This window comes from Malurus melanocephalus, unplaced genomic scaffold (assembly GCF_030028575.1).
Source record: "Malurus melanocephalus ecotype Western Australia unplaced genomic scaffold, MMel_1.1 scaffold_7, whole genome shotgun sequence".
Classification (NCBI taxonomy): Eukaryota; Metazoa; Chordata; class Aves; order Passeriformes; family Maluridae; genus Malurus; species Malurus melanocephalus.
In genome coordinates, this window is record NW_026623239.1 from 2,198,323 (window position 1) to 2,259,772 (window position 61,450).

Genomic DNA, 61,450 nt, shown 5'->3' on the forward strand with positions numbered 1-61,450 from the left:
TCAGTGCACAGAAGAGTAAATACACTGAATCAAGSCACAATGTTTGGGGACAGCATGACAAACAGATGCGCTTTGTTAGGACTAAATCATGTTGGGCTGTCCAGGGCAGGGCATTCCAAAGCATTATACAGAACCAGTTCATCAGAATGCGAAAAATATTSCCCTCTGGGCCATCCCCAAAGGCACACAGATGTACCTGCCATGCTGTTGGACACATGTGGCTCGTGCCGTAGGCAGCAGCGGAAGAACTTTTCCCAGTGCTTCAGCTGGCAGTTGCAGTTTGTTGCTAACAGTACTGTGTGATAGCAACCAGAAAAATCAAATAATATTGACAGAACTTTTCCTGCTCATCCCAAGGCTATCTTTCTTCTCTTAYCCCACCCTCAAATGGTAAACCATATGGGAACAGAAATGTCCATCACAGCCACTGGTGGCTAGTACCTTCTGCCTTACCAGTGGAAGTATTCCCACAGCATGACATACTTGCAGAGAATGGAGAAGACAGCAGCTGCAGAAACTGGCTCATGGGCAAGATCAGAATCAGCTGGAATTGTGAAGCACAGGAGACAATGGGCAAAGGRCATAAGACATATGCATATACCAAAGCAAAATTAAATTAGATGACCTCAGCTCAAATTATTTATATTTTTCRTATTGAAAAATAAACACAAAATGAAACAGACGCCAGGACATCTGCCTAAGTAGACTTGTAAAGTGTCATGCATGATTATAGTACCAATAAAGSAAATAAGGCACAAAATAATAACATTAACACATGTATATGAGAAGACTGAAGTTTGAACACTGAAAGGCACTGCAAGACCTCATTTCCTTTTCCAATCTTCATGTCCTTTTCCAACTGAGAACAGTACTGGAGCCCAGGGTCTGAGAACAAGTGGAAAGTTTGGATATGCCTGGGCATGCAAAGCATACACTTCTTTTTACAAAAAGTMTATTTTCCAGGATTTCAAAGCTAACACTGGAGAGGACAGTATCTGTAGCTGTGCAGGAAAATTTGGAAAAGCTCAGACTTTAATTATTGGCCATCTGCTTCTCTGGTGTTGCAGTTAATCTGCAAAAATGAAAGTCAAATTAATATCAATCAAATGGCAACCTGGGGATTAACTGTGTACTTAAAGCAAGCTCACTTAGTAATAGGAATCCACAGGAGGTGTGATTGGCCTTCTGCCTTATCCTAGACCTCTGCATTCCTATTTTAAAAGGCAATAAGGACAAATGCAGCTTACCCATTCAGGAACAAACTGGGCAAGCACTCATGGAATTGAACCCTGCCATTGGCAGAAGGCTCTTGTACCTCTCAAATACTCCAATATAATGATTAATGATACTTCTGACATTTGATTTTTTTTTGGTGAGATAGCCTGGTTAGCATGTGCTTTATTATGTTACTCTTTGATACAAAGAGGACAATCTAGTTAAATCAGCAGCAGGAAAGRACAGGGTGAGTTAATAAGGTGCAAAATGCTTTTACACATTTTTTATTAAGGCAAATGTTTTCTACACATTTCTTGGAAAAGAGTGCAGTGGGCCACTCTGAGGTTTTACATTAGTTCAGGAATTGTAATGTCTTCCTATTCACACACATATCTGTTACTTCCTTGGCTCCTGAGAGGCTGCAGCCATCGGGGGTGCCAGTTTGAAAATCATGTTTAACACTTGGTGCTGTAAACTTTGGTGATGGGTATGTGCAGCTAAGCCATCTCTGCTAAGAGATGGAATGCCTTGAACAACAGCAAGGCAAAAACTGAGGGCATTAGCTATTCCAGCTGTTCTTAGGGARTGCTTTTATTGGTCAGTCATCAGTATCAGTTGGCTATTTGGGGCATCAGCTCTTCAAAAGTGACGTACACTGTATAATGCACTATACTCAATTTTCTATTGTGTAAAAACAGGTATTTTTCAAACCTGGTGGAGACATTTAGCTGATCAACTGCCTTAGTGCTGAAATTAATTCATAGTGATACTGAAATTGGCCAGAATAACCTTTCCARCTCTGTTTGAWGCATTAGAAAGCAGGCATTCCTCASCTGCACAGGGCAYACAGAAGATGTCTCCTCATTCYGTGTATGAGGCGAGACTTTACAAGAGGGTTTTTATCTGTTGTAATCATACATATTCATTAAARTGTGTTTCTTGCCTAATATGTTAACATCACTTCCCTAGAATGAATTTGCATGCATCCACCTCCTGCTGGAAGTCCTTTTATGGTTTGGAGAGTAATAAATGGGATCTCTGGTAGTCATGTTGACTGAATGCTTTGATATTAATCATGGTATTAAAATGAATGTCTGTATTTTAAATACTACTGTGTGCCACCAGTCCTAGTGGCAAGTATGCTGTATCTTCAGCCCAGATGGACAAATAATTCAGAATTTCAGTATTTGCAATGTAACAAATTACGTGACTTTAGTCTCTTTGTTGGATGTGAGGTGAGGGAGACCCACTGAGACAGGGGGCTGGAGATGCTATCCTGTGAGGAGAGGATCCAGGACCATATCTGGTTCAGCTGGAAAGASAGATGATTTTGACAACACCCAACAGCAGTCCTGATATGGAGARGAGAGGGACAGAGGAAATACAATGTCATGACTCTCCAGAGTGGTGCAGGGTTGGAAAGTGAGAGGCAGTACTACAGTGGAAATTCAAAGCATTCACAAAAAGAAACATTTTCCCTGCAAGAACAGCCCAGCACTGGAGCTGAGGCCCAGGCACGCTGTGCCATCACCAGCCTTGGTGATTACCAAACCCCAGCTGAGCAACCCCAGCTMAGCTCAAAGCTGGCTCTGCTTTTGGCAGGGTTTGGACTGGACATCTCTTGTGGTCCATTCGTAACTGAGTTATTCTGTAACCCTGTGAACTGCAGCTCTTGCATCATCTCAGCAGCTGCTGGACCATTCTTGGCTGTTAAGCGCAAGGGTATCCTGCCATGGTCCTCTGGCAGGGCGGGTTTAGAGGCTGGGAAGAACAGGAGAGTAAGCTGTGGTAGCGCAGGAACTCTGGAAGGGTGGAAGCCCCTTTGTCCTCAGCAGATGGGTTTGAGTGGACATCTCACTATTGTGTACTAACATCTGACAGGGAGTACATGAGACAGAGCCAAGCTCTTGGAGTGGCACCTAGCGACAGTACCCGGTGGTAGGAGCAAAGCATTGTGCACAAGCTGAAACACGGGGATATCCACATTTTCGCTGAGCGGGGGCTGATAACTCTTGGGCAGGTTGCCCGGAGCAGAGGCGGCAGCCCCCRCTCTGGAGGGCCCTCCAGCCCCAGCCACCGTCCGGGCCGGACCCCGCTGGGCGCCGGGAGTGGGACGGGCCGCCCACCCGCCGTGTCCGGGGCCCTCCCCGTCCCTCCCCTGCCGCCCCGGCCGCGCTGCCCTCCCTGCGCCCCGCGGGGGTGCGAGCGGCCGCGCTCAGCCCCAGCTCCGGCGCGGAAGATGCTGCGGCTGTGGCTGCTCGCCGCGCACGGTAAGCGCCGCCGGGGCCGCCTCCCTCCCTCCCTCCCTCCCTCCCTCACACCCGCAGCTCCGGGGCGGCGGCGGCCCCCAGCCCGCGGCCCTCGGGCCGAGCGCGCCGTGACCGCGGCTCGCTTTGTCCTTGCAGCTCTGCGGCTCGCCGGGGCGGCCTTGCTCTTCCCCGGGTCGTGCACCTTCGAGGACAGCGCCTGCGGCTACCAGTGGGACTACGCGCATCTGCCCTGGACGCTGCACGGCGAAGGTGAGAGCGCTGTCCCGCTCCGGGCGCTGCTCCCCCCGCGCTCGCCTTTCCCGGGGCGCACGGCCCGCTCCGGGCGCTGCCGGACCCGCGGCATCTCGGGGCGCCGCTCGCTTTTCCCGGGGRAAAAACAGCCGCCGTGGAGTCCCTCCCGTGGGGATGTCAGTCCCCGGACAGCTGGTGATGGGCAGGCCCTGCGGGGAGGCGTCTGCACACCCCCGGCACAGGTACCCCCGCGCTTTTCTGCAGGATGCCTCAGGGATGTCTTTTTGTTCTCTTTCACTTTCTGTTGGGAAAAGGTGTCTTTTATCCTCTTTCTARAAAAAACCTCATGTCTGTCACATTCCTAATAAGCTGCCCTGGGTGCAGCTCTAAAAAYGGATGGATTTCCAGGGCAAGAGACAATCTTTGACAAGTCTTTCATTAAGTTGTATTAGTCTTTACAAGACTTAATGCTATTGAGAAGAGAACAAAATCCAGTCACCACACAGAGTTTCCATGCAACTATAACTGCTTCTTGGTAAGTTTTCAATGTAGGCTCCAATTTTTGMCAGAATCTACATGAACATACCAAAAGACTGATCAAAAATATATACAGCACAGTTGTAGCTGGGAAATAAAAYAATTGAGTCCTGATTATGTTTCCACAAAATTGTCATTCATGAAGTGAAAGTTGTGCTCATACAGAAAAAGGGACTATGTGCTGTTTAAGTTTTTAGGCCCTGAAACAGGTGTCAAGAATAATGAAGAGGCAAGTACAGATACAAAGAAGTAGACACCCCCTCACTGCCCCTTAATCAGTGCACACTCAGAAGTCACTGGTCCAGTTTTGTATTCAAAACTTGTCATTCAGTTGAGRGTTGACAAAAAAGGTGGTGTTTGTTTTTTCCTAATTGTACCATGTTCCATGTGCACCATGTTGTGCACACCCACACTACAGGGCTTTAAGAAGTAAGGACATTTGACCAGGGGTTTGGATCAGCAGAAGCCTGCTTTTTTATGATTCACAGATCACGATTTTTGTTGCTGTGGTTCAGTTTTGCTGTATGAGCATAAACATACCAGCGGCTGCACAGCTTCTGTTATTGCACGTTATTTTCAGGGATGCATAACTGAACTGTTTTACTCTGGGAGGATGTGTGGTATACCAGCTCTCATAATAGGCACAGTTCTGTCAGCATTTCCATTATAAACAGTTTTTCTGCAGTCTGTAATTTGATCATAGCAAGAGACTCTGTGCAAAGATTTGGCACACAAAGTATTATATTAGTCTCTTCAGGAACACATTCACAGAATCACAACTAAATCTAGCAGAAAAAAATCATTCAAATCTTTCATAGTGTGTGTCCAAAATGAGTCTTCCTTAGACACTCTTTCATTCTTTTATCTAAAAAACCACGCTCTTTTTGGCAGCACTATGTCTTGGTATTTGCTAGTGACCTTATGTATATGTGGTAATTTACTGGGACAACAGAGGAAGTTAAGAATGAGGGAGGCACCTTAGTTTTGAATTGTTCTGCTTCTCCTTGCGCTGCTTCCAAGTTGCTTTATTGTTTTAAAACATTATTTGTAGTATAGAATTGGATTCAGCAGATTTGGAGTATAGAATTGGATTCTCTTATTGGGATTATCTGACTTGCAGTGCAAGTTCTTTCATTTTATAAATCTCTCAGTAGTGTGGTCTTGTGCCAAACTGTCAAGGCGATGTAAATACAACTAAAACTGTGCCCAGAAATTTCCATTCCATACTTGAAACTATTTTGCCCAGTTGCCAAGGAAGCCAGTATTTTCTGATGGGCCAGGCACACAGAAAGGAAGTATCAGAACAAGTTTTGATTTTGTTTACAGCTGCTCAGTCCTACTTAAATGAATATGTTTCTAAGCTTCAGCTGCTTTTAAAAATGATTTTGTCTTCTCTTTAGTGTTCTGGTAGTTCCAGTGTACAAGATATTTTGTTTGTTTGTTTAATTTTAGAGTTTTCATAATTGAAAATATTTTTAGCCAAGGTTTTGATACCTCCAGCGGGTATTTTAGGGCCCATTTTAGTCAGTGCACATCAAAAGAAAATACTCAATGTGACAATGGATAGCTGTTCCACTCTTAAGTGCCTTGYTAAAGACTGGTAAATCAGGCTTAGTGAAGTGGCTGTTTGTAGGAACAGCTACACAAGAAACAATTCAGGCATCTGTCCAGCAGACTTGTGCTCCCATAAAGCCTCTGCCTCAGTGAAACCCTCAGTAAGCCTCAAGCTCTCTCACATGACTGAGTTCAGGAATAGGACCTTCAAGTATACCAAGTATGTATATATATTTTTAACTGTCAGCTTTTTCATTCACTGGCTAGTTTGGTGTTTGCATTTTAGAACGATAATGATTTTAGCAGAAAATGCCATGCAAGAAACAAAGTAAAATACAGAAAAAGCTGAGGATGTAAATGTGTGGTGAGCCTAGTTATGACTGAGAAGCACACCCAACTGAGGTCATGGCCCAGGCTGGGTAAGTACAGCATCAGACTTGAGCCAGCATGTTCCTTAATGAGCCAGTTCTGTTATCAGTGCAAGCTGGGAAATTCCATGCAACATGTGCTTCATGTGTTTGTGGGATACTGACTGCACAAGAAACACGGTAATGTTGTTGCTCGGGAAAAGATCATCATAATGTGATCCTGGTTCTGAAATGACCAACAGATGAATTTGTATGGTACCAGTGATAAGATCTGAAAGCTTGAAGTGAGTTTTCGTATACATAAACAAAGCGGGCAATGATCTGTTTTAATTTCAGAGATGTAAGTATACCCCCAAAATGTTCTTGTGTTCATGATGCCTCTGAACAGATAATTTATTTTTAAAGTCAGAATATAAGACAAAGAACAAACTCCTGGACTCAACCAATGAATGGGAAGCTTAGAAATCACATGTATATTCATCACTACTATGATAACCAGAGATAGTTGAGAAGTTTGAATACCATATCTATTCCACTAACACCTGGAGGTATACAGAGCATGAGTTCGTGTCCAGTTATTTTGGRGCATAAAACTTTCCAGATATATGTGGCTGATTGCACAGGAATTTACTTGTCAGCTGCCTATGTKTGTCAAGGGATATACCTACTTAACTCTCATACATACTGTTAAACTRTGTAGGGTAAGATTCATCAAATAATCTTAAGATTTTCTTTAACCAAATTGCACAATTATTTCAGAGGCTAGATATGCTTTGTATGTGCAAAATGGTCTTTGAAACAAAGGAAGATACTGTTTGTAGTAGGCAGTAGAGTAGAATAATAAATAAAACTATGCAGACCTACACAGTAGGAAACACAGCCTTAGGACAGCTACAGCCATTCTGAAGTGTTAGATTTGGGCATTTTTTGCATTTCTCTTTGCCCTGTCCAGCACAGAGCTGGCCACAACCTGGTTATGAGAACATTTTGCTAACAGCATTATTACAGATAAATTTCATTAGACACAATAACTATGGCATGTCTTTTCTGTGACTCTGGGCTATATTTACATTTTTGCCTAGAGTATCGGTACAGCACTTTGTGTTAACTGCTATGGGTATGTTTTGCTTTCCATTACCCTTCACTCTAACGGAGACCGGTTTAATAGTGCTAAAAATAATCTACATTTCGTCTGTCAGCTTAAATCTGCCCTAATGGAGTTTGTATGCTGCATTTGCTTGCCTGGATTTAAGCATGAGATAAGAAACTTGTCTACCAGAACAACCCATAGGGAAGAGAGATTGTTTATGTTAGCAGTGTGCTCTAAAAAGCAAGKGATCATTGTGAAATGTGCCTGTGCACCGCCTAATGAGGTTTGTGCCTCGGAAACACTGAAGAGATAATTGGCAGTTGATACAGGTGCTGTATCCACCTGGCTCTCATGGGGTAATTGACAGCTTCAGATGCATATTTTTGTGTGTTGCTCTCCTAAAATTCTGCAAGTGTGTATTACTTCCTATCTCATATCACCAAGGATGTATTTTAATACGACACATTTCAGAGGTTTTAAAATGTTTTCTGTTTCTGCAGTATTTTGAAGGAAAGCGATAGGCTTCATTCAGAAGAATGGTGTAATAGATTACATTGCATATAAATACGGCCTTATTTTCTTATCCTTAAAGTCTATATCTATTTTTGCCACATTACTCCAAGACATTGTTCCTTGATACRCTCCCAACAGGCATCCACCAGATAACAATTTATGGAAGGCAGGTGTGCAAGTGACATCACTAACAACAGTTTCAGGAAGCTGACATTTGTCTTTTGRGACGTACTTATCGCATAGTTACCCTTCAAAATATATGGAAAATAATCTCAAGAGACAGGACAGCTATTGCAGGCCATCAGATAAGTCAGGCGTGAGACCAGCAGCACAAGGAATCTCAAATCTAAACATTGCCTGCATACCATTTAAATAGCTTGTATTTACAGCTGTGCCATATGACTTAAAACTGACTTCTTTTGATCTAAGCTCTSTGATCTTGAATGTCACATCATGTGTCTGTAATATGCAGAGTAATAAAGCAGGTGATAATTGGTGATCCTGGATGTTGTGGAACAGCAAGCACAGTTCATACCTAGTGTATGCTCTGTCATGCTCCATTACAAACTTACTTGYGAATAAATTAGCATATTTGAAGTCTTAGTTTTCTTTCCATCTAGCTGCACTGCTTTCCTGTACATTGGGAAGTACATAATCTGAAACGTAAAACAAGTTGTAACATTGCTGGCTTTGTATAGCTCTTGAAATGAGACGAGTGGTCTACATGTTTATGATAACCGTGTACTTGGGAGTTGAGGAGACTTGCACCAGCTTGTACCTGGCTGTAGCACAGCCAGGCTGGCATACCACAGTGCTTRTTTGCTGGCAAGTTCTCAGCTGACAAATTCACCCTGCCATGGGAGCTTATTGGTTTGGGTCTTCCAAAACTAGAGCTGGAGCATCTCTGCACTGAGTGCTTTCTGATGGAGGGTAGAAGCCCTTAGGTTGCCACACAAAACAGAATCTGTTTTGTCCTGACCTCATAATTCAAATGTTGGTGTACCTGGACAAAGTAATTGAATTTGTACTGACAACTGTCCTTCCTAGTCACTCCTGAAGAGGGGGGAAAGAAAGGCTGACTCACACAGTTCTTTAACGCTTAGAATCTCATGTTCTTCTCATTTTCCTTCACCTCTAGTGCCATTCCTCCTGTACACTCGATTTTGGCTACTCAGCTAACACTCTTGCATTAGCAAGTTGTTTCTTCTTGCTGTTCTGACTATTCTGTCCAGTCTGTCACTGGCACCATGTGTRGGTAGCATTCCACGTTGCTCCAGGCTATCCCTTGTCTTGCTAATCCTGGTATGAAATCTGGTATTTTGCTTGCCCGGGTATGACTCTTATCCCAGGCTTCTGGGTAACAGCATTTTTATTGAACTAYACCCACTTTAGAGTTATTAGCATGYTTTTTCCCCATCTTCGGAGGCAGGTCTTGTGGAAAAAAAAATATGGCCAAGAGCACTTTGTGTCCGTCATGGGCTTCAGCAGCAGTTGCTTGTGCATGATGACACTTGTGATAAGCCTGGCCTCTCAATTTGCAGCAGGGGAACAAATGAAGCCTAAATTATTATCAGTGAGTCACTGCATGAGAGATGAGTTTCAAAGCATTCCTCTTCTCCACAGAATAGTAACGTTCTCGTAAGTGTATTTTCACATACAGCTGTTACTGATTCAGTCCTTATGGAGTCAACAAATACTGTAGTGCATTTTACACTGAGCCATGGAATTTGGCCACAAGAGAGGGAGGACGATTCTTAGAAAATCCACATTTACTTAATATACCTTCCACTGACAGTAGGCTGGACTTTGTTTTGCATGAAAAAACTTGGAAATAAATAATATAGCACTTGAATTTAAAATTTGAGGACAAAAARCTGTAGGAGGGCGAAAAAATATTTAGGAGTGGTGATGAAGGTTAAATCACCTCAGTCAAAAAAATAAGTTGCATTTAACCCCGATCCTTGCAGATGTTGTTGAAGTTTGCAGAAATTCAAGTACAGACATGTAAATCACTTGCTGAAAACTGATAGACTTATTTTGAGCTTTCTGAAAAAGAATGGAAGATGCAAATGAACTGAAGYTTCTTTCAGGAATTTCAGGATGCAGACAGGGTGTGAGTTTTTTTCTCAGTAAAAGTGCTGTCAGGCAGTACTTTGTGTTTGTTGCACCTACTACACTACATGGATAATCATCCTGAAAAGTGAAGAAGAGAGCAAATCATTTGCTATTTCATTTCTTGGAGGGAARGGAAGGTATTTTCAGTATAAATTTTGGTCAGATCCAACATGAACCAAGATCTGTCTTTTCTGTGAGGAAAAGTGAGCTTACCCTTGTGCTGAAAGGATGATCACAGACACTCCAGAAGCATTTCTGCTAGTAGACTTGTTCACCTTGCATACAGTACAGACTATTCAAAATTTTAATAGAAACAGCCWGAAAATGCCCTAATATTTTTATTATATAAGATGCTATCAACCAGAAATGTTTAAAACATTACTGAAAAAATAAGTCCAAACCAGTTACAACTAATTGGTTTTGTTCATTTTTTTGAGTTCTCCCTTTACATTACCTATTCATCCCCAGCCACTATGTGCAGGAGTAGTACACGCAAAGCTATAATTACCTGACTGATTAAAYTTATCAAATAAGGTCAAATCTTCTGTGCTTGCATCTCAAGAAAATATACTAAAAAAAAAAAAAGAGATATTTTCCTTTAATGTTTGGGTGTTTGGGTTTTTACTGTCTTAATAATACTTTTTAGCAGTAATGCTTCAGAAGGCCGGATAAAAGACCATAGTCATCCACATCATTTTATATAATGCTTTGATTGCTTAGAATCCTATATATAGCTTATATAAGAAATTTACGTAAAGAATTTTATTGCTCCCATTGAAGAGAGTAAGCTTCTTTTACTCCATCCCTCCTTGTGTTTCTAGGCAGCCAGAAATTCAAGTGTGATTATTGTAGTCCTTCTTCTCCTGATAATGATGCCAAAGATTCCTACCATTTTATGTAACAATATAGTGCTTTCTGATTAACAGTGTGTCTTCTACGCTGTATGGCTGAGCCTCCAAGACATTTTCTTCTGCCAAAAGTGGCTCAAGATCAGTATTTAAGACTACTCTACGAGTGTGATTAATTTTGTTGGTGTACTTTGAATGCTGTTTTAAATAGATATATTCTCTGATWAAGTATGAACTACTTGTTACTAGCACTTTATCAGTTCTGAAAACCATGTGAGTCCAGTACGAAAATAACTATGGATCATGGTTATTAGATCTCCATTTGAAACATTAACCGAAGTCTTTTAGGAAACAGTCTTCGCAATTTTCAATTAGCAAACCATTAAAATGTTTAAAGAGGCACTGTTGTAGCTTGACAAGTTTCTTCAAATTTGCTGGCCCACAAACTGTAGCTGATATAAAAAAATGTGTAAAGAGCTACAGAAGTGGAAGGGCAGGTTACAGCTGTTGTATACAAAACCATTGTGAGATACAAAGTTAGGGAAGGAAGTAAATCTCCATCTTTCAGATTCTCTTATTTTTTGGATGTTACATCACTAACGATTGATCAACCCTGTAAGAGTGTTGCCTTGTTTATCCCTCATAATTCAGAAAGGTTGGAGCAGGCTTCTGCGTGACTGTGGTGTCTAGGGAAATGCTAATGCATTTGTGGAAAAATGTTATGCCTGGAGGGCAAGGAAGCCAGGCAATCATACCTGATCTGTGAATAAGTAAATTTCCCTGTTTTCTAATAATATTACAGGTCGTGTTCTAATGCACTAAACAAAATTTAGATTTACTCTGTAAATGCTCCTCTTCAAAAAAAATTCAAGTATTMCACTAAGACTTTCCACTTGCAGTAGAAATCCTCAGCTGATGTGTAGATGGGGAACCTTAATTGTCCAGTGTACTTCCTAATTTACTTKTACATCTGACAATGAGATGTGAGATGTGCAAGCCTCTTTTACATTTACCAAACAATGTTAATTCCAGCCTGGAACATAGTTTCTTGCTTTTCACCATGACCACRTGGAATACCATGAACACAACTTGAGAAGGCCCTTGAGGAAGGCTGGTGTCAGCAGGTAGGATGAGTGCTCTCTCTGGGTTACAGAACTGTGGAATGCAGYAAACACAACTTTTACGTCTGCCTCTTCATTCCAGGACTAGATGATGAGGTTGGTGCCTGGCAATGAGAATCTAACCAGCCTCATACACTTACTTACCTGTAATACCKGTAATAATTACCTCATACACTTATTTACCTGTAAGGCAAAGTCCCTTGTGGCTTAAAATCTTTATGGGGGCTGCAAGGCTTGTGAGCACTGCAGGATCTTTTGGGAGAGCATTMCATGCATTTTATGTTGTGGCAAACTGAAGTACCACAGTTAGAAACAGCTTGGCAGAAAAGGCGCTGGGGGCCTTGGTGGGTGCTAAGTTGGACGCAAGCCAGCCATGTGCCCTTGTGCAAAGGCAGCTAATGGTGTCCTGGGCTGCTTTAGCAGTGTGGCCAGCAGCTCAAAAGTGACTCTAGCCCTCTGTTCAGTGCTGTCGAAGCCCTGTCTGGAGTTTGTCCGGTTCTGGCCTTGCCCAGTTTGGGCATTCCCAGTACAAGAGAGACATGGCCATGCTGGAGAAAGCCCATGAAGGATTGTGAAGATGATGAAGAGAGTGGAACTTCTCTCCTGTGAGAAAAGTCATCAAGAGCTGGGACTGTTCAGCTTGGAGAAAAGAAGGCTTGAGGGAGAAGTTTGTATTATAGATAAATAGAAGTATCTGAAGTGCAAAGGGGACAGAGCCTAGATCTACCCAGTGACAGGACAAGAGGCATTGGGCACACACTGAAACACAGAAGAATCCTTCTGAATATCAGAAAGCACTTTTTCACTGTGAGGGTGGTGGAGAGGCTGTGGAATATCTGTCCCTGCAGATACTAGAAAGTTTTCTGGACATGGTCCTCTGCAAATGGCTGTGGGTGGCCCTGCCTGAGCTGGAGGGTCAGAACAGATGACTTCCTGAGGTGTCTTCCAGTCTTAGCTATTCTGTGATTTTGTGATATCTTCACATTTTTTGACWGAAAGTTAAAAGAGCCCTACTGCAGCGGTCTTTCTGAGATATCTCAACCCAGAGTAACAGAACATAAGAATTTCTGGTTCCTTCTAAAGTATGAATTAAACGCAATTGTCACGTTATGGATACATGCCTGATCCATCTATGTGTAAGTTTATATGAAATCTCTGCACCCTCATGCAAGACAAGAAATGACAGCTTATCATAGATCTCCTGTAAGATGAATGATCTCTTAGCTGTTAGCAGGATATGGAGAACTTGCATCTTACTGGTATCTTTGGGGCTTCATTGTCATGTAGCTATGTTTCTAATGCTCATGGCTGCAGATTTCCATGGGAAGCAGATATGTTAAAGCATAGAGTGCTCTGATGCATTTTTTGGCAGGATCTGTTCTTCATAATTTCCTACTTTTTTAGTTATCTCCATTTGAAAGCCTGTTTTTGGTGTGTTCAGTTTAGACACAGTTGTTATCCTAAGGAAGCTCTAGCAAAATAGTTGKGCTCCATCTAATCACTCTTGGCAGATCGTTCTGCACATGAACCTCCTTGATTGAGACCACAGTTTTGCAGCTGTTTGGCCAAAGTGAGTTGAGTTCATTTTAGGCCGTATGAGAGAGGAGTTGACAGTAATTGGCATCACTGYTTACTGGAGCCAGTAAGGAGGCACATGAATGAGTGGATTTTGACTCTGAATCGCTCTCAGCTCATCAGACTAGGTTCAGGCAAGTGATGAAACAGATGTGGATGTCTGTGCTGTCTCCATTGCATCTGTTTGTGAAATAGAGTCCTTAATTCTCCCAAGCCGTGTATCCTCAAGCTGACCTGCAGTTCATTATCAGTATTCATTGCTGTTGTCTGCTCCTAGCAAATCCCTTCGTCCCTCCTTCCCCGGAGTGCCAGATCCCTGGTGTACAGCCGAGTGTATTCCCTGCCTAGACATGTAAATACTTGTGGCAAACAATCACAATCATTTACAAGCTATAGGAAGAAGCTGGGACCAGCAGATCAGATATCTGGTGGCACATTTCTTCATGCCTTCATGCTTCACAATCTTCCTGCGATATTTGTTATCCCAGGAGATCAAACTTGTGTGCCCAAGTGTCAGGTGATAGTCAGTTTTATCCTGTCGGATTACAATAGAACAACAGTGAGAATCTGTAGCAGAATTGGAGTAAGGCCATTGTTTTTATCTTTTGCCTCTACTCTACAATAAATAATTTTCTAATATAGAGCCCAACAGTTTGGTATCCATAGCAGTTCAGTCCAGAAAATTTATTCAATACAGACTGCAAGAAAATTAGGTGCTTTTAGTCTTGCTCTGCCTTTAAGCTATAGCTTAGTTTACTCCCATAACTGTGAACAAATTTGTATATGGTTTTCCATAGTATAAACTGCTTTTTGAATATGTGAATTTTTATGTTCTTACAGGAAGTAAACTCTGCCTTGAGTGCTAGACTACACAGACATACACAAATGCAAACTGCAAATCTATCTCGSTACCTGGATTTTAAAAGTGTAACGAATATAGCAACAATAATTTTTTTAAGAAAACTGGATTTACTTGATCTTTTCTTCCCTTAGAGGAAGACCTTAGAGATATGATCATATTCTGGGCATAAATAATGATAAAATCCATCATCATAAAGTAAAATGTCTGTGTTCTGTTTTGTGTCAATGTACTGCTTAATGTCTGCATCTGCAGCTTAATATTGATCTTCAGAGTACTTACTGTCAGTTATTAACATCCTCACCAACAGCCTCAAAAACTTACATGTAGCTTACATGAATGCTTCTTTTTAAAATGTTGTTTATAACATTTCAAGTAGGGTGACCTTTAGCATTTTAAATATGCACCCAAACAGCTAGGCAGCGCTAATGTAAGGCTATGCTTTGTAGAAGCTTAGCTCAAGTTCACTAACAAGCAGGAGGACTTCAAATGAATGAATCTTTTCTAGTTCCTATACAATCATTGCTTCACATTTCAATTCTTACAAGACTTTTTACAGATAGGTGCCTTTCCTGGCCAAGGGTATTCTTGTTGCTTGAGTGGAAACATGAGAGGCTTTATACCAATACCAGATTGTTCTCTTAATATAGCCACTTCTAGAGGTATTTTAAACTAAGTGTCAAACTGGAGAGTTATTAGGGCAGTAACTGTAGTTTGTTTGAAAAAGAAGAGAGAACTTTGCACAGTGAAGTTGTCTTATATGGAAATAAGATGAGTGGTATGTGCAGTTTGGACTGCCACATGTAGGTAAGAACCAGAGAGCTGCAATCAGTGTTTGTTTTTATATAAATTTGGAGTAGGCTTCACAGCTGATGGGAGTGGAAGCTAAAAATAAGGTTACATGATCAATCATCTCTTACTAACATAGGAATGAGAATCTTTTCCTGTGCTGGGTCAGCTCCATATTTTTCTGTTAGTTAAGAGGTTCTCTTTACATGGTTGCTTAGATTTTGTGCTGGGTTTTTTTTTAATTTTTATTTTTAGAGAGACCGTTTGTGTCTTCTGTTAGTTATGCATCTAGGAAGAAATTCCATTGCTATGCCTGTACTTGACCTGCAGGTTAGGCTGTTGTGAGAGGGAGAGAGAAAGTTGAAGCCCAGAGCAGTAAGAAGTCTCAACAGAAGTTCACAGTCTGAAAATATTTAAACAATTTTGTGAAAAGATGAAGAAAACTACTTTATCTTTGAAACTTGCTGGAAMAAAGGAATTGGCATCTGCTGGACATCTGCACTAGCTGAATCATCCTCATGATGATTCTAATTTTCTTTTCTGATTCAGTGATTGTWCCAATTTTGTATAGTGTATGTGTGACCAGTTTTGTACTGCAGTGTACCCCTGGCAGGGCAGAGTGGCAGACAGAGCGTGCTGCTCCAGCCTGACAGAAGAAGGCAGCCTGTAGGGTCMTTTGGGGCAAGATGTTTGCAGGCTGTACCAGCCCAGGAGGTCTGTGTGTTTTACTCACACATTGCTGAGGGGGCTGCATGATGTGCACAGGAAATCTGCTGCAGGGTTTTCATTAGTGCTCCTGTGGTCACTGTTGTCCCCTGAACTACCTGAAAGTGACAAGGAACAGCCCTGCACGGATGAGAGTTTARTGTGGTGGATTGTCCAAAGCCATGAAGGCATTAGATAGTTAGACCACAGTAAATGTGTTGAAAAGGGTGCTGAAAGAGTCCAGGTCAAAGAGGAATTGATACCCAGAATGGAATTTTTAAATTTGACCAGGAGTCACAACTCTGCTTTTCAATCCCTTCAGCTCTTCCAACTTTCCATAGCAGTAAATTGCCAAACAATAAATTGATTCCTTTTTCCAGAAAGCTGAGAGAATTATAAAAATTATGAAATACTGATCCCTCTATCAGGCCTCTATCAATCACTTATGCTGCCCATCATCTCTAGCTGATAATAGTCTTACATCAGCACCGTGTCTGCAAGCACCCACAACCAAAGAGCCATGAGCTGTGAGGGAGAAAGGACCAGTACTGTCACAATTTCAGGGAGCATCAGAAATGAGCATGAGATGGGTTGTTCAGCTCCAAACTTTTAGTCTTCATTGAATTATTCCCTGGTCAGAGTAAAATCAAACTGACTACATAGGTAATATTCCAAATAATTGATTTTGCTGTTTTCTTCTGGTATGACTTATTTTAAATTTTCAACTAACATTGATTAATTTAATTGTTTTTAAAACATTAACTAATGAACTACTCTATACATATTGCTTTATTCTCCCAACTCACAGACTTAATGCACGATTGCATTAATAATAATAATAATAATAATAATAATAATAATAATAATAATAATAATAATAATAATAATAATAGTAATGTAGAGATAAGCACAACAAGTACAGTGCAAGCACAGAAATGGGGCCAAGAAGTGGGCATGGACTGGAGGGGGGAATTGAGACCACCAAAAACTCCTGAAACCTTCTGAACCATTTCCATAAAGGTCTATAAGAATGGACTGTGCATGGGAACTGATTTGCGTAGAAGGTGAGAATCTCATCTCCAGGGCAGGGAAAACTTACCTGGAAAAAGGTAACTCCACAAAGCCTGGGTGCATGGGCACTTCCAGGACCTTGGATGCTCCACTGGATCAATGTTAGAGCCAGGACTGATGACACCTTTTTTTTTTTTTCTTTCTTCCTTTCTCTCTCTCCCTCTCTAGTTAACCCTTTCACCCTACCCCTTTATCCAAAACTCACTGCTGCGTGCTTATGTAGGAGGTCAGAGACAAATACGCCAGTTTCCTTCCCAAGGGCATAATTTACTGACAAAACTCAGTGAGCTTTTGCAGATCCTCTGACTTGTCATTCCTTTTGACCAGAAGTATTTACAAATCTTATTTGCTCCTTACCCCTGAAGGATGGGATGCCACACTTATGGAGGGAGTTACAGAGTAACTACGGGTTTATTCTCTCAGGAGAGATTGTGCTATCTGGTTAGATCTGTTTTCTGTAAAGCTCTGTGGGTTTAATTTTCTCCTGACAGGGCTTCATGTGGCATGGAGATGGGGAGAAGGAAAGTAGGTTTAAAATTTGCTGTATGTCTCCACTGCTGAAGTTGGTCTATATTCTCCTGAAGCAACTTGTTTCACTGAGAACAGCTGGGAAGCAGAGACGTTTTTCCTCCACAGAGGATTGCAAGGACAACCATGGACATTTCTTGAGGCCAGTTTCCTGAGTGCTAATACTCCTGTAATTTTCCTCAAGAGTTGGAAGTATAACAAAGAACCARTTCCTTTATCTGAAAAGGAAAATAGATATAGAAGGCTTTGACTTCTTTTTTTAAAGTACATTTTTAAAAAGCCAGCATGGGGAAAAAAACCCCAAATGAAAAAAAAAAAAAAACCCAAACCACCTACTATGGAAAATAAGATAAAATAGAGCAGGTTTAAAGACAAGGAGATAATCAATATCACATGTGTATCTGTCCTTTGTTGCTTTCTTTCTAACAAATGTTGCATCCCTTGCTTACTAAAGCATTGTGTGTTTTTTTACTTAAAAATTTCCAGAAAATTTATTTACATATTTGCATGGTGTATCTTATTGATCCCCCCATTATAATTCTTTCTTTAAATGAAATATATATATATCTCAAAGTTCTTTGCAGCATTCTTGTGTCGTTACATTTTACTAAGTTCAGAATGTGAAGATTTTTTGCCTTAGAYGATTGTTGTATGCCTGGTCAGCTTATATCAGCTTCTTGCCAGCATTGGAGACCAGGCTTTCAGAGAGGGGTATGTGAGCCCTTGTGCTCTATTTCCTTACCCAGAAGTTATAGGAATACTGGCTCAGTACTTCGGGTTATTTCARTATCACGCCCTGAAAGTTGTCTTTTTTGTTTTTTCCAAGTTCCCAATTGTTATAAATATTCGCTTGTTTTGTAAGATAAAACTTGGCAAGCTTCTTGGCTCTCAGCTTCTGAAGTGTGGAGGAGCAACAGCTCTGAGAATTTCACCCTCTGTGGGCTCTGTAAGTGGGTCTTTCTCCTGCTTCCCATCAGAGGGAGACGCTGGGGACCAWGTCAGAAAGTTGCACTGATACCACGTTCCATGGCAAATGACTCTTGTGTGTGTCTGTTGTGAAGCAGCTGCTGATGCTATTTGAGTCTGTAGCTTGGAGCAGAGGCTGGAAAAGACATKCCTACAACATCACTTTTGAGAGCCAAGCAGCTTAAGTATGAAATTTGAACCCAAAATAACAGTTGTRCAGCTCGTCTAATTGCTGATTAACTTTTAATAAGGAATTAATTGTCTCTGTATTCCCAGAGATGTCCATTGATATTTCTCAGATGAGCACAACTGCAGATTTCTTCAATAAACAACGAGCTTTCTCCACAAGTGGCATAAGTTTCTAACTCTGCAGGGTAGCAGGCGAAACTGGTGGGATGAGCTGCAGGGACAGAGTTGAAAATCCGTTTCTTGAGTTGTTTCACTAGAAACAAAGCAGTGAGTCACTGCTGGTGACCAGCCAGGCATGCCAGCACTCCTGTCGGTGCTGTGAGCGGCGTATGGGAGCACTCACATGCGCCCAGTGCGAGATCCTGGCTCCCATTTCCCCTCAAGGGACGCATGTTTGCAGAAAATACTTTTGCAGCAGAGAATTCACTCTTCCTGGGGAAGCTGTAAACACAGAGAAAATGTGTTGGRATCGGCACTGTATGTGTTTGTTGATGCTGTGTGAACTTTGCTAACACCTTCAAGCATTTCAGCATTTGCCTTGCCTCAACTTCTGAGCTACACTTTATGACAAATATGACACTGAAAGGCATTCTCAGAAAAAATGGACTAAGGACTGTTTTTAGAAAGACCACACAAAGCTTGGCAGATAGAGCCAAGTTATTTCTGCACAGTTTATTTTCTGCTTAGTTTGTTTTCATTCAGAATAAATGTGAGGCATACAGAGCTTAGTTGGGCTCATGTGTTGATGCAATTGATATCACAACCAGCACAAGCAGTTCTCCACACTGAAAAATGGCAGCAGGAGCTGGGAGTGAGCAGGGAACAGTGTCACAGTGCTTATTCTACACTTTATTCATACCTGAGCATCTGTCTGTGACCTCTCTTGGGTATGAACAGCCAGCTGGGAGGGGGTGAGTTTAGACCTTTTGGGGTTCTTTGATTACATTTTTAGCAATACATCAKGGGCCACATTTGCATGGGAACCACTCCTTTGGGGTAGCGTTCACTGCTCAGTGAGATTTGGCACTCTGAGTGTAAGTTCAATGACATGGCGTTTTATGGATTTACCTAAACTTTGCTGATGTCAGTGTGATCACCCTAGGATCATAGAATCACAGAATATGCCAAATTTCAGGGAATCTGTCAGGATTGTGGAGTCCAACTGCACTGCACAGCCCGAGAGTCATACCAYGTACCTGAGAGCATTATCCAAACTCTTCTGCAACACAGGCTTGGTGCTGTGACCACTTCCCTGGGAGCTTGTTCCAATGCTCAAACACCCTCAGGGTGAAGAAGCTTTTGCTGATAGCCAACCTGTGACTTAGCTTCATGAAGTTTCCTGGAGCCTTGTCACAAGAGTTCAGAGATCGATGTCTGTCCCTCTGCTTCCCCTCATGAGGATGTTGAAGACCACAGTAAGGCCTCCCCTCAGTCTTCTCCTCTCTATGCTATTTAGGATATAAAATAAGTAGAATAAGRCCTAGTAGCCTTAGTAATCTCTTAGGGGGAATAATAATAATAATAATAGTAAAAAAACCAACAATAATAATATCTAATTACCTAATATCTATGAGAGGTGATAAACGATATTAATTTGGAAAGTTTGCACAAGCTATTACTTTGACCATTAAAGAGGGGTCAGTGAGGACATCCTGAAGAAAACAATGTCATTAACTGGCAGGGTTAGACTGATAGATTTTTTCAATAACTCATTTATATCTCAGGTTTTACTTTAGTCTTGATAAATGTGTGTTACAGCTCAAGTGGTGTATKCTGAATTCCTTCGTGAGCAATTGCCTGAGGGTAATACTGGATATTTACTGARATTGCATAGCAGAAAGTGCTGAAATTCACCATCATTCTCATGAGCTTTTCACTTCAAAAGCAATCTAGAAAAATAAAGGAAATGTTTGTGGCTTGTGTTGTATTGTCTTGTAAGACAAATAAAACCTTATCATCTGTGATGACAAGTGTCCAGGGCAGCTGGGGAGCATTTGAAGGGGATGCCTGGAGGAATTCATTTGTTGACTGTTGCCTAGTGAGGGGAAGCGGAAAGRCCACCATGACGTGACTGACATGTGAAGACTGGACTGGGACAGACAGATGGCAGAGCCCTGTGCCTATTCCAGTTGACATCCGATGGCCTGAGGTGAATTCAGATGTGTAAAGTGGTTCACTGACTTGGACAAAGAAGAATTTGACTCTTTGACTAGCTATTTTAATTAAAACAAAACCCAGGGAAGGTAAAATGTACCAAAACCCAGCTGCTTAGATCCTCTGTAGAAAGCCAAGTACTGCATCCTAAATCTCCTAAATGACAAAATATTCACAACATTGATTGGCATCTATCTCTTTCAGTTCTGTCTATTGGAGTATGTGCAAGGAGTTGTCTTTTGCATTTAATATTAAGTGATCCTCACTAATTTTGGATAGTTCAACTACCTTGCTTGGAGCAAAAGCTCCACTAMTGAATCTCCTGGTGGTACCAGGGGCTGCTGCTACTGAGGGACTCGGGAGGGAATCCTAGGGCATCAGCCCCTCCCCAGAGAGGCCCAGAGCATCGTGTAAAATACTTGGTGAATTTTATGGATATTGAGACCATCAGTAAATTCACCACTCTGTGTGTGAGATGTTCTAGAATTTACAGTTATATGTCTTGGGGCTATTTTGATAAACCCTTCTCCAATTTTGGATTTTGGCTCAGTCTCTCTGTGCACCTCACACACCCTCAGTTGCTGCCAACCCTTGCCAGTCACGAATGACGCACAGGGTCACAAGCCTAGAAGTATCCCTAATAAACTGAAGACCGTCTTTGGAATGGTTAATTGATAGATTCAATTGTGYGGAACTCCAGGAAATACTAGACATGGGTGTGGTGGTTGTGATGTTCAACATCAATAGATGTGCTCCTTGACTGAAGGTTTCATGGTTGTGCATGTTGAATCTTCACCTCTGCATGTTCCTGGTCCAGGAAGAAGCTGAAGGGCAGAAGATGAGTCACTGCAGCTGCTTACTTGCTCAGAGTCAGTGTGGCCCTGGAGTGGCCATTGAGTGAGCAGAGCAGGAGTTCACAGGCTGCTCAACAGCAGCCAGCAATAAACTTGCTACAAGACAGTCATCTGCAGCAGGTTTTGGAAACTGATGATGTGGCTAGGCCAGTTCCCTCAGGTGAACTTTGAACGGGTTAGTGCCAGCATGCATCACGATCTAATTAGCTCACCGGTAAGCTTTTTTGGCAGCCAGCTGTTTCACTTCATGTATATAAACATGTACCTCACCTGTCAGCAGTTCTGTTCGTATTTTATGATGTGAGATCATTGATCAGCCCACCATGAGCCTGCCAGTTATCCCAGTGATTCTGGTGTAAAAAAGGATATGAAATCACTGAGCTTATGTAAAGCAGGAGACTGAACTCATGGGAGTTCAACTCCTCATGCCAGTGAAACCAAATAAATATTTCAAGTCTTTTTTCCATCTGTGTAGGACCTGGGGYCCAGCCAAGCATCAGAATAAATGTAATTTCTACAACCCAAGCAAATTTGTAGTTTCCTTTGGAGAGATAAGGCTTGTGGACATTTTAGTTGGTGTCATGTATCTGGGAGGGGCAAGGGTTTGGGCAGATGAGCTGTTTTTCAGGATAATGCAATAGGCCAAGTGATTTGGCAGATGCTGAGAGAGCAGATCCTGGCAGTTAGAGAGTTTAGTTTTCATAATCTTTCTTTAATGCATCCCCATGATTTTCAGATGCAACCAGTTGAAGTTTTTTTTTTTTTCCCCAAGGGAAAACCTGTCCAGAAGTCCCCATGCATGCTGTGTCCCTACTCTTTCATGGACCAAAGCTAARACACTATGGGCAGACTTTTGTTCCCTGCCTGTGCCAACTCAAAAGCTTCCTTGTCCTCTCCCTCCCAGGGCCACTGCTTCCTGTGACCAGTCTTCCTTCTTCCCTGACTAAATCCAGGTTTTTTTCAGAGCTTGGCTTAGTTGGTGAATACCATGCACTTTTAGTTTAACCCCTTTGGAGTACACGAAGGACATTACTCAACCAAGAAGTCTTTGCTTTTGAAGTATGACAGCTTGATCTTTCAAATAATGGAAATCCRGACATGCAGCAAACCAAAACAGGGGTGTATGGGTTGGAGTATCTCTTTCTTCTCTTTCTTAAACTCTTACTCCCCATGACTGCTCTTGTGAATGATCCAAGAATAGTGGCCCTATAAACACCCCCTTTTAAAACACAACAAGAAGTCCCTTGTTTCATTGTCTGGTTGATCAAATTCCTTATGTTGGCTTCCTGTGGGATGCTGGCCAGCCGTTYGTGGATTGCAGGTTTCATAGATTTTTTCTTCAAAGACGTGCCACCAAAGCTGTGTGGACTAGGTTTGCCTTGGCCAGGCTGAGATGTTCTCAGYGCATAACACAGTAATGTGATACAGGCAGACGCCACCGTGTCACATCATGTGCACCTGTGCAAGCAAATAAAAGGAGTGATGAGCGAACTACATAGATAACATCATGCAAAGGAATACTGTAGGAGTGGAATTTTGTGTTTTTCTGCTGAAGGAAGGCAGCCTTGTGATGTGCTCCATCAGGGCAAGCAGCTGTGCTGGAAGAGCTGTCACAGTGCATTCCCCTGTGCGCTTGATCCTGGTGGAAACAATTTAGCAAACAGATAGAGCTAATAATGAGAGAGATGAGAGCTATGAACAAATAGATGCCTGCYGATTTCTACTGTATCTGCTTTTTATCTTTAATATTCCCTGTGCACTTTGGGCAATGGAATCTGATTTAGGATGCCAAAGAATAAAGAAAAAGTTTTTCTCAGTTATCACCCATTCAGAAACTCACAGCCAAGAATCTTGTGTCGCCAAATATTACCTATGTTCTGTTGAAGTATCCCAGCTAAGAGAAGTCATGGAGATGTCTTTTGGAAAGAGCTGTTTCAAGGAACATCAGAGATACCAGACAAAAACTTGGAAGCCTTTGTGTCAGCAGATGAAAAATAGTCAAAATTATATAATGAACAGCATGAAAATGAGAACTGAGTGGTGTGAGCAGCAGATTACTGGTACTGATGGGTTGRTTGGAACAACAGAAAGAGAATATGAAAGTGTTTAAAAATTGTTGAGGTCATTGTGAAAGGAAAAAACCCCACATGCTTGTGCTTGGAACAAACAGAAGATCTGRTATAATTGGTGCATGATGTAAGGACCTTGGGACTTGAAGGAGAACAAGGAGAGGATGCATCCCCAGTACAGTGGAGCAACTTCTCTAAATCAGAAGCAGAAAACAGCAGCTCAGGCTGGACCCTTGCCAGACCTTCACAGGCAGGCTGATGGATGGAGCCTGGAAAACGTTTCCAGAGTGGTAGTAGCTGCGAACAGATGCCGCAGTCACGGAGTGTTTCAGGGCTAATTGTATTAGTTTTGACAGACTTGCCAACAGCTTTTGTTGTGAACTGGSTGTGTTCATCACCCCAGGCTGTGCTTTTCTAAAAAAAAGCTTTTGTTTTTGATAAATACTACTCAGTTTTGTGAGAGTTACCTGGATACCCTGTTGACTGCCTGAAGACTATGACTAGCACAGGGAAAGATCTGGTGGGKTATTCCTGTTCACTCCCTGCCTAGAAGGACAGCCAGCAGTGGCCAGGTGGCACCACAGGCTTTTTCTGCAAAGAGGGGACAGCTTTAGTCTTGAGGTGTCCCTGTAGGCACACAAGAGAAGGAAAAGCTTGACTATAGCAATGCATGTCAGTCACTGGTGACAACAAACATAAACCACCCACCTCCTGCTTCTCTACCTCTCAGCTGTTTTCAGAGCTACTTTTAAGAAATYGTGGAGGAGACAAGAAAGCTTAAARAACAGAATGTTTTTGCCARTGATGACAACACTGATTAGTCCCAGGGTATACCATGTAGGTCTTCTGGTGTGAATCTAACAGTTTACCAGACAGAAAATAATCTGTGGCTTGATGGGAATGAAAGCACCAATTATGCCATGCAGCATCAAGTAGCTTCMATCATGGCACCACCCTGAATGTTTTGGGGCCAAGTCTCTATGATCATTAATGTGGGCCAGGCTTTTCCACTCAGCCCCATGTGTGCATCCATCCATCCAGGGGAGAAACTGCTGCTGCAAGTCTCCCAAGGGCCAAGGGGAAGGGATTAAACACCTGGAAAAGCAGATCACTATTTGTCTTGTTTTAAGACAAGAAGTGAACCCTCTGAAATGAGTTACCTTCCCTTACAGTTTTAATCAACCTTTTTCCACCAATAAGGAGAAACAAATATGAGTAGAAATAAGAGAAAAAATTAACAGTTTACTAAAAAATTAAATAGCAAGAGGCAAAAAAATAAGTTATAAAGTTGCTGAAATCTCATTGACTCCCTGGGAACAAAGGGAAGCTCAGAATGACCCCCSAAGACCTGGAGTCCTCAGGTGACTCCGTTGTCTGGGAGACATAAGGAAGAAGGCAGAAAAGCCCCACTTGGTGCAACCTTCTCTCTGGATGAAAAAAAGACTTGGGAAGGCAGGAGCTTACAAAGAAGTTCTGGTAGCAGAATTGCTGGTGTTGCTGGGACAACTCCAGCCCCATGGTGTCAGTCTCATTGTCAGCCTTTGTGGAGTGTTGGTGCTGCTGTCTCACTGCCTCCTGCTGAACTCCAGCAGTGCAATTCCCAGTCCATGGGTGTGTTGCAAGTGAAGACACCATCTCTCCAAGCACTGAAAACAGCACCCTCCAGTCCCTACGGCTCTGGCGTGCACTGTGAAATWCACTCTGAAACAGTTTTTGATTGTGAAATGCAGCTTCTCAGGTTGCTGCTGTTGTGAGTCCAGAAACTTGCCTGAAGCAACCCCTTCTGAAGGCAAGAGGGGAAAAAAAAAAAAAAGCCCCACGAAGAGGAGGCTCTGCCTTGAGCCAGAGATTGAAGTAAAGAGAGCTCTGCTTGCCGGACCCTGGCTTGAAAAAGACCCAACACCCGCTGGCCCCAGGATGCCATTTCCCCCTGCACTAAGAGTTCTTAGAGAGACAGTAACAATTTTGGACACAGATAGATGTGAAATAAAATAACGTTTGGGTTACTCACTACACTGTTGCTGCACTTTCCTAGCCGCTGGATCCAGCTGGGGTGGAGAGCRGGGGGAAGAGCCCCCAAGGGTCCAGGTGGCGAACAGACCTCCTCCTGGGTTTGGGCAGTGATGGCGAGAGCTGATGATTGCTCCAGCTGGCTAGTGAGAGACCTTGCTCACACAGGAGCCTTGGTGGCTCTTGATGCACATCAGGTTTGGTGACACTGTGACCAAGGCTGCCCAGAGGGAACCTGCACTAAGGCAGAGAGCAGCTGGGGGAAGCCTCCAGGCAACTGGAGCTGRCAGCAGCACCTTGCCAGAGCTGCACCACATCAACAGGCATGGGCACCTGGGCTCGGTGCCCTCTGCCTCACTTTTAGGGAGGCTGCATAGACTGGAACTCCTGCAAAGATCTCTAGCTCCAATAACAACCCTCTGCTTGCAGGCTGAAAGATATGAAGAAGTTTCAAACTTTCCACTGAAAGGAAAATTTACAAGAAGCAGAGTGTTGAGCCTGAAGCTTTCCAATCCAGTGCCACTAGCCTTTTCTTAGATTCACCCAAATCCCGCATGAAGTAGCTGGTCTTCTTTGCTCTCAACTCAAACTCTGAAACTTCCTCTAAACCTCATTTGTACCTGGGGACAGGCTCCATGYGCAAACTTCATTTGTAAAATTTTGTTCTTCTGGCTCTATTGTTAATATTTTTAAATAACTTTTTCTGGAGATGTAAGAAGACTAAATAGGTCTTAAGAAATTTACTGCTTTGGTAATTTTTTTCCCGTTTTTTGGCAATGGAATATAAAAAGAAATCTGAAAACTAAACCAAAGACCCAAAATCAAGATTCCACAAACTCTGAGATTCCWCAGAAGGCATCAGTAGATCAGCTTTTGTCCTAAGAAACCCTGGTAATATTTTTTCCTGTTTCCATGTGGGAAATACAGAGAAAATCAAAACAGGACTTGCAAATGTAAGACATTTCTTGCAGTTTTTCTGTGTAAATGAGTGCCTAATCAAATGCAAATTCCCAAACTTTTCCTGCTTCATATTTCCTTATTATTGTTTCTCTCAAAACTTGCTGCTTATATTCAGTTTTTCTTGTAAAGCTGTACTGTGGCTGAACTAAGTGAACAGCTGTGTCAGGCAYAAACCCTACAAAGAGGCAGAACGTGTCTGTGGTTACCCTTCCAAACTTTTACAGAGGAAATATATAATTGAAAAGCTAACTGGTAATTTTATTTATCTCAGTGATGGTTTGGGTTTTTTTTTTCCATTTTTCTCAATGCAATTTGTTTTAGTTTATTAGCCAGCATCTGGCTTTTTGTTTGTGTTATTTGCAGAGAAAGCAATCAGTGTAGTTGCTGTGCACTGCGTTGGAAAAAGCACTATTTCTGATCTCAGCAGCCCTTACTCCTAAGCCATTGATGTAACCACTACTGACTTATCTATTGATGCCCATTTAGTAAGTACATTAAAATACTTTTTAGATATATTTTTGGAAAATTTGGGTGAATGAGTCACAGAGTTAATGTATCACCAACTGTAACTAAGAGACACTCTGTACAGAATTGCTTATTAGAGCAGCAAGATGACATACATCGATACAGGAGGATTTTAAAGGTGTGGTTTTGTCAGTTTTACTGCAGCARTGCATAGTTGTGTTGAGGAGAGATAGGTTTGAAATACAGTGCCCTAATTCCCCCTGGGCTTACTATTAYTGCTTGAACATGGAGGAATGTAAAATGAACACATGCTCTGTTCTGTAAAGTTTGATTCAGCTGTCAAGCAGAAGACAGTCAAGTTACATGGTATGTAAAAAGTCATCATAGAAATGTAAGTAAAAAGTGCATTACTCACTAATGTGAATAGTGAGAGAGTGAGTGGTGAGGGAAATATTTCTGAGTCCTTTGTCTCATCTCTAGTCCTGGCCATATGTGTTTGCCTTCACCAGGCCTCTGCTGGCAGTTAGCTGTCAGAGGTAGTCAGCAATCCCTGGCTTTTGCCATCTGTGCAGCRGCTTGTCTTTGCTCAGAAGCCAGCAGGGCTCATTTCTAGAGCTTCAAACTACATGTGCCAGGGAAGTGCACAATATCAGGCTTGCCCTTTACAAGCTGTGGGATGACAAACCAAGGTTAGAGGAACAGGGTGCAGGTGAGGACCCTTAGCCAGTGGACCTGAGAGGTGSTGGTCACACTGGAGCACATTTGACATCTTACGGAGACAAGCCAGGGGCTCCTGAGGTAACAGAAGCCAAGAAACATCAGTGAAATATCTCAGTGAAAATTATGACCTCACTGCCATTACTGAAACTTGGTGGGACAAATCCTGTGACTAGATTGCAACTATGGATGGTTACTGGCTGTTCAAGGAAAGTAAGGGTGGAGGGGTTGTCCTCTGTATCAGGGGGTGGATTGTGTGTGAAGTGCTGTCTCTGAAGGATCAGCGTGAACAGGTTGGAAGACTGTGGGTAAGGACAGACACTGAGACAGCAAAGAGAGCCCCATGGCTGGCCTGTACTACAGGCCACTCAGCCAAGGTGAGCCCTGCCCAACAAAGCCTTCTTGCTCCAGCTGCAGGAGGCGTTGTGCTCACAGGCTCTTGCCCTGATGAGGGCTTCAACCACCCGACACCTACTAGGCAAGTGATGGGGCAAGCTGTGGGCAGTGCAGAAGACTCCTGTAGTGCATGGAGGTAACTCTTAAGCCAGGTAATAGCTCTACCAGAGGGGGCGTGAGCTGTTGGTCATCAACAGCAATTAATTGGGGCCATCAAGATAGGAGGCACCCTGGGTAGCAGTGATCATGCACTGGTGGAGTTCGCAGTCCAGAGAGATATGGGCCAGGCAAAGAGTAAAGTCAGAATCATGAATTTTAGGAAAGCAAAATTCCAAGTTATCAAGGATGTAGTCAATAGGACCTCCTGGGAAACTGCTCTGAGGAACAAGAGATCAAAAGAGGTGTGCAGATCTCTAAGGACGCTTTCCGTAGAGCACAAAAACTAGCGATCCCTAGGAGGAAAYGGTCAGGCAAAGAGGGCAAGAGACTGACATGGGTTAGTCAGGACCTGATGGTCAAACCAAAGGGTAAGAAATTCACAGCCAATGGAAGCAAGGACAGGTATCCAGGGAAGATTATAGGGTCACAGTCCAGTTGTGTAGGAATGGGGTGAGGAGAGCGAAAGCAAAGCTGCAGCTGAACTTCATAAAGGTCACAAAGAACAACACAAAAGCTTCTACAGGTGTGTCAGTCAGMCAGAAAAGGAAGGTTAAAGAAAGCATTTACCCCCTTGTTAAGCAAGAATGGCAAACTGGTAACTATGATGAGGAGAAGGCTGAGATGCATAAACATTTTTGCCTCAACCCTCACTGGCAACCTCTCTTTCCACTCCTTCTGAGTGGATGGACTGTAAAATGTGACTGGGGGAGCCAGGTGCCTCAGAGAGAATCAGGTTTGTGACACCTGAGAAACTGGAGCATACATGAATATATGGGAGCCAAGGAGATGCATCCCAGAGTCCTGAGGGGATTGAGTGATGTAGTTGCCAAGTCAATCTCCATGATATTCAAAAGTCTTGTCAGTCAAAATGAAAAAGTTCAGCTTTCCTGTATTTGCACAACCCCTTACACTGCTTAGGGCTGCATCTACCCTTGAGCAAGTAATTGCTGGAAATTGCATGCTTGTGTTTCTGTTCCATCAGGCTTTTCCTAGAGTTTTGTGACTACTCTCTTCTGCCTTTCTGTGATTTTGAAGTGTAGCCCTCTCTCGATAACTCCTGAATGACTGCTATAAATTAACTGCTATGGACATTTGCAGGAGGATTGTCGCACACTGCACAATGAGGCTGCATGTTACATTTCTGAGAGGCTACACCACTGTGCATTCATCAAATTCTCCACAGACTGGAAAATAATGTTCTATTACTCCCACAAACCAGAGTGGAAAGTTGTCTGCTTCTTTAGTCCGAGGAGCCCCTGCCTCGCCTTGCCTTGCTCTCACAATAGCTCTATGTCAATCCTTGAGGTCTGCACTGTGAGACTTTCCTTTCTGAATTGAGGGCACAGCGTTGCTATCACTGAAGTACAGTTTAGGGTAAAGGCCATTTAGTCAATGCTGGCATTCATTTGGAAGAAGTTTAACATTGGCATTTTCTGTGCTTGGTACTGCCAAGTGCCATGCTCCCTGATCCTGATTAGCAAAGCATTTAAATTTGCGCGTAAAGCTCTCTATCAGTGCTCACATTGATTTCAGTGGAGCCAATTACACATTTAGAGTTTGAAAAGAAGCTAAAATTRTTAGGCTGGGAGTGAAAACACTCTATTTCTGGAGAGTTAATGAATATGTAACATTAATCTTAGAAAAAGCAACCAACCCCACACCCAGTTAAAAAGAGAGTTCATGGTCTTTGCTTTCATACCTGTGGTGAATCAGACAAAGTGGGAGCAAGTGTACAGCACACAAAGAGCAGGGTCAAATTTACAGTGACATAATCATCCCAACAGGAAATTATAAGAACTTTTCTTTTAAATCACTGTTTTTGTAGAAAAACCTTAGTCTACTTACAATCAAGTTATAAAACCAGGCGGCCATTTAAGTCCCGTGGCTGGTAATTTGAGGTTTTCATATGAATGTATTTTCCTATGTCTGTGTTAACTTATTTCTAAAAAAAAAAAAAAAAAGAAGGAAGATTACTATTATAGGAAGGATCTGTTTTCTATGAGGTTTCTCTTGAAGTGCAGACAAAAATAGGCCTGAAATCTAAACTGAAATTGCCACACATGGATTCTGAATTGTAGGTTTCTTTGTAAATAAAATTTAGACTAGCTTAAAAACATGGATTCTTCATCTGGATTCGCTATTGTCACTTATATCAATTAAAACCAAATGTGAAAAGAAATTTGACTCCTGTTGGAGCCTTGGTGATTTCCCTCTACCTTCCTGTAAAAAACATGCCTTGGTCAGGCATATGCCAGCATACAAATGCTGCGTGTGCTAACTCGTGTGAACAAACTGGATATCTGTATGCAAGTGGATGCGATGTACTGCCATTTAATGTAGTGGCAGATTAAGTATTTGGCATGCACATTAGGTGCCTATTTTTAAATATTTATTCCTGTGTTTATTTTTCTTTCAAATACCACTGCAGAAACAAGTGACTTGTATTTAACCAGTGATTTTGTATCTTTCCCCAGCAGACTAAAACCAGACAGTAGATATAAAGAGAAATTATGATAAGAGGCAAAAAAAATTCCATTCCCTAAAAAGGGAAAGAAAATGCAGCTTTTCTGTATTTGCACAGCCCCTTACAGCTTAGGGCTGCAGCTATCTCCTAGCAATCATTTATCTTACATCAGTTAAATAAAATGTACCATATAAATGGGTTGCTGTGCACTGTCTCTGCAGGTGAGAGAGGGAACAGATGGAGGAGGATGCTGKAACACACACTTCCCAAAGAATCAGGTGTTGTCAGAGTGACTGCTMCTGGCATCTTCCTGGGGGTCTGTGGGAGAGGAATTTGGCAACCTCATAAAGCAGATCTATACCTGCTCTTTGCCTGGAGGGGTGGTGACTGTCCATGCAGATGATTTTTTTCCATTGGAGAGAATACTTTTGAAAAGGCAACAGAGGAGCTTCTGGGAAGCAACCCCCGGGTATCTTTGTAGAGTGGGAGGGTTCAGGCAGGATTTGGGAGGGGAGGATGTGCCTCGAAGGCAAGCAATGTATTTATCACATAGTGTGAATGCTGAAATTTCTGAGCTATCCAAGTATTTACGTATGCATGGCAACTGACAAGCTCTGTGGTCAAGTGAGATAAGATTAAAGAAGTATATGCTCTGGAGATTCTGAAAAGAGTAAGTGTGGTGTGCTGCTGGCTAAAGGGCTAACTTGACATGTGCCCTGACAGCACTTACGACTCATACTGGGTGATGAGAATTAGTATCAGAAATGAGATTTGTCTTATATACATTGACTCTAGGTTAGAAGGGGTGTTTTCCTGATTGTCTATGGGATAATATTTCAGACATTGATGTCCTAGTTTGTCTGCTTATTTTATTTTGTGTTTTTTTGGTTTTTAGAATTTATTTTTGATTTTTTTCTTTTGTATCACTTGTTTCTGGCATTGCATTTCAGATTTGTGTGACTCCTGTATTCAATTTTAGTCTTCTAATCTTGGTTTTGATATCCTAGTAGAGTCTCCAGAACCTTATGTTTCATTGTARTTTATTTACTGTTACCTCATTTTTTCTACATGTTGTTTCTTTCACACTTTTTTTGCYTTCTTGTGCACTTTTAGCTTGTCATTGTGAGACAAGACCCTTTCATTTTTATATAGAAGGCTTTTTTAGACTRTGCTCCAGAGAGTAATTTTGAAATAATCTGGGACTGCTGGTATGTTTAAAAGTTGCTTTACATTTAGCAATTTTTTAATCAGCTGACTTGTACAAGATAGTTTTACTACTTAAGAGTGTCTTTCTACTTTTATTGTCTGAAACAAGAAGTGCTTTGCATGTTTATAGCTGCAGTGTCTCATTTTACGTATTGTTTTCAAATACAAGTGAAAAGAAAAAGTTTTGATCTACAAAACAACTAAATATTCCTGCAAATATATTTCTGTGTGTGCGAATTATCTTCTCAATCAAATTGTCTATCTACAGCTATCAGTTCCAGAGGGTACTACTTAATAATCTGCTTTACACTGACAAAGCAGTTTGTCTTAAAATTTCCAATAATTTAAAAATCAAGATTAAAAACAGTGGAAGAACATGACATCACATTTGTATGAGTACAGTGGAATATCAAAAGGCTAAATGTTTACCAGATGAGTGGCAGTCTCAACCTCCTGACCTTGTCCCAGAACTGCCATTCCTTCCTAAATAAGTACTTTTTCCAAGGATGCAAAAGCAAAACCTCTGACATTTATTATCCTGATGTATGCCTCTTCCCAGGACATTACATTTCTGTGGATACATCCTATGAGGGTGAGAAAGCAGTGCTGTCCAGCCCTGATCTGTACTCCGAGGAATGGAGCTGTGTCAGACTGATTTATCAGATAGCGACAACTTCAGGCACCTCATCTGATCCCGCCAGGCTCAACCTGTACCAGAGGCAGGAAGGAGAAAGYTTTGATCGTTTGCTGTGGTCAGCCAAGGAGCCATCCGACAGCTGGCTCATAGCTAGCTTAGATTTAAGGAACAGCACAAAGAAGTATAAGGTAAGCCAAATTTTACAAGATGTCACACGCATTCTTGTGCATATGCTGGRGTGTCCAAATTCCTTTTTTTAATATATGCAAACTTATTTGAGCCCTGTTCTTGGCCTTCATTTCCAAGGCTGGCAGCACGAGTCAGCTGAGCCCCCTGTCCCTAGCATCCATGAGATAGCAGAGCTGGCATGAGGCAGTGCTCTGACCAGCAGTTGCGTGGAACAGCTCGTGGGGACATGTGGCTGACTGAGTCCTGCAATGAGGATGCCTCACCTCCTGGTATCCCTGTGGAGCTGCTGGTGCCCCTGGCAGATATGGGAACTCCCAGGTCTTGGATCTGCAGCTGCCCTCATTTATTCCTGCCCTCTGTGCCTTTCTAGAAGGACACAAATGCTGACAGAAGAGTATTTCTATCCAGAAACCATCATCTTGCATCACTCACAATAGCATCTTGGATAACCACAGCTGAAGACTATGGAATTCTATACTCTTATATGAAGTGTGGGAAATCTTTGCCTTTTCTCATTGTCCTTCAGCATGTCTTCTGTGCTTGAGGAAGAGCACTGGCTCCATCTTTAATGCATTCTGCCAAGCTCTTCCAGCAAAAGCACATCTGACTCTAAGGATGGTGGTTCCCTAAGGTGTATTTAATTTGTCTCCTGTTTATCCTGTTTAAATATTCAAGGTACTAAAGAAACTCTAAAATTGACAGTGTGGTTTATATTATCCAGCTTGTACTGGAAGGTGAAATGGGACAAGATAAATCCAGCAGTATAGCAGTTTTTGAAATCAAAATAACTTCTGGATATTGTATTGGTAAGTACTCTCTGCTCATCCCTTATATTCTCTGCACAAAAAAAAAAGCCTTGTTGGCAGTTTTAAAACTGGATGGAAGATCTGGGTTTAAAAAAAAGGCAATAGCTTTTTCCTACTTGAGAAGTACAGTGCCATATTCCATACAGATAATTTTTAAGCTAAGATTGCACACACTACTAAGTGGGKTTTTTTTCACCTATCTCTGTGATATATATAGACGTATTATATACARTAATTAATTCCAAAGTTATTTATTGTTCAAGCAGGAACAAGTGCTATATTTTAAAAAATCTTTGGACTGCTTCAAACACTAGACAKAACAGCTGCAGCATTATTTCTGCTTTCTGCCTGCTCATGGCTTCCTTACAGTGGCATCTTGAGGCTGTAGAGTCAAAACTCTGCTGATATTTACATTTACTGCTATTTCCTCATGACATTTGCTGAAAACTGCTGATGGAGTTCAAAAATTCCTCTGTCTAGGAGGCTGGGAGATCTTCCCATTTCTGTAGAGCTCTGGTGGAGTCCAACCAAGTTGTCACAGTTGGCTCTGTGRAGGAAACAAAGTGGTTGCATTACCGTTACGAAATACTAATCCTWCTTTGCTTCTGCCATCCCTGATTTACTAGTGAAAGTTCTGCTTTGACTATTTAATACTATAAGGCGGTATATTTTAAATCTGCTTTATTTGGTTCTAAATTRCAGCAGGCTTATACTGGCAAATGATGAAATGACAGAATGATCCAAAGAGGATGGAAATTAAAATCTTCTAAAAAATTTAAGAAAAATTGTGGCTAGGTTTGCTTCTAGTTATTATGAGCTCTTAAATGCTGTGTCCAGTTTCATAAATTAAGGTGCTATATGCACTGCCATATGTGATACAAGGTCACTGCTTAGCAATTTGCTCTTCCTATTTCTGTAATGAAAATGTGTGCACTTAGCTGGTGGTGTCTGCAATTGCAGAATGTGACTTTGAAGAAAATCATCTTTGTGGCTATGTGAACCGCTGGAATCCTAACGTCAACTGGTTTGTTGGTGGAGGGAGCATTCGGAATTCTCAAGCTATCCTGCCCAAAGACCACACACTTAAGAGTGCACTGGGTAAGCAATAAATGTAGAACAGAAATYTAGTGGAAAAATCTGAGTCTGTGATTCATGTATGACTGTCATACTGCAAWTTGTTATTATGCGAGTTCTTTCCATTGTGGGCTTGGGGTGGGGATGGTAAGAGTGATTTATGGGAATAAATAGGATTATGAAGAGGTTGGGGGATTTTGCAGAAGTTCACACAAAATTGCCTGCAACCTTTATGATAAGGTTGTTATGCTCTTTGCTAGGTTTCAAAAGTACTCAGAGGCAAGGGTAACATTTTGGATGGGAGAGGGGGAAAATTCAACTTTCTGTTCTCAAAGTGTGAGCCACAGTAAGTTTTAGATTCTTGTATCATTGTTCTGTACATTTGGCAGATGTTTTCTTTCCAGTGGCTATTGAGAAAATCGATTAGGTATTAAAACTTGCTTGGAGAATCTTGGGTTAAATTGTAGSTTAGAAGTTTTGTTTCTTTCAGTCAAATATGGCACTGTTAATACAGCCCCTCAGAGGCATGATGCTGGAAGAATTACTGGAATTTCAGCATTTGACTTGTATGAAATGCTTGTCCTGGACACCTTGATGAGGGAAGAGTTTATTGCACAGCTGTGAGGAAGGGTTGGGGGATAACTTCATCTTTGCACAAAGTACACAGCAGCTGATGGTCAGCACACTGTGTGTCTTGKACAGCATGATGCTTGCAGCAGTGCAAGGAGTCACGTCATGAAAAGCAGGGTTGATCCTCTTTCCTTAACTCATGCCGCTGTGCCTTTTTATTTTTTGCACAATTGTGTGAGTTCAGTACAGAGTGTCACTCCATCATTTCATCACCCCCTGGCACCAAAACGCTGGTAAAATTTTGATGGAAGTTTAACTTACCACAACTTCAACAGCAATGAATCAAACTCTTAATGAAGTACTGTGACAGGAAATGCTCCCAACTGGGAGAGATTGTTTTCCTGTAGTCACAGCACTTCYATTTCACATCAAGCCCTCACTGCTGGCCATTTACTGAGAAGATCTCAAGAAGCTCAAAGTCACAGAAGAACCTTCTTTCTTTAAAAAAATTGGGCTGTGGAGGTGCATCATCCAATGAGGTTGTAGCTAAACTATCAAATAAGCTGAAACTGCAGAAAAAAAAGTGAAGCCGAGAACTTCACAAGCAAGTGTTGCTGAAGTCATCAGTCCCCTGGCAGTAAGCAAACTGGAGGAGACCTGCAGCCAAGCAAGTCCTGTCCCCTCCTTCTGCTGGAATGACGTGAGAAGTGACATCTAAAGGTCTGAGCCTGCTGTGTGCTAATTACTGTAGTGGTGTCCATTCAAAGTTAATGATACAGCTTGCAGCGTTCAAGCTGAAGTACCCCACCTGTTTGATGCTTCAATCTTATCTCCAAGCTTTCTACTTGTGAAGAAACATTTTTTTGTTCATCATACACTGTTTGATGCTATGTTTCTGGCACGCAGAAGAAGAAAAACTGCAGATGCACAGCATGTTCGTGAATATAGATGTGTCCGATTTTTATTGAGATAGCATCCCCAAAATTAAAGTATTAGAAGCTGTACSCTTTGAAAATCCTGCAGTTCTTATTGGCTCATATTCATGATGGGRAAGGTATTCTCCTCATGTGTAATGCTTTTTTCTGTTTATTAACATCTTGCAAAAATCTTCTGTAAGGATTTTACAAAAAATGCCAGTCTATGCAGTAAAAATAAAACATTTATAAACCAAATCCTAGATAGATTGAGCAAAAATGTACAGTTTAAAAGCTACTTGACAATAATTTGATAGATGAAATGAACTGCTGTAAAATATGAGAAAACAAWTGGCTTATAACCCTGTTCATTTACTAGGGTTGCTTCAGTAAAAGTTGCGCTTGAAAAAGACTATATACTGAGGTGTTGGGAGGCAGGGAATTTACACAGTTCTTGCACATTTTTTCATTTATGAATGGCTTCCAAATGGCTTCCAAATGTTTATTACTTTTCAAATACAAAGAAATCTATTATTTATAATAATAATAACAACTTAAGAAAAGAAAGAGCAGAGACTGACTATTTTGCCAGTGGTATCTTAGCCAAACAATTTTGGGTTGCATACAGGAGGAAAGGGAAGGAAAAAAAAAAACCTTTTAGAATTGCTAAAATTTCCTAGGAAGCAACCGTTGCTGGCAGGTCATAGATATGTGTGCCTAGTTCCTGTTCTTCTCCTGATAGTTCTTGTACGTGGTGGTTTTTAAAGAGTGTCCTTACACCCAGGTTTTTTTTTCTGCTCATAGGTCACTACATGTATGTGGACTCTGTTTATGTCAAACATTTCCAGGAAGTGGCCCAGCTARTCTCACCAAGGACCACGACCCCAATATCTGGCTGCTTATCTTTTTATTATCAACTTAAGCAGGAAAGCAGCATTGTCTTTACTGTTTACTTAAGAGACATGAGTGGCTTTTATGAAGAGATCTGGAAAACCGACAGTTCACTGAATGCAGACTGGGCGCTAGCAGAAGTTGACTTCAATGCGCCGTATCCCATGGAGGTAAAGCAATCCTTCCTGCACAGTCCAGCTGTGACTTCAGGTTGCCTCAGACAGTCCCAACTCAGACTAACCAGGAATATGATGGGGACCATCCAGTATCTGAAAGAGATACTGTAAAGATGGTGGTGACCTTTTGGTTTCCTTTGTCCTTTGCATAAGGGTCAAGGAGGGGTCACTTTCCACACCCATGCTTGATTTTGAAGCCAGGCGGCGAAGTGCTTGATCAGAGTACCTTGAGACGTTGGAGTAGAGTCCGATTAATGTGAGGTTTTTCAGTTGTGACTGAATATCCTGAGTGTTTCCTCAGTTCCCTATTTCTGTGACTCTGTGATCCATTTTTGAGGATGCTGAGTATRATAAAATAATGCTTGCTTCTCATTGCAGAAGAAAAAAATTAAAACAATATTTGAAGTCTTTTCTYCACCTTATTAAGGTCTTGCAGTTCATGAGAGAAACTCCAAACTAGAGTCCTAACAGTATAGTAGTCATTAGAGGTGAAGGACAGCTCTTGATGTCTTATAATGACTTTTGAGAAAACGGTTGACTTTTTTTCCCAGTGTTTATGGAAAAAATACCAAAACTGAGAAGATTAAAATAAACAGTGCATGTTTATTATATACACTTATACATACTTACCTGTATATTTTACGCATATATGTGATTTTTTATATATATACACACATATACTCTCTCTCTAGATACATAAGCTCCTAATACTAGGATTACAAATAAATGATACTTGCTTTAATTCTACCTAAGCTATTTGTTAATTCACTATAAGCCTGCAGATTTCCAGAAGTTATTATGGGCAAAGCTAATTTTCATGAGATGTTACATAGCCCTTTWATACTCTATAAAGTCACTTATCATCCGTTTAAATAAATCATCAGACTTCAAGGGAAAGGAGGGTAGCTCTCTTAAGGCTTCATAATACGAATGGTAAGTGAATTACTGATTCAATAAATAAGAACTAAAAGGGGAAAGTCAGTCCTAGCACTATCGATGGAAATTAATTAATGATCACTTAGAGCTTGGCAACAATGTGGTTAATTTAGTGAAAATTTCTTCTCATTTCTTGGTGGCATTCAAAAATCCATACAGAATGTTGGAAACAATACTGGAATAATCAGCAAAGCACAGGATGTAGTACCGTTGGGTTGTATTCAGCAGGGTATGCAGATTGAGCACTCTCAGTTAAAAAAAAAAATTAAAAAAGTATTTTGAAAATAGTATCTAAGAGGGAGATGCAGATAATTAAAAGTATGGAGAAATTACATTAATGAAATAACAGTTTTCAGCCCCTACAAAAAAAGATTGAAGTAGAATATGGTGGACATTCTTAAGAGTCATGAAGGCCATGGGAAAGACTCCGTTTTTTCTCAAAATGTACATTGCTGTTCCAAATTCTTAATTAACATGTTACAGTTTCAAAATGAAACAAACTGAGGGGTTTTTCATTTATGACACAACTGTAGAACTCATTTCCACAACGTACTGTAGATACCATTATTTAGATGAGTTAAAAACTGATTAAAAAATTAATGGGAAAGAAAGAAACCATTATGAATATAATACAAGAGAAGAATTGAAAGCCTGCCATTGTTTTCAGTTCTTTCCATGGGTTCTTTCTCCTGGAAAAAAAGACACTAGGCTAGACAGGCCTTTAATCTGCTAGAAGTATTTTTATGTAATCTAACACAGTAATTATTTTAGGGACTATTTTATGGAAATAATATTAAAACTTGCATATAAATACTTCATTTGCTTGGAAGAGGTCTTCCTCTGTTTCATCTGGCTAAAGGAGATTRGTCAGGATTCTTTCATGAATTCTTCAAGTTTGCTTGCCATCCTTAGGCAAAACATCACAGGCATTGTTTTCACAGTAAAGAATCTCACTCTGAAAGCATTTGTCTTTATTTCCTTGTTGTGTCCCTGGGGTTGGCTTGTGACTCAGGCCTCTTCTCAGAGTTTTCCTGTATCTCAGAGCTTTGATACTTAAGAGAAGTTTTAAGACACTTCCTCAAGAGCTATAGATTGTCCTCCACTTACTTGAGGATATTATGTCCCTTGGGAATGACTAAGTACAAATATTGTTTGATCTTAGTGGTAAACAAAATACAGCAATAGCTTTCCTGGTTCTTAAATAAATTCTGTTMAGGAAATCTTCCCTGACAGCTAATGCCAAGTCACAGGTTTCAGGGTCTGAGGATGTTTACAGAAAACTGTAAAATTTAATATTTTMGTAGCAGAGTAATGACCACTGGGGGTTTTAGGCTCTTGATACAGACAGATCCTAGATAAAATTGAAGTTCTAGTCAGTACAGACTGATGATTGTGAATAGTGGCTTTGCATAATACAAGGGCAGAAGCCTTACTTCCATCTTTAAAACTGGTGCTTCATAAAGCAGAAGAAAAGCTTTGGTTCCCTTTGGTTTTTCCTTTATCTCAAGAGACCAAAGATATAGTGCCAAGGTCAGGCTCTGATTTATAAACCTGGTAAGTGATACAACTTAATTTGTCCCAACACTTGCAGCATTGTATGGGGTATGTGGAGTCTATCTGGGATGTCCAGTCAGAATTTGGTATTTCAGAGATGTGTATCAAAATTATTGTTGAGTGTATGGCAGATGAATAACAACTTATTATAATTTCTAGGTAATATTTGAAGTTGCTTTCAATAGCGCTAAGGGAGGTTATGTTGCCCTTGATGACATTTCTTTCTCTCCGGTTTACTGCAGGAATCAGACAGGTATGATGAGCTCTTACTTCTATTTACCTCCCTTGTTTTTCCCCTTTGCCTTACTGCTCRGAACTCTCTGTCACTATTTGCAATATTTGGTGCCATATATTCCTTTGATCATGMATTTGAATTTTTCAGCTATTTCTTTGAAGTGATCAAGAAAAAGGCTGTTTTATCCCCCTTTTTATCTCAGACTATCTTCTAGCTCTGCCTCCACTGCTGAAATATTACTGCTTCAGGAAGGTAGATGCCAGATACATTAGTAATCCACATCTCCTGAGTAAATCCATTGTTTCATTATCTCTTCAATRCCTTTTTGGTATCTGCTTTATTTTGCAACAAAGATCCCAAGTTATGTTTGTAGTCTTCAAGGGGTTGGACCTAWGTGCTTATCTGTGTTTTCCATTTTAATTTTCAGACAACTTATATGTRTTGAGGAATGGGATAAATTTTATAACACTTTCTGTGCCAATAGTTGAAGTTCATATCTAATCTGAATGGTTCAGAATCAGATCTAATCTGATAGGTTCATCTGTAATTCTGCCTGCTAACTTTGATTTTGAAGGTTGGTTTTGTGGTTGTTTGGGTATTTTTTTTTTTTGTTTGAGAAAATAAATAATTTGCTTTGTACTCTGTTGAAATGCAACATCTACTGCTTGATCCTTCACACTTATTATAATCTTCATTTATTCTGAGATGTTAAAAGGCAAGAGATCTTCATTCTCCTTGTATTCATCCAGAGCAGTATATATAACAGCAATAGGTTTTGCCTTATTTTTTTCTGGAAGTTTTGTTCAACAAAATATTCTTTATATTAGCTAATGGAGGAAAAGGTACCAGAGTACTAACCTTGCTCAGTAAAGGTTGAATCAAATAYGAGTTTAGTGCTACTTGGTAGTGCTCCACCTGCCTTTTCTTTAACTATGAAGGTAGAGGTGGGAGGCCATGACTGCAGGACTTAGATTTGGCCTATCTGAGACTGGAAAGAAGCTCAGGTATCACTCTAAAGCTGAAATGTTTCTTCTCCTAAAGCTAATTGCCTGTGTCCCTGTCCCTGCTGGAAAATCACTCTTAGTCTCCATGAAGGAGGGTCATGTGTGCTGCTGTAGGGTGATGTGCACTATGACCTGGGTCTGCGCTCCTGACAAAGCCTAAATTTGCAAGATAGCTTTGGGTTGGGTCCCTCCTTCCCCCAGCACCTTGCATAAGAGACTAGCAAGACCTTGAATAGTAGAAATGTTTTACTTAAAAGCAGCAGGGGGACTTTTCTTCAGACTAAAGCAAGTCCTGACCCATGAATCATACTGCAGGTCAAGAAAGAGCCATCAGCAGGCCTGGGGGGGTGTCTTAGCTTCATTTTTAATCAACTTTACTATAAATGGTTCAACTTTCTTTACTGCAGTGTTAGCATTGTGTGAGGCAAACTCCAGAGGAAAGCAGCCATGAGGTGGTACATGAACTAAAACTATTTAAATTACATACATTACATTAAACTACATACTTATAGCATGTATATGCACGTTACACATAATTACAAAAGGATTTTTAAGGCGTGCTCTTTAAAAACATATTAAATGTTGATCCTCAGTGTACACACAGGCACACATGAACACTAATTTTGTCCTAATACCTTTTGAATGAAGGAGCAGATGAAAACAAATGGTCTGAGTATCTTTGTGAATTATGCCTTGAAGGAAAAATCTTGTCTAATAAGTAAAGCTTACTATTGTTTTAGAGGAGCTATGAAGCAGGTTTTCTCTTGTAAGAAATTAACACCAACTTGTAACAGAAATTTGATAGCTTGATTTCAAGTGTGCATTGTGACTATGCATTATGTATGTGTAACACCTTTGCGCAAGCTTGTCTTCTGTAAAGAAAAGCAAGATGAACCACAGTATGGTTTGGCATCCTTCTGCTTCATATACTTATACTTATCACACTATACTCAACCTAACAGAACTTATGCATCTTTCCTTTAGGAACTCCTTTCAATCCTGCCAGTGCAGGCTGCAATTTTGAGGAAGATCTGTGTAACTTTTACCAAGATCAAAAAGATGGCCCRGGATGGAGCAGAGTGAAAGTGAAACGTAATGTGTATAGAGCAGGGGATCACACTACTGGGTTTGGTAAATCAAAATTGCTTTTTCCTAGAAGAGTCAAACAATATATAAATGCTCTATGAAAGGATATATAAACGTTAACCTCTATAGAATTGTGTAATTGATCACTGTGTTAAGTAACATCACTGGCACAATGGTTAACTTGCCTCACTGCAGTTCTCTGCCACTAAAAATCAGTGTTCACATCTTGGTCCTATCTGGAACTGTGGCTGTGTTTCCCCATGTGTAAGAGGGAAAGATCACCTACTGAATAATCAGGCAGGTCAGTAAATCAGAGTGTCTTCACTATACTGCTCTGGAGTTGCTGGAGGGTTGAATCCACAAAAAGATGCAATTAAATGTAATAATAGCTTAATGCATTGTTTTTATTGTAGAGGGAAAATGGCCTCTTAGCTCTTCTAGGCTTAGGATAGTTGTCATTTTTTAAGGGAAAACAGAAATGTTGTATAGTGAAATCACATAGTGAAAGGACTGTTAATAAGTTCTGAAATGTAGACTTTTTTGTGTGTAGCATATTAATGATGATAAATCACATGGGCTAAAGTCTCACCTCGCAATACTTGGTGCAGGGAATAATTGTGCCCTACCCTCACACAGTGGTAACCTTGAAACAGCCAGTTTTCCAGTGAGGCCAGCAGGCCAGGGAGTTTTTCAGGGTAAATTTGATAAGTGCTTATTTCTGGTAACATAGCCATATGCCAGTTTAGCTAGAAGCAGACAGGATGCTTTTGGGAAAAAATGTTATTTCCTGTCAGAGTGTGATAATCTATTTCTTGCCMGTTGGAACTGTTTTTATAACCAAAATCTGATGCAAACAGAAGCTGCTTTAATAGCAAATCAGCTGTACTAATAGCATATTAAATACAATAATTATGCTGTCTTGCAGGTTATTACTTGTTGGCAAACACAAAGTTTACATCACAGCCTGGGTACATTGGGCGTCTGTATGGCCCAACCCTGCCAGGAAACTTGCAGTTTTGTYTGCGCTTTTATTATGCCTTATATGGGTTTTTCAAGATGAGTGGCACTCTTGCAGTTTATATCTATGAGGAGAATCATATCGTTCAAGAAAAGATCTGGTCTGTYTTGGACTCTCCAAAGGGAGTTTGGACTCAAGCCGAAATCTCCTTCAAAAAGCCTATGCCTTGCCAGGTAAGAGCCAAATCTTCAAATCTGCCAAATTCTCAGAGGAGATTTCCCTGCCTTCTGTTCTCAGGGTTCTTTGTYACACAAAGATTAATCCTAAGTGAGATATACCTGCAAAGTGAATTAGTATTGAGCAGGCAGTGGTGTGTAGAATGTTTACTAACAGCCTGGCTCCCATGGGAGCCCCAACATAGAGGCTTTGTACCAGAACAGTGTGGTATTGCCCTGGTATCCTCAACTGTAGTCACAATATTGCTGGAGATTTCACCAAAGAAGCTCTAACAAAAGCCAGTTATGTATTGGTTTCTCAGCATGCTCCACATTCACTYATTTTTGTTTGCTTGTTTCCTATGTGATTTGCGTCACTGTCATACTCAATTGTAGATTTTAATGAATCTAAAAAGTATCATTAAGTTCTGGTCAAGATGGGAAGCTGATGCTGCTTCCCCAAACTCAACTAATGGGTTACAATATGAAACCAGAATTCAGTGTAATCGACAGCAGTGGACTTGGAGAATTTGCAATGTCTCGTTGGAGAGGTCATTATCTCAACAAGTTAATAACACATTGGTATTTGACATCACCACCTTAAGTCCTTAAGCCATTGCAATTCCTCATCTCCACTCTTTTTACAAAGACTGACTTTTATACAGATTTCTGTGCTACTTCTACAGATATAAATGCTGCTTCTGTAGTTATCCTGATTTCCATAACAGATTTTCACTATCTATCTGTGAATCATCTGAGGAGGACCAGATGGGTCACTGCATGTTGACTAGATGTAATAATATGATGAACATATGAATGGAAGCTTGTCTTGCAATTCTAAGTATTTCTAAATGAAAGACAAATATCTTAAGCATTTTGTCCACTACAAATTAGTTTTTGAAATAACAAAAACTAATCAGTGAGCATAAAAGTTCACCAAAAACCAGCTGCCTAACTGTGCTGAGAGGCAAATTTATGTTTAAAATTTTGGTCGTAGTTGTTGGCTAGTGTTCTCTGTCAGATACCCAACAMCTTAAAGTTTCAAGGGTTTTTTCATGTACTTTATGCATAAAACAACAGAACTTATAATTCCCTTTCAGCTGTTACAGAATCRGAAAAAAAATTATAATATTGCCCAACAAATGTATTATAGAAAAGTTTCTAATAGTATCATCCCAAGATATTTGCAGAAAAGTTAAAATGGCAAGTTTATTATTTCCTTTTGTCAGCTCCTGTTTAGGTATTTCTTTATTGCTTCTGGAAAAGTTTAGCAGCTTGGCACAATCAGTTGTATGAGTAGTGATGACATCTGAGCATGACTGTTAAAATTGGTTGACAGCCTTGGAGGTGACAGATTTTTTAGCATCAGATATTTACATGGAAAATCTTTTTCAACATGCATTTGTGAAGAACAACTTTTGTTTTCCTAGAAGTCAGTATAGCTAAAACAATTGTGAAGAATGTTGCCTCACTACTTCTGATCCTGAAGATATGCAAGAGGGAGAGGTTTATTGTCCTCTGGCAATTCTCAAAAAAACTTCACAGGGTCCTTCACATCTTGTGAAAGAAAGTCTACTTTCCCATGGAAACAAGTTGCAAAATGTTTCTGTTGAGGAGGCATTCCTCAAATATCACAAAATGTGAAATTTATTGGGCTTTACAGAAGTCAGCATGTGTTCAGCATACCATAATTCAGGCACCCCATAGCCAAATAACTATGTATTTGGCAGGGGGTTCAGTTTATAAAGTTTTCATTAGGCAAACAAGAAAATTGATGAAGTTCTGAAATACATGAATGTAGAAAAATATATCAAGGTATGTCTACAGATGGGAAGGTAGCATAAAACAGACAAATACTGCCAAAGTTTAAGCCTGTCTGCTTAAGGCAGAGGTTGAAAACCTGGTGTAGTTATAGGCTGTCTGCCTGTAATATTCAGAAGCAGGCTCGAATGAAGTTGCACAGTGAATTTAATTCAGATTTTTCTTTGCAATCCCAAGCCCAGCTCTTCAACCTTAATGCTTCTRAAAGTCCCTTCATGCTTTATTTTGTTTGTTTCTTCTTTTCTAAGCCAACAGAAGGAAACAAAGTATTAGTGTGTGGCACTGTATAAACACTCTAGTTATCTGTGAAGATATGTCTGCCTAGCACCTAGTGAAATAGCTGGCAAGAAAAGAAACACACATCTCAATGTAGGGCAGCAGTGGAGGTGCATTAGAATTGTTTTGCCTGATAGAAAGGTGTGGTGGGAGCTAACAAGTCACRGATTACACTTCAGGCTCTGGCTGAGAAACATTGACCTCTCTTGTCCCGTCTCCTGAAACCTGTTCTTGAGYCTCTTGCATTCTCACTGAGGCATCTTTATTTTATCTAACCTGTCCCGTAGGCAACAAACCACTCCTCCATCCCCAACTCCAATCCTCATCTTACTCCCAAGTCTGGACAGTCCAGTTTTTTTYGCTGTTCATGTCCTACTCTGTTTGCCCTGCTTGTCCCATTTCTTACAAAAGTAGTTTTTCAAAAACTAATGACTTGACAGAAAGTATAGTTCTGGCATAAAGACCAGACTCTGACACTTTTCTGCTCCTACTCCAAAGCCAAGGAGTGCTTAAGCTTTTCACAGATTTTTTTTTTTAAATAGGGGCAGAATAAACTCTTTTTCCTAGCCTTGTTCTCAGAAATGATGGAATGTTTTGGATTATATCTTCCAAAACAAGGCTGTAGCAAGAACCTAGCATGGAAAATCTGAGCTGAAATCATTGTGTCTTGGCAATGTTATAAGCAAGAGAAAAAACAGTCTTTTAGTGGAGAGAGATGGTCTCAGAATAAGATAGGGCTGCTACCTTTCCTCTAATAGAGATGTGGTGACTGATGTGCCTATTGTATTGTTTTCTGAGATGCACTGTATGTAGACTTAGATGGTCAAAAGTTGTAGGCATGTACAGCAATTTGGCTGAGCAACTTCTTGGTTACCAGGTGTGACTTTTGGATTACGTCAGCACCTGTGGAAGCAGTAAACAGTCTCCTGGCAGTTCTTTAACAGCCAGTCATGTCAGTGAGGCAGTTGTGTGTCCTGGAGGTCATAATAATTTTTCAGCCAGAAAACAGTTGGTCKAAAATAACTGATTACCCACATCGTTCATCTTTTTTCTACTATGAAGACTACTCCCAAAGCTTAGGAAAACAATATAAAATCCATCTAATGTGCTTTAGTTTTCATAATATATTTTTTTGCATCAGGACAATAAAAAGATTCAGGTTTTCATCTCCTGGTTTCTGTAATGGTTTTTGCAAGTTCTTTTTGAATTAGCTAACTGCAGTCTGGCACAAGTTGATGGCTTGAGTTCTGTGAGCAGGAAATGTGAAACTGGCCAGTTGGCTTTAATCTGATGCTTTGAAAATAAAATGTTTTAAAAGCTAGGCAGGTACGATCCAGCTAAGCAAGTCATAAATGTCTATACATACATACATGTATGTGTGTGTGTGTGTGTGTGTGTGTGTGTGTGTGTGTGCACATACTGTAAATACATATGCTGATAATGTTAGTAAGAAGGCAGGAAATTTAAAATCCTGATTTCTCAGTTTGTGCTTGTGTCATTGTCTCTTCTAGTTGATGTGAGCAGCTATGATTCCATACATATACACTGTATATTGATTTATACTGTGCCCAGGGAGTAAGTGTGAGAAGGAAAAAAAATTTAAAAATTCTACTATTTTTTAAAATCAGTTAAACCCTTCATGGTTTATTGTACAAGCCTCTGGAAGGGCAGCATGAAAACCTAAATTTGAAATAAGTAGATTATCTTCATTTGATTGAATGCACTGAAATTGATCTTCCATGCAAATATGTGTCAGGAAAATGTAAGAGCTAACTGAAAGAAAAATTTCACATATCATTTGCATCCTTGAGAAGCTCACATGAACTGTGAAGCAAGAATCTACATTTTTAKACATTCTCATATTGTGTTATGCATGTATGTATAAGGATATACACCACCACGGAAAGATGTGCTTTTCATGCAATTTCACAATGAAGTGCAAACGCCTGGATTAAAATGAAAGTTTGAGTGCAATTGGGTCTGCTTATATCAATTCTGTCATTTTGTCTAGATTTGGGTTACCATTTTGAAGCTCAGGTTTTCAAAAGCAAACATCTTGAGTTCTTTATCCATCATGCAAATTTTTGCAATGTTACCTGATATCGTAATGCAAGAATACCTTCCACAGGGTTCAAAACCAAATGTTCAGAAATGTAACTGACATAATAGTCCATCCTACTTTCATCAGAGTAGCTGTGGCTGCATTTTTGGGTTTTCATTCCTTAAGTACACTTTTCTTCCTCTCTGATGTTTTTTTCTTCATTTTCTTTACTTGAGTTCATCTGTTTGCTTTAACTCATCCTCTGTAACTAATTTTAGTTGCAATTGTGAGAAAGGAAAACGRAGTGGCTGAATGTTGCACTTGAATATTTACATGTTTTAAAACAAAGAGAGGAGAGGACTTTCTCAGAAYAACTAAACATTAAGAAACTTTGGATGCTTTGGAAGGCAATAGTATCCATACATTTTGAAAAGGATTAAATAAATACATGGAAAAGAGACCTCACAGTGACTGTAAACATAGTGGTTCAGCTGTGACCTCCAGTTCAGCAAAATCTTCAGCTTTTTTTTGCGTTGTAAGAGCTTCAGGGCTCGTTTGTTTCTTGTACTGTTTTCCCTAAACATCTGTTGTCACCTTGCTGTTTTCCTAGTACTTGATCTGAGTGTCTTTGGGCCTTTCATCTCACATCATCACTGTGGTGATGCTCAACATCAAATTGTATCTAACATTCCTCTTTGCTGCTGAGAAATCTGTTTCCTGCTTGTCCATCAAAGTCATAAGTAAATGACTAATTTTGGATAAATTATGAAGTCCTAGATCCCTGCAATTAAGTCAGTAGTATGAAAAACACAGTTCTCCTGTCAGGTGCCAATTGGAGGAGGCCAGACATCCTTTGAAAGAGTCATACTTGTGTCAAATAAAAGAGCTTTTTAGTACTGTTGCCACAAAACCTTTTATCAGTCTTCCCACAATAAGGTAGGCATCCTAAAGAGGCTGAAATAAGCTACAATTTTRTAGAACAGTCCTTCTGTCCTTCTCTTGCCTCTAAAATAAGAAACTTCTTGAAGAACCGTCACCAGAAATGCCTGTCTAAAATTAGAATGGTAGGGTCTGGAAACAGTAGGACAATGCTTGCAAAGTGTGAACCTCAGCTTTGTGGTGCTTAATATATGGTAATGGAAACAGCATACTAGAAACTGAAAAAGTTACTCAGGTTAGGAAGCAGTGCCTAAATGGCTTGCATTTTCACAGTAGCTGAGCGAGATAATGTGTTGCATGAAATACTGCAAATCTGCTTTKGGCATCTCTGATACTTAACACTTTCCTTTTTTTGTTCTGGGCATTCAATATTATTATGATACTACACTGCTTCCTCATCTGACAAGACTCTTTTGTCTAAAGGCAAGAACCTTTCCCTCTCATGAACAGAGCCAAGGAAACTGTTTCACTGGAATGAGGATGGAGCCTTACAGTAGATTTGTGGAATTCTAGGGGTTGGGGGGTCGGGGGGGATGGCGCATGAGAATATAAGTGTCCGGTATACATTTGTGTGCAAAGCAGTATTCTCTGCTAGGCAGTACAATCCAGCAAGAAGACATGAAGGATAAACAGCCTGTAGTGCTAGGTTTTTCTGTTAGCTTTATGTTTCTCTTTCATTGTTTGTTTCTGCCCTTGGACAGGAAAGATTTTCAAAAATATTTGTTCAACTGTCACAAGCTTATTACCAGTGTTATCCAATTATTTATGTAGAAGATTTCATATTACATTATTTTTCCCACAGAAAATTGTTGTGTTTACATGACAAGAAATTGAACTTGCCTGGCAAGTGCCATTTRAATTAATTYATTTTAAATGACAGAAGCTTGCAGATATTCTAACTTTGGCTTAGAGCTTACTTGTGTTCTTGATAAATGAGTTTGTGACTGTTTAAGCCAAAGAAATCCAAGCCATTTAAAATCTTGTTTAATTTAGCTAGTTAGAAGTAATTTGTTCTACATTATAAAATCTGTATTGAACAGCCCTGAGACAGTCAGAGTGGTTTTCCCATCCCCTGTGCTGGTGGTCAGCTCCTGGCTTACATGCTTACACAGCTGTTTATTTGCACAACTGACTGAAAAGTGAAAACTCTTTCAAACCTGTCTAGTGAAAACTCTTGACTGCTTCTTCATGTCATGTCACACTTTTGTTCCTGGTGTTCGAATTATTTTCTGATTTTGTGATACTGAGTTTCTGTCACTATGAGGAACTTACAAGCTGAAGCTTCTCAGGTAAAAACATCTCAGATTCCAGTACAATTGCTCTTCTTCTTTAAAAAATTGAACTCTAAATGTGTCTAAGTGACAAACTGAGTTTTGTGTCTACATGAATTTACCATATATTGCTTAAACCTAGGAATATTCATTAGAATGGAATAAGAGGAATTACCTTACTGCAGAGGCATAGCTTGCTTTAAAGTCACCAGATCGGGTCATTTTCATGTTTCCCTCTTGTCTGACCTGGCTCTCTAATTGAACCAGACATATAGTTTTTGTGATAAACAAGGAGGATGTGGAACAGAACATACAGGGCTCCAGAGGAATCTTCTCTCCTTTTCTCATATTTTCAGTCCAGCTCCCTCCAAACCYCCTTTAAAAAGCTTCCCCACCAGTCCTTCCTTACACTGGAGATACCTTATGGCTACTATTTCCTCTCCTCTAAAAGCACATTAGCTTCATATGAATGTGAGTTTTAAATCACATTTTGCTTACAGAGACGCAGAGTTCTAAGGATGAGAATTCCCTTCTTCCTCACCAAGTAATCTGCAGCACAGCCCAACAYGGTGTCTTGGTAGAAGCTTGCTCAACCAGCTATTCTCATCTGGCATCGATCATACCTGATACTATCCAAAATAAGTGCTGAAAAAAGATTATGGATACTTTGAGACTGAAGGCCAGGACCATTGATTAAGCACTGCAAAATAAACAAAGCTGCTTCCATAAAATGGGGCCCTAGCATCAGTTCCTGTTATTAGAACAAAAAGAGACATGAGAAATATGTTTTCTTTTTTTGGTAAAACAGGCAGAATTGCCTGCACTGGATAATGGTTTTAGTTAAGCCAAAAATGCATGCAAGTCCAGGAATATCTGTTACATAGCTTGAAACAATATTATGTTGTTCATCTGCCATGCTTTATGGAGAAAGAAAGCTGAGCACAAAGAATCCCCTAGTCTCTTCTCTGAGGCAGGAGATAAAGTAATAAAATTTTATTTTGGAAAAATTGATCTAGCAAATATTTAAATTCAAAACAAGAACAAATGCAAAGCATCATGAGATCAGTTCTAGCGAGACTGTAGGAAGGATTCAGAGATCTGACACAGGGTGAAAATAAGCAGTTGAATAAATCCAAGTTGATACCATTTTGGTAAGTAWAGTTCAAATACTCAAGTATTTCCCTTTATGACAGGGAAGTTTTTTAAAACAGTAGAAGAGTGAATAAATTTGACTGGTAAATAAAAACATTCTAGTCCATTGCCTAAAATCAAATCAAGAATGTAACAACAAAATAAGTTGAGGGAACTACAACAATTTCACTACATTTTATATAGTCTATGCTGAAAACTGAACATTCCCAAGTAGAAGCTCCCACACCCCATCACTGTGAAATTAGGAAGTCTGCTCATGGTAGCACGTCACTCAACACTACAAAAATCTAGTGGAAAATTAGTGAAGCTTAAGCTAAGGTGCAACAAGGTGAAGCAAAGGTGAACAAGTTTACAAGCGTCACTGAATCAGATCAATCCTTTGGTTGCACAAAGATTATTGGCTCAATAGCCTTTGAGAGACCACAGCTATTGTTGTGATGCATTTGAAACAGAGGGCTTTCTGCAAGAGCCAATGGGTAATTACATACCTTGTATGGAAAAAATTACTGCAATCTAAGAATAAAGAACTTAATCCTGCTCCCAATGATGTCAATAGGAAAGCATTGTTTAAAACATGATTTCACAGTGTGGAACTGTTGTTTCACAGAAGAGGACTGACTTCACCCTTACATGTGTGGTTTTSTGAAGATTCGTAGATTTAGGACTATAATATGTATTTAATTTATTACAAATGTTCACCAGAATGCTTTTATTAAAATTCTGGTGAATGATGTTCACGCAGTGTCAGTATCTTATTTTAYGCTTTATTGCAAGAGCTGCTACCATTTTTAAAAGATTGCCCCTGTGTCCTAACAGTGAACTTACAAAGTATGAAACTATTTTTGTCCTGTTAAACCTTGAGTGTAAGATACACTTCTACAGTGAGAAGAAAAAAAAAAAAAAGGAAAAAAAAAAGTGAGGGGAGGTGGTTAGGGTTTTAGGCTGCTATACACTGAGCAGTTGCACATTCTGCGTGGGGCACTCCTCAAATTCATACCAGTAGCAGTTTACAAGACAGATAATCCATAATAATCAGGATTGGTAGTTGATGGAACAGAAGAGTTTCAAAAATTGCTCTGCCCTGGGCAGCGTAATGCATACATGCTTTTTGGTGTAGTTACGTCCCAGGTTGTTTTATAAGCAGATGGGGTAATACTATTTAGCAAAGCAAATTACCATATTGAAGGTGTTACCAAGCCTACTAGAAGAGAACATACTAAATAATGCTTTAACAACTTTTAGAAGTCTTTTTGTATCCACATGAAACTTGTCAGTCAGAATTTAACCTCAAATATGTAACTGAGCTGTTTACAGTTGTTCCAGAATATTAAACCATTATAAGTGRCACTAACCCATCTCCCGTCACTAGCATAGACCTCAACACAAAGGAATTCGTTTGAAAAGCTTCTCCCAAATTATGGTCATAACCCCAGTGGTCAGACAGATGGTTTGGAGTAGTTAGGCCAAGCCGTATTTTCACAAAATAATTCTTAATATGTCTTCTGTAATTCAAATGGATCTATGACAATGTTGGCAGACAGCAACTGAGAGTCTTACAATTTCTTTACATTTTATTTTATTATCTCATGAGTGACTTGTATTTTCCATTGCAGAATTAATGTTTACTCAAAATGAAGATCTTGGATATTTTTATTAATATTCGCAAACTCAGATGAACACTGTTGATTATACATAGCATTTCCAGTCTCCTGCTCTAGATATCATGCATTGAGTCACTTATGAATAATTCCATTTTGTGCAGTGGTTTCAGTTCATCTSTATTATTCTTTGCTTTTTGCCACGGCCATTTCTCTTGCCTATTACACTGAATGACTCTTTTAAATTTATTTTTCCATGGATAAAACATCCTGGTTTTCAGGATAAGATAGCCGAAGATGTTTGAGCTATTCATGTTGGGTRTTGGGAAAGAAAAAACCACAGCAACCTCAGTGAGTCATGTTTTCTCAAAGACAAAAATACCCTCATAAAATGGGAATTGCATACAGAGATATATAATTCACCTATAAAAGTGGGAAAATGTTTTTTGTTGATTGAAAACATAYGTCTAGTTCCCACTGGAACTAGCAGTCATTGTTAGTATGTGCCAAGACAAAGTGGATTCATTATTCCTGTTCTGTAGATTTTAAAATTATTTATGCATTTGGAAAAAACACTAAAATTTCAGTCTTAACAGTGTTAGGTTTTGTACCTGAAAYTTCCTTCTTGTATCACAGGTTGTCTTTGTCAGCTGGTGTAAAAGCTTCTGGGACTGTGGACTTGTGGCACTGGATGATGTATCATTGAGCCTGGGAAGCTGCCAGGCTGCTGGTAAGACCATGTGTTTTTGTCATCCARCAGCTGCTATCCTTCTGAGTAGGAGTTCATCATACACCTTTATTTTCCAAGCCTATCCTACAGCTGCCTTCATCCCATTGTGTTTCTTTTTATCTCATAAGTATTGCATAAATCCTATTTTTGCAAAGTAGCAAACATCCAACAAGGACCAGGGTTACCAGCTAAATCCTAATAAATTTCACTTACTTCAGAGCAGTCATATATAAGTGAACAGTCCTTTGAGGGCATTAAAGTTTAAAATAAACCAACAGTCCAACTGAGTGAAAAGTAGTTTTCAAATAGCYTTTAATAAGCCAGCAAAGGACCCAAAAGCAGTCTTTTCAATACACAGCATTTTTTTTTAGTCTAGAAGTACAGTTGTGCAAAGTCAAGTCCTTTACCTGAGCTGCTGTTCTTTAATGAAGACAGAGAAGAACAGSCCAAGACTCCCTCTGTAGTGCAAGGAACTGAGTGGTTTTCATCAGCAAGACTTCACCTTCCAACATGCACAGACTATCTGATCTCTGAACTCACAAAACTCCCTCTTCTRTGGCTTTTTGAGGTTCAACAATGCAACGATTGTATCCTAATTTAGAAAACATTCTTATGAGGGAGGCACAATCTACAATCCTGTTCTTCTTTGGAATAAAGACATGCCTTTGCAATGGTCCTAATAGCTTTTTAATGACCTCTTTTGAGGGGACTTCATACATACAGGCTTACAAAACAGAGAGATTTCACATGTGTAAAACAAGTCACTAGCATTTTTCTAAGCCATTTTTCTAAGTATTTCCAACAGTTGCCTCTTTTGCCTTCCTGTAATTCCTAAGTAATTGGAAAAGGAACCAAAGGTGCAGAACTGGTATCTGGGTGTACAATCATGCCATGGTTTGTCTCAAATGGCAGCAAAACTGATGGCAGCCTGAAGAATGYCCCAGAGGCATCAAGGCTTCCTCCTCTGCAAAAGGTAGAGGCAATTCAGAGCGTCTGCTTCTGAATGACAAATTCAGATCACAGCAGAAGGCCTGACACGCACCTGAATTATATAATCTTTTGTATGATTTAATGGAATTGAAATAATGAAAATWCTCTAGTATTGCAGCTCTGTGGTCTGTAGTAGGCTTCAGTAAAATCTGATGCCAAGGGAACATTGGAGAGCTAAATGTAGTATTTGATTTCAGATTACAGAAACTCCACTCTTTGACAAGGCTCATTTATTATGCATGTTATACATGCTGGAACTCATTAATCTGCTTGGTGTGCCACAATAGTGAAGAAAATTACACTGCTAATTCTTCAACAGAGCCGTTATAGAATCATAGAATTGCTAAGGTTAGAAAAGACATCTAAGATCATTGAGTCCAACCATTAAAACCAAAAGATYTCATAAGATCGTTTAGTCCAAACCATTTTTGTGAAGAGTAATAAACTGTATGAGATATTTTACAGAATCCTAGTACATGTAACTGAGCTAGACTAGGGCACATACTTTCCCAAAGATGTGAAGAAAATTAAACTAAATTTTGTATRACAGTTTGAAGGTAGCTTAATAAGCTTGTGGCTATTATAAGCATTGTTAGGTAGCTRTAATTGATGTCTGCAGGTGAGGAAATGCAATTATGACGTGTGTGATATCTCACTATATCAGTCTAACGCATTTGAAGTTTTAAACTATGTCCTCTCTTTACAGATTTATTGCTGCCCACTCCTGGAGAATGCACTTTCGAAAAAGATGAGTGTGTGTTTACCCAGAAGAAGAGAGGTCGTGGGAGCTGGCAYAGGAAGAGGGGTCCAACTCCCACTTCTTACACTGGACCGAAAGGAGACCACACTACTGGGGTAGGTGAGTTAAATTCCAAATCAAACTTTCAAAACAGAGATTGACAGTTAATAAAAAAAMCAGTAATTAAATATTTTAAATGACAATCCAGAAGATAGACAAAGGCTGTACTCTTCCGTTCAGAAAAATCATTAATCGAAGAAATAAGCATATTCCACRTGGACTCATGAGTGCTTTTGAGAATGTGACATTTGATCTGAATTAACTGCAAGCCAGGTGGATGATTTGGTTGTCATGTCTTAAAGCCCTTTCCTTGGGAGATAAAGGGATAACTCTCCAGAAAAAGCTCCATCCAGAGTCCCAGCTTATGTGAATATTCCCTGAAACTGATTTTAGACCTATTTTCAGTCTATGTGGATCATTAAGTAGTCTGAGACTSACACTGAGTGAGGCTGATAGCCTGACTTCAGAACTTTTAAGCTTGTAGAGAGCCTTTTAAGCTTGTTCTAGGACAATAATTATTCYTTAGTTTGTCACTTAGCAGCAAGCTGTGCAAGTGGTTGGGATCTCTTCTCCATGGACACCTTTAGATTCAAACTTAAAAACCCATGAAGAATAAAAGAGATCCCACAAGCCCTTTGTCTTGAAAATCTGCTCCACAAGCTCACTAGTGTAATTTCAAGTATTTAGGCAGGTGGGGCCTCCATTAGCATGAGTGCCCAGAAAACTGCATCACCACCAACCACTGCCTAAAGTGCATCCTCAAATGTATATACAGCTGCCTCGAAATTCCAATGAATCAATCTCCATCAGACTGCAATTCTGGTTTAAGAGCAGCTATGGTATAGTCTTGCTTTGTATTCTTTACTGTGGCTGCGTATTTCARCATATACAACCAAATCTTTAACATTTCCAAGCCGTTAATTGGTGGAAGGCAAATTCATAAGCCCCTCAATTCATCATTCAGTTATCACCAACTAGAGCAAACTAAGGTGTGTAAGAAGACTGAGGAGCATCCCCACATCCCATCTGCTGCACAAGGCACCTGTTCTGTCTTTTGAGTTGTATGCTCTTCCAGCAGACAGTGAAATCAGATAATGCAGCAACTCTTCATGCAGTCCAATTGCTCCCTTTCTGTGGTGTTACCTGCCCATCTGTTACCACAGTTCCTGGGAGAGAGATTGCCTTCAGAGGGAGGGGGAATTCTCAAGGATCAGTAAGACAGGAGGAATGTTGAGAGCAGCAATAGCAGCCAGGGGATGCTTGAGAGTCTCTTGTGATACACAAGAGTCCTGTTTACTGCATAAACCCCTCTAAGCTGATTCTACYTTGGTGATAAGCAGCAGTTAAGAGAAAGGGTGAAAAGAAAGATTATCTACACCTGTAGGCCCATAAAGAAAAGGTAATTTCATGCAGTGTACTGGAGAATTCCCAAGATGGTTTGTACCAAATCTAGTGTAATTCATTGCAAAGACTTTGTTGTTAGCTATGCTTAAATGTTCCTTAAAAGTAAAAAATCAAAACCTACAGCYCAAATTACAAGCATAATAACTTGCCTTTCGTTGTAAAGATTGAATTATACTATAAAACTGTTTGAAAGACTAGATCATCTCTTGCCTTTATGAATTCAAACCCATCATTATTTAAGTACACAATTCTTACATCACATATATTAGAGTTTACAAATGCAGCAGTCTATGACTTACAGATCTTTATCAAAATAGTTTCAATCATAGGGATTTTTAATATAATGAGCATGTTGAGCATAGTAAACATGCCAACATAATGTACCTTACTTGGCTATTACTTTTGTATCTTTTTAAGGATACTACATGTATATAGAGGCATCTAACATGGTCTATGGACAGAGAGCATACCTGGTTTCAAGATCACTAAGAGGAACACCTGGAAAACAGTGCCTGACATTTTTCTATCATATGTATGGAGCTGGGACTGGATTATTAAGTGTTTATCTAAAAAAGGAAGGGGATGATGAAGACATTCCTTTGTGGAGGAGGACAGGGGAACAAAGCATCTCATGGCTAAGGGGAGTGATAGAATATGAAAGTGACACAAACTACCAGGTAAGAAAAACAAGCAAGAAGCCACCAAATTGGAATATTGAAGTAAACTATATGCAAGAATCCAAGTTTTACATTGTTTTAAAAAAACCCCAAACAACTGCTAAAACGTAGACGACATTAAATGGACAACTGAAGAATATGAAGTAATGTAATTTTTTACAAATGAAGTCAGGGAGGGATTTATTAAAGATGTGCATAGATTGCAAGTAGGAAAAGAGTTATTAATTCAAAATATTTTTTTAAGTATTTAAATGCTATTTTAAAATATTTAAATTTAAATGCCATAATTTTTATCAGTAGTGGAAGGGGATTTTCAATACAATTTGTGCAATTTCTTTTCCTTCAGCTGTCTACAACCCTGACTRCATTTGATACAGCCACTGAGCTGTGATAAAATGGCAGCTTCTTGTAGGGTAGTCTTTCTATGAAGGCACCAAGGAGAAGGAATGATGCAAAGCCAGAGGTCTGTCTGAAGGAAAGGGAAAAGGAAGGGGAGAGGACAGGAGAGGATAGAAAAGGACAGGAGAGAAAAGGAGGGAGAGCAAAGGGTGTCCCTTGAATGGGTTGCATGGCTATGATTTTTTTCAGTCCTTCCACTGGTGGGATTCATGAAAAGCTGTGTCTTACTTTACAGATTATTTTTGAGGCAATCCGGGGTGTGTCAATAAGAAGTGACACAGCTATTGATGATATTCTGTTCCAGRCAGGACCCTGTTTGGGTAAGTTTAAACGTACTTTGTGGGAGACACTGCACAATTCACAGTGTTTGTTGTAATTAGGTGGGTGATACTTCTTGAGTCCCCATTAATTGGTTTGGATTTAGTATAAGCCTGCAGGGTTAATGCAGAACTTTYACCTTTCTAATATGATGTGAGATCATTCTCAGAATCTCAACTAGTAAAGTGGCTGTAACACTTTGAAAAAAAAGTATGACTGTCCCATTTAAATCCAGCATGTTAATTACATTCTGCTGTAAGTATTCTTATGTATGACAAAAATACAAATAATTACTGTATTTCTTCCTTCTTTGTATTCCAGAAGTGGAAGAAATTCAATTCTCATCAGGCCATCCAGACAGCTTAAAYGAAATTGAGTATTAAACACAATCTGCTGAAAGGAATGAAGCACAYAGAAGAATTGTATGTGACAAACTGCACAAACTGCCTATTTTAAAATATGTTTCAAGTAAATACTGGACTGATTTGAATACACACCAATACATAGGAAGAACTCGGAGCGCTCATGTTCTTCACATTTTGAATGAAATTATTGACTCAGGGCCTCTTAGACCGTAATTTTTTTATATTATTTCCTCTTTTGCATCAGTTATTACATAAAGGCTTTCCATTTTGCACATGTCATTAATTTCTAATTTTTTTAACATTTCTGGTATATAAGTAAAAAGAGGAAATTCAAGTTGCACAATTCAAGTCCCATATTGCGTTACCTTAAATCTGCATTCAGTGAATGTTTTTTGTTGGGGATAGAATGGATGTTTGTTAAGAAAATTATAAATGTTTTGAAATAACAAAGAAAATAGTGTTAGCTACTAGTAATAGCCTACAGGTTAAGTGCAATTATTCACAATGACAAATCTCCCTGGGAGACTTAATACTCGGGCAATTTTTTGTGGTAGTGTATTATTTTATTATAACAAATACATTTGTCATCTTTGCCAATAACAAACTTACTTCTAGTGTTCAGCGTAATTCAGCATAAGCTGCTGGCCTGTGGAACTATATGAAATAAAACACTTTAAAGCCATACGTTTCCTGGGATGAAAATCTAGTCATTTGTTATTTTATTAAATAAGTTTGTACACTCACAGAGAATGCCCTTACACTTTACCCAACCACAGATATCTTGCATTTATATTAGTATGAAACTGAATTCACACATACTGTGTTTTTTTAATATTTTATGCATTTGTGTGTGGGGGTTAGTTTTTTTTTTTTCTAAATTACTATAACTTCCTAATAAAATGTAACTGAATATCATCTTATTGCTCTGCTCTAGATTTCGTACTAATCCATGTAAGGAGAAAGAACTGAATGTAATAAAATAGTCTGAATTCATTATTTTGAACATGAAGAGAATTAAACGTGTGGCTCACATCACTTAACAAAGCTGACAGAAAGCCATCTGATCTACTGCAAGAAGCCATATACTGAGTGGTAGAAATTATTGTTACAACCATATTCTGCTTCTTTCAGAACTAAGCATATACTTTTCCTAACAGCCTATAAGGATCAAAAGCACCTGGGATGGTCGAGGCCCTTGCATCTTTAGTAAATTTTCGTTTTAGCRACAGAAACGATTGAAGTGATTGTTCAATGCAATACAGTCAATACTCAGATATTTATTAACCACACAGATTGAAGCCATTTATGGTTTCCTAGAGAGAATTSATACCTGCCTATCCTAGCTACCCACAGTCTCCCTTCTCAGCTGCTTATGAACACATCACTCTTCCTATTATTCAAAAATGAAAGCAAACAAATAATGGACTGTTTCCTATGAATCAATACAGTTTTACAGTTGTTCTGTAAAGTGCATGCTTTGGTATCAATATTCAGCTCAAATTATCTAAGCAGAAAATAAGTGAAGTGGTTAAAACAATCAGGCTTGGTGGTTTTCCATATGTAAATGAAATGAAGCATGAAGTACAACTGTTAGACTCCTGTATCTAAAGATTTATTCAACTCTCCTTCACTCCATCAAAGAAATCAGATTTAGGCTGATAGAATAAAAACAAAAGTGAAGGACTCTAACATGCTAACAAACACTGAGTGTTTTCTAGGGACCTCAGTGCTACAATGATTTTATCAGTATCACTGAGGGAATTATTTATCCACAAGGTGTGAGGCATTGTCCTGACTGAGGGGTAAAAAAAGGAAAAAAAAAAGGTGTGTGGCGGTGGGGAAACGAAAGCAAAAAAAAGAAAGAGGAAAAAACCCACTTAAAATCTTAAGTAGGGAAGATCACCTTTCCAATCATTTTTGCTACAGGAATTAAAGAACAGAGGAAGAAATTGAAAGGTGGCTATCATTTACTTCAGTATCTACTGAGTATCAACTTATAGAATAGGAAGTTCACAGACTAGTGAAAGAACGGCTGCAAAACATTTTAAAACTGGGGAAGGTGCATTAAGATTTTTCCACTGTTGGAGTTTTATGATGAGATAAAAAAATATTCAATCGGCTCTGTCCAAATAGAAAAMTCTTCCTGCAATTAATTTCTGCCCTGGACCCATTTTTCTTTACTATTTTTTTCTTGTTTTCACTGCTGCAGTAGCAGTACCAGCACCACAGCAGGGCTAAGAACAGTTCTTCTGTGACTTGCCATATCAGGCTTGTTTAATATATGAAAATTTCTTCAAAAGATACTGAAGAACTCACAAGTAATTTCTTTGATCCCACTAGCGTCAGAATCTGTACAATGGAAATAAACAAGAAACCCTGAAAAGCATCTCTAACACCCCAAGCAGCAATGGGCTTGTATTTGATTGCTGTAAATGTAGCTTTGTGCTGGAGGGGAACTCAGCTTGTCATGACATCACTGAAAAGCCCTTTTATTCTCCTCCTGTTTAATACTGTGCTCTTGTTTAAAATTGATTATATTCTTGAAATGTTGTACCATTAATTTTCATTTTATCATTATCCTTATAAATTTAAAAAACAGTGGGCCTAATTCAGATCTCCAGTTACACCAACAGAAATCCAGAATAACAACATAAAATATCATTGGTATTCTGTCTTTGTAAAGTGAGTGAAACAGTATTCTGATTATGGTGTCACACCAAAAAAACCCTAATRTAAGTTTAACTTTACTATCATAGACTGCACTAAGCTGATGAAGCTCAAGCTGAGCACTGAAAGACTGAATGAGCAGGCATTTTAACATGCACCTGAGCACAGCTTGCCAGTGTGACTGCCCTTYACTTGGGATAACCACTGCTTTGAAGGGAAAGACAGTGTAAGGGCAAAGGAGAGAACACACTTCTGCAATATGAAAGACATGCAGAGTCTAAACATTCTGCCCCTCACATTCTGGAAAAGAGAAAACYTGACCCTCATTCCACCTCAAACAAAACACAAGCTGTGTTTTGTGGTGGATTCCCCTGCCACACGCCTCTGGCTGGGCCACTCATGAATTCTGCTTAGGCGTCATCCTTGATAAATGGCTCCTGGGAGTTAAGCTCACCCTCGAATTTAGAGCCAGCACGGTCTGTTCCTGAGAATTCTGCTGCCAAACCTGCTCCTGTTGTCTGACAGGCAATCTTGGAATGTTATTTATGTGAACCATTAGCATTAGGATCACAGAGTCACAGAACCGTGAGGGTTGGGAGGGAGCTCTGGAGAYGATCTATTCCAACCAGAGCAGGTGACACGGAAACGTGTCCATGTGTGTTTTGAATGTCTCCAGAGAAAGAGACCCCGSGACCTCCATGGGAARCCTGTTCTASTGCTCTGCCACCCTCAATGTAAAGAAATTCTTCCTCATGCTGAG

The 61,450-nt window shown here is 40.0% G+C and overlaps 1 protein-coding gene across 1 annotated transcript; it reads left to right on the forward strand.

Annotated features, from left to right (window-relative positions):
* Positions 1–3,385: 3,385 nt before the first annotated feature.
* MAMDC2 (MAM domain containing 2) lies at positions 3,386–58,264 on the forward strand. The gene is made up of 14 exons (XM_057372456.1): positions 3,386–3,485; positions 3,621–3,734; positions 32,558–32,823; positions 33,546–33,630; positions 34,591–34,728; positions 36,993–37,249; positions 39,905–39,998; positions 41,969–42,115; positions 42,996–43,261; positions 52,978–53,071; positions 54,768–54,920; positions 56,682–56,941; positions 57,576–57,660; positions 57,980–58,264. The coding sequence occupies exons 1-14, from the start codon at positions 3,455–3,457 to the stop codon at positions 58,039–58,041; spliced, it is 2,052 nt and encodes a 683-aa protein (XP_057228439.1). The 5' UTR covers positions 3,386–3,454; the 3' UTR covers positions 58,042–58,264.
* The last annotated feature ends 3,186 nt before the right edge of the window (positions 58,265–61,450 follow it).